Source organism: Ambystoma mexicanum, chromosome 3p (genome assembly GCF_040938575.1).
Source record: "Ambystoma mexicanum isolate Mex_15411 chromosome 3p, UKY_AmexF1_1, whole genome shotgun sequence".
NCBI lineage: Eukaryota > Metazoa > Chordata > Amphibia > Caudata > Ambystomatidae > Ambystoma > Ambystoma mexicanum.
Window position 1 is genome coordinate 922,399,692 of NC_090925.1, and position 72,089 is coordinate 922,471,780.

Genomic DNA, 72,089 nt, shown 5'->3' on the forward strand with positions numbered 1-72,089 from the left:
AGTTTTGTGGGTTGGGAAATGGGAAATTCTGTTCCTCAGAAAGCCACACGGTCAGAGGGAAAGATTGTATCCCTAGTGTGGGTTCTGTGGTGTTTTTTAAATGATCAGGACCTCCCAAGCTTGATTTAATGTCATGCATTGCAGTGAACCCTTTTCTCATCACATGTGATTATTGATGTTTCAAACACACACTCATGTTGCTTAGAATTTGAAAAGCCTTTCACTGAAAGGGATAGGCTGAAGCCTCATGTCTGGAGCTGCAGAGCTCCCTGTAAAGCGCATTGGACTCGGCAAGTGGGAAGGGGTAACAGTATTTACCCTCGGATTGTTCTGGTTCCCTCCAACATGGGCAACGTTGCCTAGGAGGGTTGGTTTAGTGGGAATGTCCCTTATGCTCTTGCACAGTGGGGCAGTCTGCCTTTCACCGGTGGGATTGCAAAGATGGAATTTGAACATCCACTGCCAAGAACCAGGGACTGTGTGAAATGACCAGAGCATATTTCCCATACCGGCCCCAGGCCAAATATCCAGTGGGTAAGGGTGGGCCCGATTCACTTTCGGGATGGACCCTAGAGTTGGGCAGGGCACTTTGTTACAATGCCTATAAAAGAAAAGATCTGGAGACAATAATTGACTTTGGCGGCAGAGGGTAGGTACTGTGGAAATGGATGGGAGAGGGCAGAAAGGGGACTCAGGGTGCAACAGAGTGGGGAAGGCCCAGGGAGCGTTCTCTTGCCGTAGGAGCTTGTATGGAAGATGAACAGATCAGAGCACCCTGCTGTCCTCCAGGGCCGCACAGAACATGAACTTTTTACACGCATGCCAACATGACCCATCTCATTCAGGAGATGGTCAACTAATCCTGTGCTTTCCCGCCTTCTGGGACTTGCTGTTTTGCTTTTCTTATCATGAGTCCAGAACTGAAGTTCCAGAAGGCATCTAAAAATGGGCCTGGGTGAATATCGCACACATGACATGGGGCATGCGGGTATGTGTGTATCCTGTCTCTACACCTGCATTACCCACCTGCTCCTACATCTTTCTGTGCCTGTATTTCTATGTCTCCATCTCCAAATGTGGCCTTCTCCCGCCATGTGGGTGCCTTGCTGTCTGCAATGGGATTTTGTTCGCTGTGTTTTAAACCCATATTGTTGTGCCTTTTGTCTCTCTAATTATTTTTTTCTACCTGTGCATTTTCTTTTCACTGTCCAGCTTACTGTGCAGTATCATGCTGCTCCTGTCTCTCCGTGCCCCTGACCCCTGACCTTTTGACTGCTACTTGCCTCTGCCCTGTCACTGCGGTCCCTTCCCTTGCCTCCCCTTTTTCCCCTTAAGTTTATCTAGAGTTCAAAGCGGAAAGCGGAAGTGAAGCAACTTCGGTGATATGTCCATCTAGCGGAGATCACAAACAAGTAAGGAGAGCTGAGTGCTGCTCCCCGCTGCAGAGGGTTTGGCTTAGTAAATACTAAGGAAGGGAAGTGAGAGTCATTGTGGGAGTTGGGAGGAAAGCTTTCAGGGAGAAACGTGACTCTGACGTCCCTGCAATGTGCCGGTTAGGCAATGCCGTGCAGCCTGCTTGAATGTCTTCTTCTGTTTTGTGCTGGTGTGTGCTGCAAGCCACACCTGCACAGCTTCCAGGCCGGAGGGGCGCCCATGTGTTCATCTTAAAAGGAACATTGGACAGTCACCAGACATCCTTTCAGTTTTGAGGGAAGAAGCTCAGCCTCCATGAAAACATATTGAACTAATCAATTTGTTTCTGAAATGGTTGCAATAGCCCCAAATTAGCAGTGAAAAGGCCTAAAGATACCGTCAATCTCGCTGGAATTGAAAAAAAACCTCTGATTAACCATGCCACGCCATTGTAGCCATCTTTAGTGTTCGTCCTTGCCCAATAGATCATTTTTGATTTGTAAAATTCAGTCACCTTCAAATTCCAGCAAAAACCAGCTTATATCTCAGTGCCTCCTTACCAAATCGGAGGCGCGCCCAGCATGGCCTTGCACTTCTTTCATCCTCTTCTTGCTGAAGAGAATCAATAATCGTGTTTTCTCATTTCATGTCTGAAAAAAACAGAACTCCTTGGTTCATTATAACGAATAAAAAATAGAGAATGCAATAACAACGAAAACATTTACAACGAAATAATATTGATTATTATATATGTATGGGGGTAGGGTAAGGGGTTAAAACGGGTGAGCAGGGGGTTTGGGTAGGTTTAAAAGCATGGGGAACTGGGGAGCATGGGGGGGACTCCCCAAATAATTTCTTTTTTTAAAGTTTCGTCATTAATTCATTCTTTGTAATTTCATTTGTTAAAATCCCATAGAACCATCAAATCATGTGCGAGGAATTTAGAGCACATGGAGACATGGCTGGATTTCATGGCTGGTATACCGAGGGGCAACAAAGCTCTGTCATCTTGGCGTTCAGCTCGGGGCGATTATTTCAGTCATTGAGCATAGACTACAAGTTCCAGTGCATGCAAACCTGAAGCTGTAACGCAGTCTCTATGAAGATCCACTAGGGCAGGAGTATCTGGGAGCTGGGGGTGCATGACCAACTGTGGTCTGGAGTGTCATTTCTTCACCGTGCGCCGCACTGCATTCAGCAGTCCAGGCTGAGGGCTTCAATAATTAGGGGCTCTTGGTCTTTTTGCCTCGTGAGTTACATACCTAACCCCCAGCAGTGAAAACCAATTCAACTCAGAAGAACTTAAGGTGCAAGGAGCAGCAGAATGACCTTTGGAGCACGAGAGCAGTGCCAGGAGCTCCTCCCCCGGGTCAAAGTCTCTCCGACAGGATTGATTACAACCCATAGCATGATTGCATGTATTGGATGCAGGCCAAGAGAGGGACTGATTATGGCATGATTAATGGCTTGCTAATGGATCATATCTCGTGCCTGGAGGACAGGGCTGGCCTTAGTAAGAAACCCAATGACTTTACTCACATAAATAGGTGAAGATTCATTTTGGTTTCTGAAATTGTTCCATACTTTTCACAGGAGCGTCAATTCACCAAAATGTCTGGGGTAGCAGAAATAACATGATACTGGAAGCAAAATCACAAATATATACACACAACTACAATGTGTGTAATAGCAATGAAATATCACACCGTACTTAAGAAGGCAAAAGGCTATTTTAGTTTCAAACCTAACAATTCTGCCTGATAATGCCATGGATGCAGTCATGATAGGCCAGAGGCAACCCCGCAAAACCATCCTAGGCCAGAAGTAAAGTGCCACATGACCAGTTACCTCTGTCATGTGCCTTTTAATGTCTGACATGGTAGGCACAATCATAATATGCTAAATAAGCCTCACTTTCCCAGGGTGTAGCAAGCTATGGGTAGGCTCATATACCCACATAACCCCCACTTGTGGCAGGTTAATACACCAGCACAGAAGAACTAGTGCAGAATTTAACAACACTAGAGAGTGAGATATTATCTATAAAATCAAGTTTATCACAGCAGTGGTGAGCAGATTCCTTCCATATTGGAAAACATGAATGCTAAACTAGAGGGTTATCAGAAGGACTTGGAGGCAAGGAAGTTAATGAAGTTTCGAAGAGATGCTCTTGATTATAATAAATACGGTGTTGTTTACATGTGGCAGGAGGTATATCAGAAACAATCTCAGCCTAATCAGACTAAAGGTGGGGCTTCTTCCTCAGACTAGTGATAGTGAGTTAAGCATAGCACAAACAAATAACAAGCAGGTCCTTGTCCCTATTCCCACTGAGGTGTCGACTCCATTCTTAGTGACAGTTACTGCGTCTAAGGTACCGTCAACTTCTTTTTTCAAACTGCAACCCATACCAGACGAGGTCAGAAGGAAACCACCTCCATGCAAGCAACCCTCTCGCAAGACCGAATTTGTTAATCTTTCTGATCTAACATTAACGTAATTTCAGCGACAGGCATTGGGCCTCATTCCGAGTTTGGAGGTAATCATGGCGCTATTAGCGCCATGACTACCTCCAATAACGCTACCGAGTCTGGCTTTGTTCAATGGGGACTTACTGGTCTATTCCGACCTTTGCGGGACCGGTAAGTCGCCATTGAAAACGCTATTCCCCGTTCCCATTTGAGCCCCCATAGGGCTCAATGGGAAGGGGGAGGCGCTAATAATGGTACCGCAAATTGTGGTACCGTTACTAGCTTTAAAGTCCCTTAACGGGTCCCGTTCTTAACGCCTGGTAAAACCAGGCGTTAAGGAAGGGACCCACTAAGGGAACTTGGAATAGGGCGCAAAGGGATTACCAGCACTGTTGTCCTTACCGGTACCCGTATCCCTTTGTGCCAAACTCGGAATGAGGCCCATTGTCATTGGGCTTATCGTTAGTTCCCACTAATGACTCTACCTTATTAGAGGAATGGATTGATTTTCATAACTTTCTTCGGAAGATGAGACTTAAACGTTTCTTTTGCCTACCAACTCAATTAGAATCTTCTTCAGAGGAGGATACTAGTGACTATTTGGTATTCAAACCAAAAAGTAAATTTCACTCACTAGTTGCCTATAGAGCTACAGATGTTTTTGAACAAATTGTACTGGATGATTTTAGACGCATCCCCTTTTATTTGGGGCTTAGAAAACCTTTGTGTTAACACGACTACGATTGGTGGTGATGAATAACTTTTTTCGCTTTAAGGGCGACTTTTGTCTCCAAATAACGGGCACCTCTATGGGGGCCAGCGTGGTCCCCTGCTATGCCATTGTGTTCATGTACTACTACGAACATCACATGATATTGTCGACAGAGCTTGCGAGATCACATTTGGTCTTTTGCATCTTTGGGGTTTGGCAAGACACACATGACCAACTGGTTTCCTTGTTAGAGAGTTTCAATTCCTTACATGATCGCATCCAGTTTACTTTCTGCACTCATCAGAATGCAATGCATTGTCTTGCCACGCAGGTGCGTTTTTTGGATGAGGAATCTGTTAGTACTTAATACACAAACCCAACGGATAGGTATAGCCTGTTACATGCCAAACGCTTTCACCCATACAGTACCATCAGAAGCTTACCCTACAGTCAACTGGTCAGGTTACGACGGATCATTTCAGATTCTATTGAATGTGAGATACAATGTAACTTGAAGTTAGGACGTTTTATAGCTAGAGAGTATGATTCAACAACTTTACTTGCAGCCAGAAATCAAGACTCTACTCTGGAACGTAGCAGACTACTACAAGAACATCCAAAACCAGATGAGTCAGGGCTGGTGGATATTTACATGCTATTCCAGTCAGATAGCACATCAAGAGGGCTCGCTTTGACATCCGTGCAGAGCCCGCCGGCACAGGTTCGAATCCCGGCAGGACCAAACTCAGCCTATCATCCGTCTGAGGTCGATAAATGAGCACCACACACGTGGGTAATAATAAGCAGTGCTCAGATGCCTGAGGGTTCGTAGCGCTATACAAATGCAAAATTATTATTATTATTCTCGTCAAAGTAATAAGGTCAAAAACATCTTTTCAAAGCATTGGAACATTTTGCAACACCATAATGTAACTTCACAACTATTTTCTAAGCCAACTATCTTTGCAAATAAGAACAAAATGTCAGTGAGGACTTTTTTGGTTCATGCAGAATGTGAGGCGGGTGAGGCTGTGGTACAGTCGAGACTGTCTAAGGTGGGGACATCCCCATGCGTGTCATCACTGCTGTAATGCCATTAAAGGGCCAACTATGAATCACCCTATTCCGGTAGAAAGATACAAGTGAAGTCTGCTGGCACATGTCATTCTGCAAACGTCATCTAGGCATTGAAAGGTCCCTGTGGTCTGTATGATGTAGGCCTCATGACACGGAAGGCCACACAGAGGTGGACTGAACGCATGTCTCAGATTCGGACCCAGAACCCACGATCCCCTCCAGCTGTGCACTTCACTGACAAGAAACATTCTGTTGCACAAGTACAGGTTGTGAATCCGGAGCAAGTACGTTGCCCCAAAAGGGGTGGTGACATTGGGAGATTATTGGATCAACGAGAAGTATGGTGGCTTGAGATGCCTTCCTCTGTTCATCCGAAAAGGCATGAACATGGAGTTCCACCTTAATAGTCATATCAGATCCGCATGACTTCCTTGCATGCCTCTCAGCAATGATCTATGTGATTAACATTTATCTGTCCCTTAAATTCCTAAATTGTATTTTGTGTTTATTATGGTGTCTGCTCATGCCCTTTGTTGTATATTATTTGGACCTTCACTGTTACTTTTCAATTTTACAATGTACTTTTTGATTAGTTTCACTTTCTTTTATGTGTATGTCCAGAAGGCACTTTATCTAAATGCCAATGGTTTATTCACTTCTGTGCATGTTGCACCGTACGCTGCTCTTTCGAAGTTTCATCCCCGTCGGGCCTTCTATGTAGGGCTGGGCACCCCAGCATCCTCGATTATAGTAGCAAGTATTAGAAGGGTCTTTTGCTCTTCCTTTTGGTGTGGTTCGGATGTCTGCATGGCCCATTGATTTTATTATTTTTTATTTTAATAATTTTTTATTATTTTAATTAATAATGGTAACACGTGTGTTCGCAAGTTACAGACGTCTAGAGGAACTAATTACTGCAAATGAACATAGGCTAACCAAAATAACATGCGAAGAAGTTAATAAAGCATAACACATTCAATAAACCATTTGTATTATTTTGCAAAGTTCTCAGAGCTTAGGTTATGGAAGCAATAGAAAATGGAACATGAGTTATTATATCAAATCTGCAATGAAAATAAATTGGGGAGAATTGGAAAATGAAAGATGGGGAAACGAACTGGTAGACAAACAGCTAAAGAACACAAAACAAAAGAGAGGAGAGTAATGGGGAAGATGGGTATAATGTTATATTTGTTCAAACTGTTTTTGCAGTTATAATAAGAGTATATGATAAACATATGGATGTGATAATATGCCAATATCTTATGGATTCAAAATAGGTATGTAGGTTCAGGTACCATGTGCAGTTATATTGAAATAGTTACGATAGCAGCATGGCCCATTATTACCTATATACTCCAAGATGGTGACGTAGTCGATGTCTAAATGTCTTCCGGTTCCACGTACTGCTCTCATTTGTATCACATGATTTTGGGAGGTTTAGTAGCTTTAAAAGTTCTCTGTTTCCGGGTATTTGTGATCACTACTCACAGCGGTGATAGCTTTCACTGATCGGTATTTGGGCCAACTTAGTTGCTAAGTACATGCTTGCAGTTATCTTGCGTCGGATAATGTCTGTTTAGGATTGTTTCTGCTCAGCTTTAACTCGAGTTGGTTTTCTTCCAGAGTGTTCTTGTTGCGACATTCAGTGGTGTCTTTCCTTTTGGACATACACCGTTACTTAGTTCACATTTGGGGTCATTACGACCCAGGCGGTAAGTACACCAACTTTACCACCATGGTGTAAACTACGTTTACACCATGGTGGATGGCGGATTTACCGCCCCATTCCAAGGTGAGTGGGGCGGTAAATCCCCATTTCCCATTTACCCTTCCCCATTCCCATTTTTGCCCCAAAGGGCATAATGGGAGTGGGGAAGGCGCTAATTACGGCACCGTAAATTACGGTGCCGTAATTAGCACCAAGGCGGTTTAGCGCCATGGATTTTAACGCCTGCTAAAAGCAGCCGTTAAAATTGGAATCAGGCATTAAGGGTTAACGACGGCGTTAACCCTTAACGCCTGAGTTGTAATGAGGCCCATTGTGTGTACTCTTCATAGATGGTGAGCCGAATTCTCAATACAGTTGTAACGCAAGTACAGATTCCCAGAAGAAAGCGCCACATTTAACACGAGAGGTAATATGAACGCTCTGTGGGTGTCGGTAGGGTGAGGCTCTACCGGCCCCTCATTTAAGTGTAGCACTAATGGATATTTTCAATTGTTTTTTTGCAGTTTGAGGACAGCACGTGTCTTGGGAGAAGAAAGTGTGGCCCAACACATTGTTTATAGAAAAAAATAATAAAAGCGTGGTGTTGAGAGGATTTTACTCAAGAGTGGTCAGTGACTAGGAACGTTGCTCCCAAGGAACAGCAACATGTTGAGCAGGAGGCCTTAGAAAGTTCTGTGTGCCTATGGTCCAGCTGAGGTCACTCGATCTGTTATCCGGATCTGGCAATTCTCTGACAGGGTGTCATAGTCACAGTAGAACTTTAAAAATATGTTTGCTTTTCTAATGTGTTTTATTAAATGTTTTTATATATGTGATGGCATTATATCATGCTTTGATAAATAAATAAATAAATACATATATTTTGTGAATCTAAGAAGAAAGGGCTGTGCATACATAGCCACCTAGCGTTTCACTCTGCATCTAGGAGACGGGTCACACCTGACCCATCCTTTTCTTTGGTTTCTTATTGAGTGCAGGTGAGGGTCTGGTTTACACGTTCTACAGTACAGGTCTATCCCGGAGTTCCGCCTTCAGCGTATAGTATCCTTTTCAAACCATTGCTTTTGAAATGATTGAATTTTGAACCTGTGCTTCACCAATTTTGGATTGTTGCGGCTGGTCTCTGGGCAGATACTGCTCAGACACTCTTCTTGTAAGGTTAATACACAGGCGCAGTCTATGGTCAACATACACAAAGTACATTCTCACAAACCCAAGCGACAGAATTATATACCAAGTGCAGCGTCGATTTCCCAAGTTCTGCCATCTTCTGCCAGGTGAGACTGATAGGCCAGCCATAATGCAACCAAGTCCCGTCCCTGACCTTACCAGTAAATGATGGAGTCCCCACGAGACTTGCAGCTGCGACAGGCCAGGTAGGATGGGGATGGCATGGTGATTTAAAGTGCATTTATTTTCCAAGCAGGTTTTCCACACTAAAACCATTCCATCTCCTTTTGTAAGCATTGGTGTCATTTCACGCTGACGCAGAATAGGAGGGAAACCGTAGAATCCCTCAACCATGAGTGCAATAACCTCGCCTCTCTACAGAAGAGCAGATGTAGTGCTTCTGACATCTCCTGAGAAATAATCAGTTTATTATGTAGCGCTTCATGCTGGAACCATCGGTCCTCTACATGCTGTGATCATAGCTGTTGTCATTGCTCAATTTGAAGGTACTCAATTTGTTGACCTCAGAGGATGAAAGGCAAAGTAAACCCGGCTGGGGACTCGAACTTGCGCAGTGCAGGCTGCCCCATTGAATGGAGTGTGATTTCGACCGATGAATTTGATAAAGTGACCTTGTTGCACTTCTGCGGCCCATTAGCTTGATACAAACCAATTTAATATGATAGGGAGTGAGATAAGAGCCGCACAGCCGCCTTCAATACCTGGTACTTGCAAGATCAGAATGGCAGCTTGTGTCGTGCTGTTTTATGGGTCACCAGTTCCTGCATGACATGACTGTGGACATGGTGGAGACATGGCCAAAAGCCCTTGCGTACGTGTATCCATCCATGGTCCATCTCCCCTCTTCTCTCACATCTCACAAAGGGGACCTGTTATGGTTGCACTTCAGTGCAAACAGGTCCTCTCTGCGCAATTCTTGTCACTTGCACTAAGCAGGGCAAAATGTTGGTCTAACAATCTGGTGAAATTGCCTTTACGCCTCCCTTTTGCACTTCACAGTGCAAAATGAGTAAATGCCACCTGTCTTTTATGCGTGGCGGGCAGCAATGTCCAGGGATTCCTATGGACACTTCCTGCATTTTGCTGGTGTATAAAGCATGCAGATACCATAGGAATCAACTGGTTTATGCCAGCATGAAAATGTCACCCTGGCATTAAACCAAGATGTTTTTGGAGGCGCAGAGGAAAAGGGAGGCAGAAAAGTAACTCCTGTTCCTGCACCCCACCACCTCCCCTGTCTTCACAAATCATAACACTGCCCCGGAGCATAAATAAAGCAGTCACGACAGGTGTAAAACCTTTACGCCTGCTTTTGGCACCTTTATTTATGCTCCAGGGTCGGAAAATGAGCTCAATTGCTTTTCTTTTTCCACACTAATTGAGCCTAAAACCTATTAACCTCTTGTTTTAATCACAATTTCCCCATATTTCTGCACAGGATGCTTATATTGGTGGCCCATCCATAAGGCAGTTCAAATCAAAGGGCAAGACTATTTGACAAGAAACTGACCTGATTTGTAGGTTCAACATCTACACAAATCCCAAAAAAACCCTGTTCCAATTAATGTTCACTCTTTCCTTTTTGGGTTATAATAGGACTAAGAGGTGGAATCGTCTCTGAGAGGCTGGTTTTATTATGGATTTTCTTTTTTAAACTTGTATTTATTGATTTGCAACTTACAGCATATGGTTATGATATGATAGGTTATTTCTGATTGGATATCGCTGGATGATTAGACTGCCCACAAACAGTAGTGCACAATCAAGCATGCAATGGCAACTCCCCCTCCCCCGTCCAGACCGGGCACCAGCCCCTCCACTCCACTGCCCAGGTCGGTCCCTCACACAACCCTTATACTGGTGATTAAAACACAATGGGACTCCCCCTCAGTGACAGGATTTACTCCCCACCTGAACTCGCCCGGGCCTCCGCCTTCTGGAATCCCAGAGCTGCATGCCCTCAGTACGACTCATCCCTACCCGGCTCCCCTCTACCCCTGATGAAGCCATAACATATGCGCCCAGCCGGCACTCACACCTCTTCAGCCTCCCAGCAAATATCCTAAGACAGTCTCAGGCCCGAACAGTCCTCGGTCGAGTCCCACACCTCATGCCAGATACCATTCTGCAAGGAGCTACCTCCAGAGAGGCCCACAGAGTACACCACATCCCTCTTGCCTGTGTTCCACTTTCACATCTCCCTGCACAAGTCACCCATCTTAGGTCCGATCTGCTCCTTCCACTCCATTGCAATCCCACGCTTTGCCAGTGTGAGAGCTAGTGATATCATTCTATTTAGCACCTGACTGCGCTTATCTTTCCTGATAGGTCATATCCCCAGGAGGCACTGCTTCGCGATTCGGCTGAATCCTTGCATTCGTCAACCCAAACATTTCCTCCAGAACCACGTCCCAAAATCCTGGGGCCCTTTTAGCTACTGTCACCTGAGTGATGTAAGCACGTCTCACGACTTTCTGTTCGATCCGTTGGAACCTGACCTTCCTAGACACCTGTTTCATATGCAGTAACACTCAACTCCATTTCCCATCAGTAAATTGTTCTCATATATCTCCCTCCCATTTTAGCCACAGGGCAACTGCCGCTGTCTCTTGCTGAGCCTTTCCACTGCCTAGAGTTCAGACCACCGCCAACCAATTGTATGAACGTCCAGGGACGTCATTTCACCAAAATGCCAGGGGTAGCGGAAGTGACATCACACGACCCTTGACCCCATGATGACGCCACAGGACGTGATGTCATTTGACCCCACCCCAAAGTGATATCGCGGAAAGCGATGGAACACGACCTTTCACCCATTGACAAAACAGGAAGTGGCATCACATAGCATTGTACACTACGAAAAATATGGTTACGATATCACTATAATGTGATGTACATTTCACACAAGAATGGATCGCCATATGTATCGTTAAGAACAGTGTGTATAGGTCCATATCACCAAATTACTGTGAATGCAAGCAGATGTCCATGACCAAATGATAATGATGTGTTATTATATAGCACTTACGCTTAAGCACTTTATATAGAAAAAATATACACCCAATATCACCCAACCTGTGTTGCTACTCATTTATCAACCTCAGAAGGATGAAAGGCTGAGTTGAGGTGTTTAAGAACATACTAAATCAGTGACTCACCCCCTCAAGTGTGCCTGAAATAAACCTTTAATGAGTCTAGTAATCACTGTATAGAATTCCAGAAAAAGACACATTATTTGGTATTCCTATTCTTTCTTATTTAGGGTCAGTGCTAAAAGTGTTAGGGCCTCATTACACGGTAGGCGGTAACCATGATGCTATTTGCGCCATGGTTGCCGCCGGTATTTTACCGAGTCCGCCTTGGTGGATGGCAGAATTACCACCCTACTCCAAGGTGAGCGGGGGCAGTAATTCCCCATTCACCAAGGCACTTCCCCATTCCCATTTTTGCCCCCATAGGGCTCAATGGGAATGGGGAAGGTGCTAATTACGGTACCGCAAATTGCGGTACCGTAATTAGCTCCAAGGTCCCTTAGTGGGTCTGTTGCTTAACGGCTGGTAAAACCAGCCGTTAAGGTCGGGTCCCGCAAAGGGACCTAGTAGTAAGGCGGTAAGGGTTTACCGGTACAGGTGCCCTTACCGGTACCGGTAAACCCTTACCACCTACCGTGTAATGAGGCCCTTAGACTTGTGGCACTCCTGTTCTTATTTTTCTTCTTTTTTTTAAGGGGTCTGGACAAGCAAGCCAGCTACTCCAGAGGTAAAGAGCCACATGGTCTTGGCCACAGCCCAGGAGCTTGCATTACAAAACATTTTTAGAGGTCGCAAGGGAGACCTCAGAGGTCGCAGTTGCAACCTCTGGTGACCCCTAAATGACATCCCTGTGAACAGTGTCATTGATCTAATGGGTTCAAGGCCTCTACAGAAAGCCCTTACATGCTGCTCTCACCCTCACCATCAGAGTGGCAAACTCCAGGAAGTTGTGGCGGCCAGCGGGGTGAGTGGCCACAAATTCTCGAAATGTGATGGCCCTGTATTCCTTATTGATGTCTCCCAAAAGCCCCCTTTTCTCCACTCAGACCAAATACGTACCCCAATACATACCCGAACCTGCAGAAGGGTAGGAACATCTCTGGTATAAGAGCATCTTCTGCCACAGAAGTTTTGTAATCATACTTACAGGGGTCAGAAGCTGTCCAAGCTCATTTACCCACCCTGCAAGCAACTCCAGCAGTTCCGTTGGGGCAGATTCGACGGGGCAGATTCGACTTTAATCCAATCGATAACCCGGTCCACTTGTGGAACAATGAACCAGTCCATCATATTCTGGAGCACAGAGGCCCAGTAATAGGACCTAAAATCAGGCACACCAACGCTCCCCTTACCTGCAGCAAATGCACGGTAGCCAATGCGATCCTTATGGAGGATTTTGATGTGCAAAATTGGTAATTCATGCATTTTATAAACTAGCAAATTATTTGGAGGAGAATGAGATTTGTGTTTAGATAGATATTGTTTGTGATTGATCATGCACAGTGCTTGCAGAAGCAGACATTCGGCCTCTTTACGAGTATGGAGGTAGCCATGGTGCTAACCCGCGTCCGGGTTCTCGATATGGGGACTTATGGGGTCATTCCAACCTTGGAGGACCCGGTAAGTCCCCATTCTAAAAACCATTTCCCATTCCCATTCGAGCCCCCATAGGGCTCAATGAGAATGGGTAAGGAGCTAATAACGGGCCCGCAAATAGCGGGCCCGTTATTAGCTCCCTTGTCCCTCAGCGGCTCCCGCTAAGGGGGGGCTGGTAAAACCAGCCGGCCTTAGTGGGACCCGATAAGGGTCGAAATGCAGCGTTAAGGGGTTAACGGCACCGGCATCCTTACCGGTGCCGTTAACCCCTTACCGCTGCACTCGTAATGAGGCCCATTGTGTTTCCTCTACCACATACTTCTGCAGATGCCATGTTGTGTAAGGATAAGCAGATTGGAAAGCCTAAAGACCCCTGTCTACGTAACTAAGCTCTGGGGTTTTACATACAACGACATCTAATAACCTACTTCCAAAATCCCACTGGAAGTGGCTATGTTCCTTCTTGCCGCCCATGGTCACGAAGTCCTGATCTGGTAGTGTAATACAATCATGGAATAAGAGGTGCCACTCTCATTTATCTAGATAAAATGGCTCCTTGGACCTGCTTACAGCTGCAGATGGTGTTTTACTTCAGGAGACTTGGCTAACGGATGAAGCTCTCTTTGATGGTTTCATTTGCTACATGAAGAAAGTGAATAAGGGAGAGAATGGACGGCCTTTTGGTGGATTAGTATCTTTAGTGTCTAATAAATTGAATTCCAGTAAAATTGAATCAAAGGTTGAAAACCCAAATGACCTAATAGTAGAAGTCGATTTTTCTATATGTGGTAAATTAGTGTTTGTTAATATCTATGATCCCCTTGGGGAGTTAGGCCACTGTGAATATTCAACATTACATATATGATACAACGTGTTCAAGACCAACGCAAGAACCCAACCCAAGATCTATGAACTACGTAGTATGTGGTGATTTGAATTCTAATTGCTTGCCTTTGCCGCTGATGAATGGTTCGTCTCAGGATTGTGTAGTGTCTGTGTTCGCTCCTGTAAAAAGGAGAACATCATCAGTGTGGACTTACATTTTTGCTGACACTGAACTATATATAGTGAATGGGGAGTCTAATGGTGACATTCTGGCTACTGTAACATGGCGTAGTGGTCTTAAGTCATCCACTATGGACTTTGTTTTTGGAAGTGAAAAAGTGTTGCAGGCTGCGACAGAGTTCAGAACTATTTTTACATACTTCAGTGACCATGCCATTTTAACATCAAGGTATGAGGTAACAGATATGAAAACAAAGTTGTATGACAATGCAGGTAATAATAGACTTGGCTGGTCTGACAATAATTTAGAAAAAAGTATCAATTTTATGTAGTCAGTCCATGAGGACTATAAACAATTTGGAACATCTTACAAACTGGTAGAATGGCTGTCGTCAATTGAATATAATCATTTATCCATGGGCAGTTGTAACCTTCTTAAAGGAGGGAACAATTTGGATAGGATATATGACAAAATAATTAACCAGGAAAAGCACAAAATGAGACTGGATTTGCATAGTTTCGTCTGTCTGATATTGGTGTTTTTGAAAAATTATATTTTAAAAAACAGTGGAATAAGTATACTAAATGGGTATTATAAAGACTCCCTTCATAATGGTGTGTAGCAAAAGATTCTGAAGGACATAATTGCCGTGGACAGCAAGAAGCTTTGGTCGTCATATAAGAAGATCAGTCATAGTGGAACTGAGTTGGTGTGTTGTATGAATGAAGCCACTTGGTGTGAATATTTATCTAAGAAGTTTGTTTGGGACGACCAAACAATCTTGGACAAAAATAACATTGGTCTTGAATTTGATAAGACTGAATTGGTTACTATCATTAAGGGCCTTAAATAGTCCCGTGCCCCTGGCCCAGATGGTATTAGCAATATTATATTATAATCTAACCCTATCTTCTGGGCTGAGTTATTTTCCACTCTATTCACTATGAGGGTAAAGAGTAGTAAAATATCAGATTCCTGGTGGATGCCACATTTGATCCCTGTTAATAAAAAAAGGTATGAGAGGTAACCCACAGAGTTACCGACTATTGGCTTTGACCGATGTGGCAAGTAAAATGTTCTCAACATTTATACTCAGGGAGATGAATACCTGGGCAGAGAGGTATAGAATATTGGAATCTTTTCAAGCCAGTTTCAGACGGGGCTTGTCGACTAATATGAGCATTCTTATAGACAACACCTGATTGAACAATCCAGGTGAAAAGGATGCCCTTCCATTATATGGATTGTGTGTCAATTCTACATCAGTGTTTGATGCTATGGACAGACATACATTACGGAAGAAGTTGGAACAGATGGGGCTGCCAGTAATTTTCTCTAGGCATGCCAATTCTTGTACCATTCTAATATGACATGCATGAGATTAAGGGGCTGATTCAGGGAATTATTTGCGCCAAAAAACGGGGATTTGTGCGCCATTCTGCCCGCAAATCCCCATTTGTTAAACAGGGATTTGCGGGCAGAATGGCACAAAAATCGCCGTTTTTTGGCGCAAATAATTCCATGAATAAGCCTGTAAATGGTCTAGGAGAGCTCACTGAACCTTTGCCGATTAGGAGGGCTGTCATACAAGAGTGTGTGCTGGCCCCACTTCTATTCTATATAAAAAAATAAATATAAATAACCTATTATCATATCTACTTAATCTCAACGTCTCTGTCCTCGAACAGGTTCTGGGAAATGTTAATAAAGCTCCTCCTAAACTGGGACATGTAAAATTAGGATGGCTGAAATAGGCTGATGAATTGGCAATTTTTTATAACACCCATGTAGGAATCAGCCACAGGGCCCGAGCCATCCTAGAATATGCAGAAAGTAATGGTCTAACTGTTAACATTAAACATACTCAATTCATGTCCTGTGGCAGGAAGCGTTTGTCTCATCAGCATATCAAGTGTCCCAATGGTGTGAGTGATAGAGTAACTACTCAATTCATGTCCTGTGGCAGGAAGCGTTTGTCTCATCAGCATATCAAGTGTCCCAATGGTGTGAGTGATAGAGTAACTACTCAATTTATGTCCTGTGGCAGGAAGTGTTTGTCTCATCAGCATATCAAGTGTCCCAATGGTGTGACTGATAGAGTAACTACTCAATTCATGTCCTGTGGCAGGAAGCGTTTGTCTCATCAGCATATCAAGTGTCCCAATGGTGTGAGTGATAGAGTAACTACTCAATTTATATCCTGTGGCAGGAAGCGTTTGTCTCATCAGCATATCAAGTGTCCCAATGGTGTGACTGATAGAGTAACTACTCAATTTATGTCCTGTGGCAGGAAGCGTTTGTCTCATGAGCATATTAAGGGCCTCATTACACGGAAGGCGGTGAGCCATGGCGCTATTAGCGGTAAAATACCGGCACCGCCTTGGCGGAAAGGGGATTTACCGCCCCATTCCAAGGTTGGTGGGGCGGTAAATCCCCCTTCCGCCATTGCCCTTCCCCATTCCCATTTCTGCCCCAAAGGGCTCTATGGGAATGGGGAAGGCGCTAATTACGGCACCGCAATTTTGCGGTGCCGTAATTAGCTCTGAGGTCCCTTAGCGGGTTGGTTTTTAACGCCTGCAAAAAGCAGGCGTTAAAGCACCAACCCGCTAAGGGACCTCGTAGTAAGGCGGTAATGGTTAACGGTCACCGTTACCATTACCGGTGGCCATTAACCATTACCGCCTTCCGTGTAATGAGGCCCTAAGTGTCCCAATGGTGTGACTGATAGAGTAACTACTCAATTCATGTCCTGTGGCAGGAAGCGTTTGTCTCATCAGCATATTAAGTGTCCCAATGGTGTGACTGATGGAGTAACTACTCTTATTTGGGATATGAGATTCGGGAGGGTGGTAAAGATGCCATGTTGTTGAAAAAAAGAGGTCTAAAGCAATGGCATGTCGGTAGCCATTAGACAATTCTCATGAAGAACTGCAAGCTACAGCCTCATTGGCATATTCAATGTTTATTAACACAAATTATCCTCCTCCTTTCTCTATGCAATAGAGACATCAAATAAGGACCATACAGTATGGGTTAATAGAGTTGACAGTGTAATATGGAGAAAGGTTTTAGGATGATCAAATTCAGTGCCAATTGGGGCAATAGGATTATAGCTCGCCCTGATCACTCTGTCTACCAGGACATGACTACAATTAATGGGGGTTGTACATACAAAACGATAATGTGTCTCATTAAAGAGTAACTGGAAAACCTGCCGATAGGCGGCGGGTTACCAGCAACCCTGTAACACCATTTCCGGCACCTGACTTTCCGGTGCCACCAGTATATTATGGCAGGCGGAGGAAACAGCAAATCCCCATTTCCACAGTTTTCCATAAGACTCCATGGAAACGGGGACCCCGAAACGCCATCACTGGAGCTAACGGTGCTGGTGCTTCTGTGACAACCATTCCGGCAGGGACCTGAAACCCTAGCAGGTCAGGCCTGCCGGGGCATCCGTAGCAACTACTGGCATTGTTGTAGTATGGCGGTCCAGATATGGTGCCGATAGGTTGCTACCGGCACCCTTATTTCCAGACCGCTGTACTTGGAATGAGGGCTAATGTGTGCACAAGAAGGTTCCTTGGTTAAGACTAGTATAATGAGGGCTAATGTGTGCACAAGAAGGTTCCTTGGTTAAGACTGACTTACTGGTGCATAGTAGTATTGTAATGCAAGGCTTTCAAAAGCTAAATGAAGCCTTTTTCTTCCAGATAGGTTGGATCCTGAGATGGGAGTATGGATTACATCTGTGTCGCCCCTTCCCCTACTATGCGTAGATTATTCATGTCACTTAGACTCAATAAGCCAGAAGTCTTCAGTAACATAGGCACATGGCTTGGCATTCCCAAAGATAAACGTTTTTGCCGTTTGTGCACTGATAGTCCACAAGAGGAGTTAATCTGTGCCCGGCCATGCATAAGATCTACATTGTATGTTATAGCAAACATGTAGATAACATCTGATTAATCAGAACTGATCACTTCTGGCTAATGCGTGTATATGGTTGCAGTAGGGGCCTAATGGTTGCGATAATGCAGGTTTGGAAAGTTGTAGCTGCTAGGTTAGCCGAAGGGGGTATGAATAACTGAGGTGATCATGTAGCCAGCTATGAGTATTTTTTTGTATCTATGACTCAGTGGTATTTTAACTATGTAATATACATAGATGTTTGTTATAGGGTATGAGTGATATATATGTAAAATGTGTAATAAAAATATTAAATAGCTGTGTAATGATGTATAACTATATACACAAATTCAAAAAATGTACATTGAACTCTTTTCACAGTATTGATGCAATGACCGCTGGTGTGTTTCCATTTTCGGAAATTCTGGAACATGTTTGACGTGCTCCGTTAATGGGGATGCCCAGATTCAGATCAGTCCCTGCCGTTGCAAGAGAAGTGCAGAGTCGATTTAGTCACTGGCCTTGCTCCTAAGGAGTAGTAGCATGTATGAAAAAGCATGTATGGCGTTGGCCTTGGAGAAAGGGCGTTGGGAGGAGGACAGAAGCAGTGCAGCCAAACCATCTCAGAGCAGTAACCCAACCATGTTTTCAACTTCAAAGACACAACAACCCCCAACACCACTTCTGGAGATGACCACGGAAACACAGCAACACCACCACCGGAGCTAGGGCATACAAAAAAAGACTTTAGGGTTGAGCATACAATAGACATGAAGACATACACAGAGGACTGGCATCCCCTGCGCCCTCTAGGGCCGGCACTTGCGTGTGCAGCTTGTGCGGCTACACTTGGCCCTGCTCCAGCTAGGGCACCACGCTGAGGGAGCCGTTAACTCCCTCTTGCAAACTGCAGCGTGGGCTGTGTGCTTACAGTCCATAAGCTTGCTGCAGTCCGCTCTGAGCACACAGGAGGCACACGCTGCAGCCTGCATGATGACGGGGAAGTTTGCCGGACTATCTTTTTCAAAAGCGCCATTTTTATTATGAAAGCACATGCAAAGCAGCAGTTAGCGGCCTAAAATCTGTGCCTTCCTCCAGCGCCATTAAACATATTGCACAAAACCGTTTTAGCTATATGCCTTATTTCCACATGTTTATATTTACCAAGCCAAAAAGTGCTTAAGTAGAATGTACATTTTCTTCACATTATATAGGAAGCAAGCAAGTGAGCCATGAATATTTACCAAGGATGTGACAAGAGAGGTTGTCATCCTGGAGTTCTGGCCCTGTACTGATTTTCAGGGCACAAGTCGATACATGTGGGTGGACAGCGTCCAACGACTTTTTTCAATGGGTACACGCAAACCTGGTTCTGTGTTTTTGAGGCCAGCATTAAAAAAAATGTGCTTGCTCAAGTCTTCAGCTACTAGGATTTCACACCAGGTTGTCATGTTTCCAATGCAGACGCTTACCCACAAGAACATATAAAAGTGCCATTAAAGCTCACGTCTCATGTTTGGATTTTGTTTTCTTTGGAATATTTCATTATAAATTGTTGGGTTTAAAAGGTGGGCACCTTTTATACTTTGCTAGTGTAGTTATTGTAAATTCTCCTCTCGGATTACCATGTTTTCGCTACTGCCTACATACGTAGTGGTCATTATCTTGTGATGTCACTTCCCGTGATGTCACTTCTTGTGATGTTATCACATGCAACTTAAGGGGCTCCGCTCTTAATTTGCTGGTCTTGGCCCCACAAATCCTAGGGCTGGCCATGTTGCCCTCCTCCCTTTCATGCTCCACCTAATGGTAACTAATGCAGATTTTGGAGTCTTGCGTTAAGGATCCTGACATGGAGCAAGATAAAGAAGAGTCCACTGGCTTGACAGGGGTTCGAAAACGACAGAACATTCCATGAATTGACAGATAAACCTCTGACAGAACCAGATTCATCCTCAACATGAAAGAAACGAGATAGAGGGACCCCCTCAGTAGATGAAACTGGACTTCATTCATGTCCTTGTGTTAAGGTGTGTGTCACGTGGATGCTGCGTACCTGTGTTTCCAGGAGATATCCGTACTGGAGTAGCTAGACTGGTTGATCCGTGGGCAGGGTGATGAAATGATAATGCAAGGAATCAATCCCAATTCCGCCCTGATGGTACAGGGAGGAACGGGGACCACCTCCTGACACTAGAGATAACTCTTCCCTGTGGATTAACGTGACGTCAGAACAGTGCAAGCACTGACAGGGAAGGTTGATGGTTGTTGGTACTTCTGGACGGGTATAAAATGAGGTCCAAGGTTGCAGAACGATGAGTTCACAGACTCCGTGGTCCAGGTAGGGCAAACAGCAGATGGTAAAGGATCCAGAGGTAGATCCAGGCAAGGCGAACAGCAGATGATGCAAGGAAGAAGGTCCAAAGGAAGCTGGTACCCAGGCAAGGCAGGCGGGAGAACCACAAGAAGGGAAGACCACAGGAGACAGACCAGGAAAAATGGAGGGGAACCCAACCAAGGGATAGGCAGGATACCACCCAGGGAAAATCCAGGGAAAATAAGAACAGGAACCAGCAAGGCAAACTGGAACCTCGGCCCTGGGGGAACCCAGAACAGACCCCAGGGAAGACCAAGGAAGGTAAGGCTGGGAACCGGGAACAAGGTGGGCAAGGAGAAGTCAGAAGACAGAAACGGGAGCAGATCCAAAGTACCAAAGCGCTGTGGAGATTCAGGAACCAACCGCGTTAAGACGCAGTTGATTCTGGACCCAAGCACTACTTCAGGCACTCGGCATGAAACCGAGGTCTAACCCGCAGCCCGGCCCACGCATGCGCATTGGCCGAGTGGGAACGAGAACGAGGCTTGAGACACAAGTTCGTCTCGTTACACAAGGCAACCCGCGAGGCCAGCGCATGCGCACGCTTCTGCCTGTGAGCAGAACGCAAGGTTGGTTCGTTGGGAAATGTTACTACCTGCAAGCCGAACCCGTGGGTACAGCTGCCAGACCCAGAAACGTTGTCTGTGGGCAACCCGGGTGGGTGCCCTAACACCTTGAGAGAGTTGAACAAATCCAGGAGGCAAACCTCTCCTGAAGTCCTTTGTAACCCGTGTGGCATCAGGCTAAGGTGTCTGGTTTGGAAAACAGCTGCATTGATGGTTGGCGGTGGGCAACATCTTCTTTTACAACACACCTGAAGAAGTGACTTGCGGCACTCATAACCATGGGCACCTGGTTGTGTTTCTGTAACTGGTGGATTCAGCACTGCTCTAGGTTGCCCCCCTTTGTAGGTCAGGACTGCTTCTTCGCAAAAGGCAGCCTCTGCTCAGTGCCACAATGGTGCCAGTTTATTCTCTTAAACTATCCCTTATTCTTAAGGCATCCCTGGGCAACCGCCAGGAGTCACTTGAATGCCCCATCTAGGTTCTTCCTCATGCTTCAGTTGTGTGCCAGTAAGAGCCTCATGGATTAGGGGAGGGCAGGGATGGTGTCTTGGGGTTGGCATGGACTCTCCGTGTTTTGGAGAGACAGTCTGCGTCCGTACGAGTGGGAGGACACGGTCCTAGCAATGGCACCACAGACTGAAATGCCGATCTGGGGGCAGATTATCAAAGATTTGCACTTGTGCAAAGAAGCGGAGCAAACCAATTGATCACCACTTTCGCTGTTAAGATCATTCGGAATGAAGCAAACAGGTTTAGCACCAATCGGTATTCTCAAAAATATGTTTCAACATGTCGAATTGAAGCAGGCGGCTTTATTTCCTACGTTTGCTGTATAACATTGCAATAAATGTTATAAACACCTTTCATTTTATATTATGCAGCAAAAGAGCCTAATTCATTTGTGCCCTAGCGCAAACGTTCAGATAATTGGATTGCGACAAAACAGGTTTACTCCATTTTGTATTATCAAAGCATTTGCCTCCTTTTTTGCACTGGTGCAAATGTTAGATAATCTGACGCCTGGTGTAAAGGAAAAATACACTATTCAATTAGAGTTAAAAACCCAGATGTTTTCATCACAGACTGAAACTTCTCTGGCTCCAAACACAATGCTCACATAATACGAAGCAGCAGTATTACACAGGTGACGTGTAATCTACCTAAAGACACGGCTTGCTTGGCAAGTACCTGTATTTACGTTTCGAAAATCTACAACGTGCCATTGTTCATGAGCTACAGTTCTCCACGTCCTCGGCATTAGTTGTTTATTTATTTACATGAGTGTAGCAGCTAGGCAACAGAGTGCGTATTCCTGAAGAGCAGCATAAAGCAGCGCACATTCGCCCCTGCAGCACAATTGAACTTATCCCTTTAGAATTCCTGCATGAGACTGGTGGAAACTTGAAAGTGGCCCCCGATAACACGCGACACACTAGTGCTGTGTATGGTGCATGCAGCACAACTTTAGACCAGAAAGTGGCCACACCAGATGATGGACACAACGACTGGACATGGTGCATTGGGGTTGGTGCAACGGCTGAAAGGGAAGGTGATGTTGCAGAAAGCATTGGAAAGAGACAAGTGATAACCTATAAATAACCTAACCTCTCCTTTCTGCTCCTCCTGAATCCAGTTGTTTGTCTGTGTGTGTATTCTTTTGTGTGCTCCCTGAGACCTACGGGTGAGTGGCGCGTTACAAAAATTAAAATAAATAAGTCTGCAATTTCTTTTCAAAATCACTGTGAACAAATATAAGTTAGAGGATAGGATTAAAAAATAAACATTTAGTTGAAACCCATTCAGACTCTTCCTGCAATGCAGTTGCTACACTTTTTCGTGTCAGCTCTGCATTGTCAAATTGAATGTAGTTGTGCTGTGCATGACTCCCTACTTTAACTCGCATTGCCTAGAAGTCTGTAATGTGAAATAAACCTCATGCAATTGAAGAAAGGGTCCGAAAAGTGTACTCCAAAGTGGATAGCATGATAATGTGAACAGTAAACACACATTCATTTTATTTTATTTTATTGTTTTGTAAAGCTCTACATGCTTAGGGCCTCCTTCTGATTTTGGCAGTAGTTCAATGTCAATTCCGCCAAAATACTGCCAAAATCGGTTACTGTTACTGCCACTTGGTCCCATGGGTTTACCACTGTATTAAAAGTGGTGATACGTGAGACAACTAGGCGGCGTGGAGCAAGTTGGCCATGTAACGCACCGCTCCCGCCCTCCCTGCCTCCTTTTGGAGTGATATCAGGAGCGTATCTCCCTGGCGTAGGGAAAGGGCGGTTGGGGATCAAGGCTTGGTGACCACGTGATCTGAGATCTGGGCTCGGATCGTTAACGATGTACAGTGGATGAATGCGCTGACAGAGAAGCTTGTGGTAGGCCGGCCCGTGGATTGCAGCATTGACCTGGAAGAGGGGAGGCAGGCGCACGACGCAGAGGGCGTAAACAGGAACTGAGAAAGGAGAGCTGTTGAGGGCCTCACCGCAGGTGACCAAAGGCATTGCGCGGGTGTCAAGTTACCGTGCAGTACTTCCCGGGACCCAGGGAACAGGGACAGTAAAGATCGTGGATCCTGAAGAGGAGGTGGGCTTACTGACTTTATGAGCTGGGCAGTGTTGGAGGACAAGGGCCTCCAGGAGTGAGCAGTCGACAGTCTCACTCAGCGGGGGGGGTCACCCCGATCATCAGCTCGCGTTATAGAGCCCCCGGGAGGAGGGGGACCATGGTCCCAAGGGGGCAGCGTTCTTGCCTGGAGAGTGAAGGCTACTGAGGTGCGGCATTGAACGGACACTCAGCTACACTGGTGACAGATGTGCATCAGTGGGAAGATAGGCAGTCAAGTGAACAATATAGGCCCAGGGAGGTTGTCTCAATTTTTGGGAGCTGGTGGTGGGCCAGCCAGGAGGTCAAGTAAGAGAGGGTGCCTAGGGGTGGCACGAGAGGTAGCAGAGGCCCAACATCAGTGGTATATCGGTTCAATCATTTTGGTGAGAAAGCAGAGGTCTTGGCCAGGGCGAAGATATTGAAAGAGACACAGAAAAAGGGTGAGTCAATCCGAATTTACCAAGATTTATTGGACCTCACGCTTTCCAGGAGGAAGGACTGTCGCCAGCTAACAAGTTGGCTGACAGAAAAGGGCATATGCTAACGTTGGGCCTACCCCATTGCTTTGACCTGGCAGACCTGGCTCAGGATAGCTTTTCCCCTGAGAGCGGGTAACGGGCAGTCATTGTACGGGGAGCGGAGGGGTTTCAAGGGATGCTATACATGCAGGGATTACAGACATCTGGAGGTACATGAACCAGACGGATATGGGCTTCACTCTCCTCTCAACACCACACGCCACGTATACTAGGATAAACTATTTGCTCAGGGATTAGGGGGAGGGTGGACACAGGTGTACCTGTGAAACACAGCCATTTGGATGGTCTGCCCACTATCGTGTGGTCATGAGGGCGGCCATATCTGGGCTTAATAAACGGGAGTGTGCGTGGCAATGCAATGACTCCCTCTAGAAGGAGCAGATGTTTGCTGATGACCCTTAGAATGAAATAAGGGAATATTTCAAATGGAATGACACAGGTGAAGTGGATTTGTGCACAGGGTGGTATGCAGGGGAGGTGACCTGGAGGGGTGTTCTAATGAGAGAGGGGGCTAAGAAGAGGTGGGAAAGGGGATTAAGGGAGGATACCCTATGAAGAGGGGGTAAATGAAGTCCTTGGACATAGGGTACACTGTGAAGAAGTTGTGTTTCCTCAAACAGAAGTTCTATGAGAAGGGGGACAAGGCAGATTTGCTGTTAGCGGCCAGATTCAAAGTGCAAAGAGCGGAGCATTGGTGAGTGTGATTAGGGTCCCCACTGGTGAAGAACACTTGAATCTGAAGGATGTTTCAGACTGTTTAACCTGTTTTACAAGGACTTCTAGAAGTGGAAGAGGGAGGTGTCCACTCGGGGGGTCACTGACCATCTGAGGTGGCGGATTTACTGACCTTGACATGTGAAGAAGTGATTTTGCTGGAATCGCACATCACAACTGAAGAGGTCAAAGCGGCTATTGGTACAATGATGGTGGGGAAGGCACATGGGGAAGATGTTTTACGATGGGGTTTTATCAAACAAATGTTGAGGTTCTTCTGCCCCTTCCCACTAAATTGTTTAATTACATTCTTGACATAGGGAGGGCCTCTGCCTCCTTCCAATTGGCATTACTTTTTCGGTGATATTTAAGGAAGCGAGGGACCCTACGAATTGTGCCTCTTTCAGGTCAATTTTGCTTCTGAACGTAGACACAAATGTCTTTACTTGAAATCCAGCTACAAGGTTCGAGGCATTAATGTTGAAGTTGGTGCACTCTGAGTATATCGGGTTTACACTGGGTAGACAAAGGGCTGACACGTTGAGGCAAAACCCTGAATCCAGGGGAAGAGCCCTTGGCTCTCGACACAGAGAAAGCTTTGACAGCGTAGTCTGGGTTTTTCTGTAAGCAGTGCTTGACAAATTCGGTTTTGGTAGGCGAATATAGAGCAGCATACAGGCTCTTTACGAGAGCCTGGGAGTGAGGGTTGCAGTGAATAGTAAGGCGCCTGCAGCATTTACGCTTCAGAGGCACCAGACAAGGCGGTTGGCTTTCCCCACTCCTTTTTGCACTGTCGCTCGAACCTCTGGCAGAACACTTGAGAGCGGCGAGCTCAGTGACAGGAATAAAAGTGGGAGATAGGACATTTAACTTGGGTCTGCATGCTGATAATGTCCTGCTTCACCTTAGCAACCCTTGCTTGTTGATTCCGGCCATCTTGATGATCATAGCCGCTTATTTGGCCCTATCTCAGTTTAAGATCAATGTGGGAGAAGTCGATCCTCTTCCAGTTTGACAGGGGCACTCTGGGGGATGTGAGTGACTTGAAGGCCCTTTCACTAGGAATGCAAAGAGATAGTATAAAGTCCTTGGGGCGGTGGTTACCAGGACATTGGGGGAATTATGTACAGCTAATTCCACACAATGTTCTCTGTGCGGTTTCGTGATCTGGAAGGTTGGCCCAGATTACCCTTACGTGGACGATGTGGCGAACCAGAAGAAGGACTCGGACTACAGTGTGCCATGTTGACTGGATTTCTTATTTAAATATAAAGAAAAACACACCTATCTAGCCCTACTGCTATCAGGGAAGTTCCCTACCTAACCAACTAAAAGTAAGGGTGCTCATCAAAGTCCAAAGAAATAGTCTTGAGTCCACTTAGGAAAACCAAACAAAGAGAAGGAGGAGGGAGCAAAAGCTTTGGTCCTTGGGCTTCTGCCTGTTCCAATCACTTGGATCTCTTTTCCACAGGTTTTAAAAGTTCATCATTTTGCAAAACACGGTTCACAACCTTTCTGCAGTTCTGGATGTCAAATCTGAGTTCTTTCCAATTCTCTCTCTCCAGGACTAAAAGGTTTTCCTAATACAATTTCACCAATTTCAACTTGCTCTGGACAGTGTTCTTCTTGTATATTTAAACACTGGAACCCTCCAGGTTCTCTCTTTCTCCGGTTCTGTTTGATATATCTCGTGGCTCTTAGACTCCCCAAAGTCCTCTGGCAAAAAGGAGGTAGTTCCCCTCTGAGGAGAAGGGACGAGTTGTCCAGATTCTTATTGCAAGGGAAGAAACCGAGAATAGCTTATGAAACGTGATATTGCCCAAGGAGTCAGGAGGAGTTAGGCTGCCAGATTTAGAGACTCATTATGGGGTGGCACAGATGAGAGCCCTGGTACCTCATCTACAGGTGGCTAAAGACAAACCATGAGTATATTTGGAGAATTACCGGATGTAACCAGTCTCAGTGGGGAAGTGGTTGTGGGACCGACAACCACAAATACTGCAGCACATTAGAGAGCACGGTACACGGGCCTGGTTTGGGGTAAACAATCTGCAATGAGAGAAGTTAGTACATGGCCTTCACCTGTGAGTTATATTTGGTCCTCTACCTTTAGGGAAGATTTCCCCGACTCGCTAACGTTCCAATCATGGTTTGAGGTAGGTCTGGAAAGAGTGGGACAGCTGTGGAAGGGTGAGAAGGAGGGAATCCAGAGAGAGCTTAAACTATGGAAAAGGTTGTGGACACCCATGTTAACATGAGAGGCCTCATATCGAGTCTCTATTCCATGCTAGTATCGCCCAAAGTAGGGGAAGGTTGCGCGTGTTGCAGGAAAAGGATATTGGACAAGGGCTGGACGATAAGGTGTGGAAGACACTGTGTATACAAGCACACAAGACTTCGGTTTTGTGTCAAAATAAATTGCACAGAATGAAGTTTTTAAATAGGTGGCAATATGACCCTCTGAGATTGTCCCAACTGTTCCCTTCGCTGTCCCCTTTTTTTTGGAGAAAATGTGGGGAGCGGTTGTCTTGTGGGAGAGCCGAAACTTATTGGAAGGAGGTCCTGGGGTAGATCACGCAGGTGGATGGCTTTTAGAGGGAATTGGACGCCATGCTAATTTTATTTGGATTGGAAAGGGGGGGAAGAGGCATAGAAGCCCCTCCCACACATGGCCCACTTTACCTTGCTGGTGACGAGGGTCTGCCTCATTTTAGTATGGAAGAGGGAGACCTTACCAAGCCAGAGGGAATGGGCAGCGAAGGCATGCAACATTTATGAGATGGAAAACATTACGGCTATGCTGCACTATACCTACCCAAGTAGGGAGCAGGAGTGGTCCCATTTCTTGCAGAAATATCTCATGAGGGATGTACATTCTCCTCCTAGGGTTCCACTTCACACCTTGTTCGATGATTGAAGATGAAGTCTGCAGCAGCGTTTAGGCCGCGAGAGAGTTATATTTGTTAAGATGATGTTTTGCACCAGGGGTGGGGTGTTTAAAAATGTTGACGGAATGTGAATTGTTCGGTGAACTTGTAAAGCTTGCTTATCATTTCACAAAAGTTTAATGAAATGGAATTAAAAAAGAAGTGGTGGTAAGGCGATGTTAGTCCCCATTTCTGGAGTCCATGTGAGTCCATGGAGATTTTGGCAGAATTACTGCGAGTGGTAATTCTGCTGTTGTAATTCCACTGATTTTGAGCGTTATAGTGGAGGATTTACCACCAGCTTGATGCTAGAGGTAAACCCTCAACTTCAACGCCAAATTTGGGATTTGTAAAAGTGGTAATTATTTTACCACTAAAAAAAAGTGTCTGTAACGGATTACCAGCCCCTTTTGACTGCTCTGCCTAACTCGGAATGAAGCCGTAGTGTTTGCTTCAGATCACTTGTTGGGAAGGCACAGGGGAGGGGGCTGGAAGGTTGGTACCTGCGAGCAGTTGAATCATGGGGTGGGGGGTGATCGAAGTCAGGAAGGTCATTCAAAGATCAGTGAGTTGTAAATCCTAACTCCCAGTCAATCCATCATTGAATCAATCAATAAGACTTCATTCAGGATAAATGTTTGTATCTTCAAAGTGCAGACAACTCACATGAGAAAAAGACGTGGCACTAAGATAGAATGGCACAATGTTAGAAACAATCAACAGCAGCGCTGCCTTTGCAAAAGTCCCACAAAATGCGGTTGTGCAAATTACAGCTCAGCAAAGCAAATGCCATCCTCTCATGATATTACCCCTAAAATATCAAATAGATGATATATATAACATCAAATGTCAGCAAGCCCTATATCAGCACACATGCTGTGTACAATGGCAATGATATATGTAGTGCTGTGAAAAATAAAAATAGTCCTTTCTAAACATTAAACCTTTGATCAGATACGAATCGTAAACATTGCATCTGTGCCTGGAACATTTTCAGGTTCATCTCAGGTCAAAAGACCCATACAACCGCATGTGTTTCAGGCAACAGCCTTTCCATGAACATAAAATCGAGCATTGACCATGCCAACAGTTTTGGCTTGTGTGTAGACACAGAAAGGCATTAACCTGGCACTGACGTAATTATACTAACTGGCCAGTAATGATAGCAGGTGGAAAATGGTGCAAGTACCAGGGAATATAACAGCAATGCCTGTCAAATGGTTATAGGTTAAAGTTTCGACTCAAAAGGGTCGAATGACAAAAGGGTCGAGTCGATTCGACCGAAAAAAGGATCAATTATTTTTTTTTACCTATACTAAATAAAAAAAATATATATACATTTAAAAAAAAAATTGATCCTTTTGTTTTCGGTCGAATGCACTCCCACCTTTGGCATTCGATCCTTTTGATTTCGTAACTTTAACTGGACACCCTGGAAAATACCTCTCTAGTAATTTATACAGAAGCTGAAACGGTTGGCTTAGCCAATGCTTGTTTTAACAGAACTTCAGTGAAGGATATGCCGAGTGCTTATAAGTCAGGGGGCTGAAGGCAGACCTGGTTAGACTTTATTACACCAGTAGTGCACTTACAACTTCAATTAAACCATTAACTCCAAGGAGACTGCTCTAAAAAAAAAACTGGCTGGCACAGCAAATGCAAAGTTTGATGTTCAGACTTGTTAAGGTTAGCTCAAATGGATCCCAGGAGGGTTCGTTTTCGGGGTGGGGGTTCAGTAACTGGGTGGGAATTACTACATGGATTAGGATTCCCATGGCCAGTCAATAGGTGTTAAAATAACCACAAGCGAAATTGCAGTACAGAAATCGGCGCATACAATACATCGCAACTCGAAGCTGCCTGAAATATGTTCCCTTATGTTAACAGCGGGTTTCAGAAAAGATGGAAGCGTCCAGTTTACAAGAAGAGGGGAATGCATGTTCGTGTATACTTTCATAGACCTAGTAGAGGGCAATCCATGACGTCAGTGTGCTTCTGATATAAACGACCAATTTTCAGGAGAAACATTATCTGGGAGGGTCGTTGAAGGGATCTGTGGCGGAGGAATGTCAGCATTCAATTACAGCCAGCTTGCATTCCAGTCATCTGATACAGGCAAGCTAAACAGAAGTCAAAGCAACAATTAGCCATTCATGCGAGGTCAGTGTCCTGGGCTAAGTGCTTAGGTACACACAGGGGACCAGAGTCTCAAAAAAAGTGCAAATAAAAAAGGTGCAGAGGAAGCGCCATTTTTTATTTGCCCTTGCTCGAGAAACATGCAGGTCACCTTGTTCTCTTTTATGTTTGTTTGTTATCTGTGTTAATGGGTTGAGTTCCGAATAACATTTTGAACTGAACTCCGTAGTGACCTGCACATTTCAGTGGGGCTCAGTAGCAGCTCAAATAATGTGTTATCCATCCCCTTTGCACACATTAGTGTCCAGCGTGCGCTCCGACAATAATCAATGACAGGCTCTCAGCGCCCAAGTAGCTCCTGGGAGAGCATTTCACAGTCTGTAATGTAATTGGGGAAGCCTGCTGTTCAGTTGAATTTGCTAGTGTTCCCAAAACAAAAATCCCAACTTCTAGCATTCCCTTTGAAAACAAATTGTGCAAAACAAATGTTCCCTTTCAGTCCAAACCAGAATCCCAAAGCCTTGCATTTTCATTGTAGGGGTGGTGCAAAACAAAATCCCTGATTTATTCCCTTGCATCCCAAATCAGAATTCCAACCCATTGCATTTTACCTAAACAAAAAGCACAAAACGATTTTCCATTGTGTTCCCACTCCCTGTACCTTGCCTTCAGATGAGAGGCGACATATCTAATCATATCTAATTGATGCCTGGAGGGTGGAGGTTGCTGGGAGAAAGGAGTATTGTGCCAAACTAAGCAATCACTATGTGTTTTGTGTTTTTGCTATTTATTTATTTGCAAGAAATCTGCTGTAAATTGTGACTGCAAACTACCTGTGTTTTATAGCGACTGAAAGTTCCTTAAACCTAGGTTAGTCAATTGGTGCAAGAAATTGGAATTTGTGATATTGTGTAGTGCCACAGCATTGGTGGTTGATATTTTTGTGATTGCAGATGATTCTTTTCCAACATTTAATAAATATATATTCTTAATATACACCAGCCTGGTTCCTAGATCATTGGTTGTACAGAGGGTATTTGTTGTGGTGGTGTGAGACAGTTTGGAGGCCTCACTGAAGTTGAATCTGTATAAGCGCTTTGGATGCGCGCCACCTTGCTTGGGGAGGTGGGACTCCCTGAGCTGAAAGTGACCGCCTAATATAGCGTGGCATATAACAATACATTAGCTTTGATACCATATTGCAAATGTTTTTGCATTAATGAACTGGACAGTGGTTAAACAAAAGAAACAAAATGCACTCAGTAAATAACAATGGCAAATTCATAAAGAAATTGGAGGAGGTGAAATGTGAACCCAGCTCCCATTGCTTCTCTCTTTTACAGGGGCAAACATCATTGACATTAGAATTTTAAGAAGTGCAATGAAGAACACCACTGGTAACAGACTAAACCCAGCCCAACATTCAGTGCACATTTCTATGAAGAAGCACTTTTTGTCAATTCTGTATTTCTGTCATTAAAATAAGGCTGTTGATGAGAGGCAACTAAAAGGTAGCTTTGGCCAGCAAGGGGTTCAGAACCAGTGTACTTTGATCCATGGAGGGACTATTTCAAATTATCGGGTTATGCTACACAGGCTTGCTATATGCTAGAAACAATGTCCTTTCTGTGAGTCCAGATGATTTCAGAGTTCCTGCATGGGTAGTTGAGATTTCATAAGTACATGAATCCTAATTTCTTAAATCGATTTTGCTATCAGTATTTACAGGCTTGATCAGCAGACTGGCTCAGCTGTACATGATCCTATCATCAGCAAGTCTAGATAAAGAGACAAAGTTGTTTGAAGGACATGCTTCTAACAGGAATTAACAAGAGAAACTTATAAAACAAATAAATAAAACAGTTACTCCAAAATGCATTACTGTCAGACCGATGCATTTCCCAAGCTCTACCCATCTAAACACTGACCTCATCAGCTGCCCACTTCCACACCCCACTCATGCCTCATGCAGGTCCTTTTTAGGGTTTAGTTCCCAGTTTTTGCTCGAGTGACACTGATTCAGCCAAAATGTATTGTTATTGCGAAGAAGTGATGGCATTTGCACAGTGGTACATCTACGTCTATCAGACAACCAGACGCGGATTCCCTGTATTATTAAAAGCACTACATGCTCAACATTCTATTGCCCTGGGCCTGCCGATAAGGATGCTAGGACATTGCATAAAGGCATTTCTAACAGTAAAAGCACATTTATGAAACACCCTCTGAAGTCAATAGGTGATAAAGAGATATGCTTCTTCCTCTGGCTTGAGTAGCTAAAAGCAGGCTCGGGCTGGCCTGTAGGGAAATAGGCCCATGGCCGAACCAAAAATGCAAAATGGTGGCATGTATCCATTTCTTGGTCAAAGTGGGCCATTTTTTGGGCCAATGTGGGCCAGTTTGATGAGTTACTTCACTATGTGGCCAATCATTTTGACCAGTGTTGCTGAATAAATGTTCTTTAAAATGTACAAGTTCCTTCGCATTTTATCCCAAAACTCCCCCTTGGGTGTCATTCAAACAGTGTCACAAAAGGAATGAATAGCCATTTGCAAATGTAGGTCACTTTTTCATTGGTGCCCGAACAAATTCTATGGCCCAATCCAACCCTGTTTAAAAGATACCAGTTTACATTGAGGTCTGGTGGATAGCTTATGAGTTAAGCTCTGGCCTCTGATACCGGGAAGCTTGCACATGGTAAGTTCCAATCCTGGCATACCGTCTCAACCCTTCATCCATAGGAAGTGTATTGTGCATAGTAGAAGCTGTTACACGGCTTAGAAGTGGGAGGGATCTGGCATCAATTGTGCTACATGAACAAATATTATTTTAAAACAATGATTATTCATTTAAGACATTTAAAAACCTGCAAAATGGACCAAATGCAAAAATAGCATTGAACTTGGAGCCCTAGAACAATGAAAGTGAGTGCCTGCACTCCCCTATATTCCCGGAGACAAAGATACTTTCAAGGCCATGTTCAAAGACAATCTTCGTGGCAGAAGGCTTGGGTGATGAGAGATGATAGGCTAATTGGGTGGGCAGGTAGAGTCAAGTCCACCTCCTTAGACCCGGGTCTGGGCTTACATGTTGATAAGTGAACCAAATGTGCCAGACATGGCACAACTGTGCCAACCAATTGTAGAGGGACGCATAACGAAGGTCCTTATAGTTTGAAGACCAATTGAAATCTGTGTACTTAATGATTTTTATGATGACATAATTTAGAGGTAGGCATATATTGTCCACCTGACAGGGGCAGCCAATTACAATCCTAGCTCCTATAGACAGTGTACTTAGATGTTCCCCTTGAACCAATTACAATCTCTCGTAGGTTTTCTATTATTTGCCACGTAGTATGACGTCAACTCTGACGTATTTTTAGTATAGTCTAAGTTTTGTGAAGAAATCATTGAGAGGCTGAACGAACATCCATTGATTATCATCGCAAAGTCCCTGTTTTAGATCATTGTTAATAAAACAGTATCTTTGCCATCTTCCTCAGTTGGTTTGGTTATTTAGACTCAGAATACTCTCCGATCCCATCCATTGCATGCACGTTAGTTAAGGACCATAACCTCTCATGTTAGCGGTGCGACTGGTTCAAAAAGAACCAAACTAGTTCTGCTCCAGTGTTTCGGACAATCGGGCATCCTCCGCCATTAGCCGGAAGATTGCAGGGTTTCCTGTGGAGAGCGGCCGATAGAAATAAACTTGCACAAAGGACAAAGATGGTGGGCAGGTCCCCCTTTGACGAAATCCCTGCCCGATTTCCACAGGCGCTCTGTCGATGGAAGGCAAAGTGGTTGGATTGAAAGAGGAGTCAATACCGAAGGCCTCGAGTCGATTAACGAATGGTGAGTAGACTAAGGGAATGGCAAATAAATAAGGAGATGGGATTGTATGAATTTTTGAGTAACGGGAAATATTGTGAAGAGAAAAGGTAGCACCTAGAAGTCTTGTCTCAAGGGAGTTAGAAGGAGACGTCTCAAATCTCAGCAGGGGTGGAGTGAAATATATAACGTGTAATCAGGATTATGTAAGGTGACGTCTCAAACCCTGGATAGAGTAGACGAGAGATAAGGCGATCACAGTGTTTATAAATGTGTAATGTTTGACTAGTCTGAATGTTGTTTGTTGAGTAAAAATATTGGAGTGATAGAAGTTGTGAAAAAATTGAAAAATGTTGTGGAGCAACAGTTATTGAGCATAGTGAAGTGATTTGCGCCAATCAAGTAGAATAGGTGTATCAAGTAAAGAATAGTTAGGCTATTGAAATTAGAGGCTTCTGCAGCAATTGATGGTGCGTGCTCATATTTATTGTTTTGAAGATGTTGAAAAGTAGCGATTTAAGCAAAGGTATAAAGTTTATTTTTAAACAGTCTGGTAAGTGTTGACAGTCAATTGAGACTTGTCATTATGGGAGACACTCGTCTCATGCACCTATGCAAAATACTACAAAAACATATGATCAAGCTCAAAATGTATAGCATGGAATGGGTAAAAGGCACGGCAGATCAAATGTTCATGCCCTGGCCACAAAGGGGATCATTTTCAAAGGCGGTATTGCAACATATAACCACATACTTGCATGCTGCGTACACAGAGAAGAAATTAGATAAAAGTTTTGCGACTTAAGAGCTCTGGAAAATGTACCAAGAAGAAAGAGAAGACCCACCACCTGAGGAGTGGATGCTTAGTCAGCATAAGAAGGAAGGTGTTGAGCCCTCAGCTCCCCTTACCTCAACTGAAGCGAAGGGTGTTGCATTGGAAGAAATGGGGGTGTATCCTTTTAAAGGAGTTGAAAGCAGCGACGGGGTACAGTAATCCAATCTACGAACCCCCTGCTTACAGTAGTGACGATAGTCCCGAGCAGAATAAGAGAAAGGAAGAGATTTATAAAATCATACAAGTCAAGGAAGAGAAGAGTGAACGGTCAAAATTGTTGACAGAAATAGACAGGGAGATTAAGAGAGATGGATAGGGCTGATGAGATAGTGCTCGTGCAGAACGAATGGATGGGAGGACAGATATTACTCAAGATAGATGGGAAAAGCATCAAGGAAGTTAGGCAAAAAGAAAACAGGGACGAACAAGACAGAAAAGACAAAGAACGAGAGATGAGATTGAGAGAAGTCGAGCAGAAAAGGAAGAGCAGGGAGCAATGAGAGTCAGAGTGAGGAGAGGGGAAGAACAATGGCAAGAGGAAGAAAGAATTAGAAGGGATGCGAGAAAGCAAAGAAAAGTAGACAAAGAAATAGAACGGAAAAGGAGACAACAAGGTCTTGATGCCAGTCTCATTGATAAGGAACCAATAGGGCCAAGCCCAGAAATACGATGGGATAGAATAGAAGAGTTTCTTCTGATAATGGAAGCAACACCAGCAACATCTAGAGTAGTATTGGAAGAAGAAAGATTTGATGTGGAAAGCATTGCAGAAAGGATCAACAAGGTCTGTCAACAGTTAAAGTGAGGTAGCAAGTATGGAATTCGAGGGACTAGTGATCAATCCCCAATATTTCAATCCATATCTGTTCAGTAATGGATGTAGAGCATTGTCTGTTTAAGTAGACTGAATCTGGATAAGGGTGAAGGGGATGATAGTCACACTAGTTGGGGACAAGACATGTCAGACAGGGAAGGAGAGTCCGGTCTCACGGTAGAAGGAGGGAGCGAGTGTGCCCCTGAAGGAAGCCTGCAACTGGATAAAGAATTAAGATGGTCTGATCTGAAACAACCTAAAGATAGAACACCAGATCCTATAGCGTATCCTGTGTATCGTTGAGGATGATCACACAGTGAGAAGGGAGAGTCGCTGCCATATGTGAGCAGGTTAAGGTTGTTAACAGGAGACAGACAGGGACGATCATCCCTGTCATGGATAGACTAATAGTGGGATCTGACTGTGTGGCAGGGTTTACACATTTTCCCTTGTTAGAAAAAGGGGGAGCAAGACCGCAATACATTCCATGGTCACAGATGAACAAGGATAACTTAAGGTGTAAGCTCCCTAGTTTGACTTTGGGAACCTGAAAATGGATATATAAATAAGAAAAGAATTACAGGGGAAAATACATTGGCCATAGGGGACATAAAAGGTCTCCTGGAAGCTATTCTTGGAGAAAGGGCTGATGACAAATGGAGGAGAGCTGGATATTCAAGTGTGACCGCACAAAACACGGCGCATGATGGAGCACTATTTAATAATTGTACAGCAGATGTTTGTAGGGCACTCAGGGTACAGTATCCTGATACATCAGATATGGGTGCAATTATGACACGTAAGATGAAGGAAGATGAAGACCCTATTGCTTTCATTCAGGATATTCAGGAAAAATGGCAACCTGAAAGTCACGAGCTGTGGGAAAAGACAGTGGCATTATTTTACCACATTTTATGTCAGGGGTTGCCTGAGCCAGTACTGAGGCAGATGAAAAAACAGGTAGGAATGGAAGCAAAGCCATGGGCTGAGATACAGCTGACGATAGTACACCATTGTCGGTTGTTACAGGGGAGGATAAAAGAAAGATGAGAATATGACAATAAGGGAAGCAAAGTTAGTACAGAATACTTTTCAAAAATGTACCATAGAAGGGGTGGTATTGACAAGCAGAGAAGGATTGGGAATGCAGGAAGCAATGGCTACATCACAGGCAAGCAATCTGTGCCGGATGGAGCAAGGAGGATATGGGTTCATAACACGAGACAGAGGTACGGGTTACAGAGGAAGAAGAGGCGAATTTCAAAATAAACAAGGTGGGTTTCAGGGTACACAGAATGAGAACCAGATCACCCAGGGAGAATATATCCAAGGGCGGTTTGTCAGAAGGACAACTCCAGTATGTTGAATATTTGGGATGACAGAATACATTTCGTGCGTATGTGGGAGCCAAGGGAATGTACAAAATGGACAGTTCTCAAGAGGAGGGACAGCTTATCCTCCACTATATAGTACACAAACTAGAGAGGGCTTTTCCCAGGATCATACGTCTTATCAGATACAAGTGCCATGAGTGCAGCAGGTGCAACAGCAAGAACGAGTACAAATGAATCCACCATAAGGACAGTCGCAACAAGCCCCTATGCAGACACAGCATTATGCAAACATTGGACAAGTGCTGACACCCAGGATTGGAGGTGTCACTGTGGTAGGAGAAAATCCTTTCACAAGGACGGGGATGAGCCTCTATCCACAATAGGACAGCTCACAGGATGACTTGATGTGTTCAGTACTATCAATGATGCCAGACCCCCAAGAGGAACCAAGGGTTGAAGTGACGATAAGAGACAAACCTTTTTCTTTTTTTGTAGACACTGAAGAACTTGTTCGTATATACGAGAGGGAAAATATCCAATGTCAGGAATTGCCATGAATGCTCAAGGGTTCTCTGGAGCTACGAGTTGAGTTCCTTTTCCTGATAAATTACCAGTCTCTATAGGAAAGTGTGACATGTCCATTCCCTAGTTATATTCACGACAGACACAGGTCAATATTTTTGGAAGAGACTTAATGATGAAACTTAACATGACAATTTTGTTTACTGATCAAGGGATGGTGTGCGCTACTCCAGGAATACACTACTTAAATGTGGGAGAGTTTATATTAGCGTTCACAGGGCAAGTTGCTCTGTGAGGCATTCCGGTAGATCCCGAGATTTTTCTATATGGAGTGAACATTTTTCTGACGTGACTACCTGGCTTCGTGGCGAAGATTGTGAGAATACCGGATGAATACTTGTTTAGACAACGATTACCTATGGATCAGGAGGGTGGACAAACCATTCCTATAGATTTGGAGGCAGCCATAGTAAGAAGGGAAATGGCAATGCTCGAAGGAGTAGATGATGAGGGTAGACCATGGAGGACAGTGATAGCTCTTGTGGAATGTTATAGATTAACTGACATAACCGATGGCGATATGTTCAGGGAGGACCAAACAGATGATGAAGTAGTGTTCTTCATGACCATTACATACTGGATAAGGATAGAGAAAAGATAAGTCCCACAGCGAATGGTGATAATGCGGCAAAGGTCATCATTTTTTCAGGAATTCTTGGAAAAGGTGCCAAGTACCCTATGGACCACAGGCCTTTACAATGTAGGATTAATAAAAGGGATAGGGGAGGTTAAAATAAAGCTTAAACCAGGAGTGATTTTACCTGAAGCAAAACAATACCGCATGCCATGAGAAGCTGATGAGGGTATATTTCAGACTTTTTCCGCACTGATGAAACAAGGGATTCTGGTACCATCAGAATCATTGTGCAACACTGCAGTGTATCCGATCAATAAATCAAAAGGAGGATTGTGGAGATTTATACAAGATATGAGACTGATTAACCAAATTCTGGATGCAGCGTTTCCTCTAGTTCCTAATCCGTCGCCGATACTATGTCGTATCCTAGTGTAAGCTCGATATTTTACGGTGGTTGATTTGAAAAATGCTATTTTCTCAATCCTCTGCATAAGGACTCACAAGACTTGACTTCATTTATGTTCCACCAAACTCGACTGAAATATACTCGTTTGCCTCAAAGGTACTGTGAGTCCCCATCAATCTTTAATAGAGTCTTACAGATGGATCTAGGCAATATTGATCTCAAAAGTGCGGTGATACAATATGTAGATGACATTTTAATTTGTAGCACTACAGAAGATGAGTGCAAACAGGATTCTGTTCAGTTGATGACTATCCTAGCAGACAAGGGATATAAAGTAGACAAGGAGAGGTTTCAATATTGTCAAGAAGAAGTGTTATGCACAGGTCAGTTGATTTCACATGACGGAAAGAAAGTGACACCTAAAAAAGCTGAGGCGATCATGAAAAATCTCAATACCAAACACAGTGAAGCAGATGAAACACTTTTTGGGATTATGCAACTATGTGGGAGCCTGAGTGTGTGATTATAGTACATACACAAGACCACTTCTTCAAGCTTTAAAGAAAGAGCAAGTGGGTAAAACAAAAATAGAATGGACTGAAGAAATGGAGGAAGGATTTGAGGAATTGAAAAAAGTAATCTGTACAGCCCCTGTTTTAGGAATTCACAATTATGCTGAGGAATTGTATTTGTTTTTGCACACAAATGGGATAGTCATGACAGCAGTGCTTACACAGAGAACCACATTGGGGTACAAACCTTTGACGTATTACAGTGGGATTTTAGACCCAGTTATGAGAGGCTACTTTCCTTACGAACAGTCTTTGGCAGTTGCCGCGTACGCAATCGAGAAATCTACAAGCATTGTCGTGGGCTGCTCTATGACTCTCTTCATGGAGCATTCTCTATTTGCTATTATATAGAAACCTAAGGGCACATTGACATCCCAAAGAGCTTCGGCTTATGAGGTAAGGATTTCTAACCCAGTGATTAAAATTGTAAGATATGAAATAGTGAATCCTGACACATTTATGGCTGAGACAGTTGAAGACGGTGATCATGTTCATGACTGTGCTAATTATGTTGAATTTTATGATGATATACCCCGTGTGAAGGAGAATATGTTAGGGTAAATTCTGGGATTGGCAGAGCCGTACCTAGGGTCCGCGGTCCACCATCTCTCGGAAAGCCCTAATTCCTTTTGATGTCCCAGAGAAGTCAAGGTCCACACAAGGAGCAAAGAGTTACTGCTGTTTTATTATAGCAAACAAGCAGGGATCACACGCATGGAGCAAAATCCAGTCCAGGCACATCTTGACGATTTTGGGCTCACAGGCCACTTTTGTACACTTGTGACGTCACAATCAGTGTCACTTACCAAATTCCTTCCCCGAACCTAACGCCACTCTGGGTTGGCTCCCTGAGTGGTAGGTCCAGTATAAGAAAACATATTGCATGTTGTTACTGGTGGACACTGTGTCAGGTGGTATGCTTGGATCATCCCTAAAAATTGCTACCTGAAATGTGTTACATTAGAGAGCCTGATGATTGGCTGGAGATTCCCGCCACCAGCTGCTAGCCCCCAGAGTCCATATTGGCCATGCCGCGGGTCCCCAAGCCTGGGACTACAATTGTTCCTAGCCCGCAAGACACCTGCTTACGTACAGTGTGTGTTGATAAGGTGTGACTATGTGACAGTGTGTAACAATGGGGTGTTTCTGCTAATGCCATGAGAGCGGTCCATTCCCAGCGCATGCTATAGGTGGATTTCTGCAATTTGTCAAGCTCAGTCCCCATCGTGAGCCACAGTGCCTTCCCAGCTTCCAGGCCTTGGCATCGTGTCAGTTCGGCCAATTCATGTGTGAGGAGACCATCAGTGAGGCCGAATTACTTTGATTTAATTTGTATTTTGGCTTGGAATATTCTCTCCTGTAGCCATCCCACTGTGGCGCTGTGGATGAGGAATGTCACTTACAACATCATGCCCTTGGTGCCTGCGGTCCCTGCCAGGGCTATTCTGCTTGCACAGCATCTTGCGGCTTGGGATGACTGTGAGACGATCTGGCCTACTTCGGCTCCGATTATGCATTCGGCATAATTATCCATAGGTTTAAGACATGTCATGGTTGGTCATGTCCCTTGAATGCTCCTGTCCATCCATAGGATTAATAGCGTGTAGCATCTGCAAGCACATACACAAGCTCTTCTGTCATCTTGCGTTTCTGCGGTGCTGTAATGAACCTAAGTGGCAAAATAATAAATATGCAAACAGTGTGTATATGTCACTGTCCTCTAACTCATAGAACTGTACACCCGTGTTCTTCCTGTGGATTGGTGTGTGAGTGTCCAGACTGTGCAAGTTGCACTTGTGCTTCCTGTCTAACGCAGCTAGGTTGTCATGGTGTCGCTAGTGACCTGCAACATGCTTTGTGGGAGATTCAGTCGATTCAGTCCATATAATCATCTCCAGCTCAGTCTTGACTGTTGTCGCTTGGATAGAGTCCATACCATCGCAGGGTTATATGGTCGGGCGGCTGGGTAACTTTCATGGTGCGTGCTCATGCTGGCAATGGTGGGGATTGGTGCAACCTCGTACAGTCGGTGGTTATTTGTTGGGGGTGCTTCTTCCGGTTGGGGGGCCCGTCGGGAGGGAAGGGACATTTAGATTTTCCTTTTCAAATGCTTTAGCAGGAGGGGAGATTCTCTTTATTGAAGGTTCTTCAAGAATTGATCATACTAATGGGGAAAGGCATTCAGGTGCCGCAGTAATAAGACACAGGTTAAATGGAGAATTTGAAGTAGTAGCGAGTGCAAGACTACCATCCCACTTTTCAGCACATGCCATAGAATTAGTAGCGCTTATTGTTGCGCTCAAGAAACACAAAGGAAAAGAAGTGACAGTGTACAGTGACTACCTTCTGTGACATCAACCGTTCATGCAGGGTTAGCATGTTGGTAGAGGCGGGGCTAACTCCGGGCAGACGCCACTCCTGTAGAACACGCATCCTTATTGGATAGGCTCAATACGGCACTACAACTCCCAGTGGCCATAGCAGTCATTAAATGCGCAGCGCATACTAAGCTAACAGATTTTCAGGCCGATTCATGGAACAAACGTGCGCCGAAAATCTTGGCGCAAGCTGGCCCAAGCGTGAAAAAAACAGGCGCGCGATTTATGGAAGTCCCTGCACGTGTTTCCCTCGGGATGTGCACCAAACCCGTGTGTGAAGCACACGGGCGAACACGTCATTGCAACATCCCGAACAACGTGCACGACGCGCACAGGTAAAGCACACAACGTCGGTGCACACACCAAAAAGGGGGCGGGACATGGGGCATAACACGCGGAATGGGGAACAACGTGTGAAAAAGAAGGCGTAACTGGGGAAGTACTGCAGGGAAATACACAGAATGCCCACACGCATGCAAACAACACGTATTCATGGAATCGAATACGGGAAACCCACGCATGCTAAAAGACACGCATAAGCGTCAACACGTCCGCCACACGAAGGCAGGCGGAAACGTCCTCGCTCACAGTATAAAAGTGCACGCAAACAACAAACACGTATATCCAGCTACGATGAATGCCCCATTTGTCGCAGCACTGATCGCGGGACACCGCAGGAGGAGGAGAATAGCCAGGGCCCGCATTTTTCTTCCCCGGACTAGCCTTTTTGGGATGCCTGACGACCAGGTCTATGGAAGGTATAGATTTCCACCCCATATCATCCTAGACCTGGTCAGGGAGTGGGAAGATGACCTTACATCCCCCACCCTGTGCTCCCAAGCATTGAGCCCCTTGGAGAAGGTGCTCAATGTCCTGCATTTTTTGGCCACTGGGTCATTTCAGCGGACAACTGCCATAGTGGTGGGGGTTCTCACAGGCCACGCAGTCATGCTGCCTACACCAGGTGTTGGCAATCATCACTGCGCGCCCCTCAGTGTGCAGGCACATATACATGCCAAGAACACCTGCAGAAAGGCAGGCCGTGGTCCAGGACCTTTACAGGGTGGCACACTTCCCCAAAGTGCTCGGTGCCATAGATTGCACCCATGTGGCCCTACGTCCACCTAGGGCCACTGAGCACATCTATCGAAGCTGCAAGCACTGGCATTCCATCAACGTGCAGTTCGTATGCGATGCAAAGGGAATCATCACTTCTGTCTATGCAAACTACCCTGGCTCTACCCATGACAGTTTCATATACAGAATGTCTCCCCTGAGCCGGGCCCTGGAAGCTGTGCAGCATGGCGACACATGGCTCCTAGGTGAGTACAAATGCCTGTGCACATGCATGCATGTCACACACAGACAAATACACAAACCCCAATAATCACAACCAGTATCACCTCCCAGGGGACAGTGCCTACCCTCTGAGCAACCACATGATGACGCCAATCCGGAACCCCACCACACCACCACAGGTAACATACAATGCTGCCCATATTGCAACCAGGGGCATAGTGGAGCGCACATTTGGAGTGCTCAAGTCACGCCTCCGGTCCCTTGACTGCTCTGGCGGCCAGCTACTAAATGCACCCCCAGTAGTGTGCAGGATCATATGGCAGCACAATGTTGCAACACGGCGGGACGTACCAGTGGACATGGTGGTGCCACCACATCCCCAACCACAGGCACAGGCGCTGCCCATGGGATGGGAAAGGGCACGTGGCGAGGCAGCCCGGACCCAGCTTGTGGCCAAATTTTTAACCTAAACTCCCCCCCTGCGGAGTGCACACAGGCCTGGCACATACCAGGTGACAATCGATGATGACAAAGAGACAGTCAACTGTCACAACTTTACCACCCTGAGAATGTTGTCACGGAAGTGCTACATTGTGTGCATCCCTAGCTACTTAAACATAACCAATCCTGTGTGACCAAAAGGAACACATGCAAGGTGTGTATCACACCCCCCGCAAAACAGGCCATCACAATCCTTGGAATGTCACCCAAACCCTCCCAACCCACATCACCCTTGTCTGCCACACCATGACATGGTATGCAATAGCAAAAGCCCAACACATGACCAATAAGATATGAAGTGACATGTCATAAATTAAAACTGGCCCGAGACAATGATGCCTGACATGGAATCAGATGAAATGACTGACCAACAACCTCCCACACATACAAAGTCAGACATAAATGCTTTCCACCAGTCGTAGCATGAACACAACACTGAATGCCTGTTCACATGCACATTGGGCACGGCAAAATCCCTACCCCCGAACCCGTGTGCTGTGTGTGTCTCCTGCAACACACTGCTCAGCACACAGCGCAGTGAGCAGCCATTGTGTTGCAGATACACCTTGAGCATCACATGAAAAGGACAAATCAAATCAATAACCAAATGACGCACGTAGAGGATACCCAAATGGTAATAGATCATGTGCTGCAGGGACACAGAGGGCCCGAGAAGGCAATCTGTGTGCACCTGTGGCCATGGAAGGGTGGTTGTATGTGTGGTGGATCATTGTGCAACTGTGTGTGTCATTAGGGACATGCACTCAATATATGCTTGTGAAATCAAGTGACCCTCAGTGTCCTGTACACATCACATGTGAACATTGCCCATGTGAACACCCAGAGCATGTCAAACCATACCAATCCCCTGACACCTGAAAAGTAAAGACAACACAGGAACAGGCATTGACCAGCAGATCACATCATGTACATAGTACCCCACAATTACAATGTCAGAGTGCCCAAAATACTGTAGCCCAAGCCAAGTGTCCAACAACAAAAGGCCCTCCCTCATTTACACATCACCGTGACCTTCTGAACAACTGTGTCTGGGGTATGTAGCCTTCTTCCTTCAAGTCTCCCTGGCTACAGGATCACTCTACCCCTTGGTCTCCATATTCCAGCTTGCGTGTAAATAGGGTCCAGCCCCCTCATAGGCCACCTTTACTGGTAAAAATACCAAATTGCAGAGAACTCCAAGGGGCCAAACCCCCAAACCAGGGAAAAAGCCTGTAGGCACCAAAAAACCCTGGAAGAGTCTCCAGTAGATGACTTGAAGTAGCAGGAAATGTCAAAGCATATGTACAAGCACAATGATAGAACAACAAAGGTAGCAAAGTTGAACAATGGTCCTACAGGTTGGGTACCATTTACGGTACATAACATACAATGAGGATGCAACAACTGATGGGTAGTGTCACAGCTCTGGTGTCCAGGTGCAGGAGTGGCACGAACCAACCACCCCCTCCGTGGTCTGGGTGCCTACAGGCTTCTGAGACCCCGGCAGGGAAGGAGGGTCAGGGATATGTTGTTTGGACAGGCATTGGTATGCAGGATAACCGGAAAGAGAGGCAGGAGAGGGGAGTCGGATTGGCAAGGGAAAGTTGTCAAAATACAAAAAACGTCTATTCACAATAACACATACTCAATCAGAGAAAACATGCACATCATGCACATTGTACCAAATGAGTCAAATGCAAGCCAAAGAGAGACTTATCTCTTGGGTGAGTTCTGGCCTCCTGCCTGTGCACTCTCAGGTCTGGTAACAGGAGAAGGTCAATGCTGCAAAGAGAGCGTGAGTTACTAATCTGAATGTGTGTTACAACACACACACACACACCACCATCCATGCCCCAAAGTAAGTGACTTCTCACAAACAAACACTCCTGTCTGCTGCTTTGTACCCATACGTTAGCTTGGCCCCCTCATGGTTCATACACTGTCAATGCAGTAAGGCAGGCGCATGTGGGCACGCGGGAAATGGAAGACCAATGCGTCAAGAATCACACATGATACAATGGTCCCTGGTTGAGCTGCTACACGTGTATAGAGATGTGCAACTTCAGTACAAGTTATGTTCTGGCAGCCGCGGATTTCAATAGGTAGTGCACGTAGCAATTGGCACATGCAAATGATATGCACTTCACACGAGTCTGTGCCTCGATGGGTGTCCCTGTGCGCTGTATCAGTTTCTGGGTTGGAACGCTACTGCCCTACTAACTCTGCTTCAATGGAGCAGGGGGTACTCGAGGATATGTTCGATGGCCCCTGTGTGTGCCCCTGACAACTTGTAAAGCCACTTGGCATTTGGCCCTCAACGCATGTCAGCTGTACTGTGCGCTTCTCCAAGAATGCCTGGCAAAGCTCCCCAGCACTGGTGCCACTTAGCATGCATGTGCAAGTGGCCTGGTGGAAGGTTGGCTGCGGTGTGGGCCCTTGTGCTGCTCACCTTGCCTGGAGCTCCTGGAAACAAGTCTGCTTCTGTTGGACGTCTGAGCACAAGCCCCGTGCTTCTGCTTGCGCACACATGCACACGTCTGCACCACCTAACATGGCCAGTTATCAGGATTACTCGTCCCTGTGTCTGCTGGCAAAGGTAGTGTGGAGGCTCATTTTCCTGCAGAAAGGGCATAAAAGATATTAATAAGGCTGGAAAGTTCCCTCTGTGTGTGTCTTCATGCTGGTTGTCACTGGGCCAGGTTATAGACCTACATCCAAACTCCTCCCACCATCAGTGTGACTTTGACAGGCCAATGGTGCAGGCTACTGTCTGAAGTGCATCAAGCACATATACAGGCAAGAAAATAACATACATCAATTAATGGAGACATCAATCATGTTCTCACCCAAATTGATTACAGACATGGGGTGGATAAAACGCTACCAATCCCCAATAGGGGTGTTAACACAAGTAGTACAGCAGCAGACAGGCCACAGTTATGACAAAAGTCCAAAGCCCTTGTGTAAATGTTTGTTACACTGAACCATCCTAGCAAGCCCATGGATAAGGGAAGCAGGAGTAGCCTATGTGAGTCAGGACCCCAAGCTGCAAACACATACACGAGACAAGCTTGAAGGGCCCAGCTGGAACAGAGAGTGGATGCTTTCAAAAGCCACAAAGCACCACACCGTCACATGAATGCACAATAGACAAACAATGTTAAACTATATTAACTAATTAAACTAACAATGAAAAACCTACATAACCTAATTAAAATAACTATCAAATAGTTAATATTAACTAACTAAACTAAAATCAAAAATCAAAAATGGCCACATACGACCCGGGGGGAGGCACCCAAGAGGGGGGGGTACAGGGTGCACCTCAACACCCACATGCGATGATGTTGAGACAAACAAAAAACCTCCATGGGCGCAACGCCTGCACGCCATGACCTGTGTGGGAGATATCTCGTTGTCCGAGTCTGCATCTTCCTGAAAAGGAGGACATGGCACAGGAGCCTGACCACGCCTAGGTGCAGCTTGCTCCTCGTCGGCAGCAAGTCTGCCGGATGAGTAAGCCTGGTTCTGTGCGGCGATGACACGTAGCTCTGCATGCAGAACCTCCCGTGATATGCGTGCTTCCTCTTGCAAGGTAACACATGTAACAGGGAGTTCTTCCTGCAAGGCCTGGCTGGACAACTGATGCACCTCCCGGCAAGCACATAGCTCAGCCGAGATGGTACGCACAAGCTGTGGAAACCTCTCCTCTGCCCGCTCCCTCTCGGTCATCATGAGCACTCCCAGAGTGGATCTGAGGGAATCATACTCAACCCTCAGGGCCTCCATGTGTGCCTCTGTGTGAGCAGCAATTGCTTGACGCAGAGACAACATTTCAGCCTGGCGTGCCCTGTCTGAGGCCACCATGCCCAGCCTGAGCGAGCGGGCCGTGGACTGTGCCTCCTGCCGCTGGAGAAGCACCTGCCTATCAGGGGGGAGCACAGATTGGGCCACACGCTCCATGCTCACAGCAATGTTTTCAATTGCTGCCCCCTGGCGTTCTGAATTGGCAGTCATGTCTTGCTTGCACTTAGTATACCTTGGTGGCGCGCGGCCACCGCATTGCTGGGCTTGACACCTGCGGGTCCCAAGGACCGGCCGGCCTTGTCGGGTTGGACTACATTCCCCCATCGAAAGTGATGTCCCAGGCACATCAGCGACTGGTGTGGAGGGTGACCCTGCGTCCCGATCCACCACAGGCGGATGTCCCTCCACCGTCTAGCCCCTCAGTGCAGGTGTTGCGGACAGAGGAGTGTCCACATCAGAATCACTCACCCCTGACAAATGGACCTGATGCACATCCAATTCGACATGGACGTCAGAGTGGTCATCTGGGCTGGACTCATTGCCAGCCAAAGACAAGATGGTCTGTAGCACATGTGGGTTCTCTGCTGTTGATGACAACCCTGTGCCTGGCATTACAACTCCATCCTCTGGCTCCATTGCGTCATCATCTGAAAAGTGGAGAAAAAAAAACATGAATACACGTGTCAGAAGCACATAACACACACACACATAGACATCACACAGACAGCCAACACATGAAGCAGCCATGTCACACACAAATGAGAACCTGCCATGCATGCCAGGTCACTTTGACATTGCATCAGTGCGTAGTCATGTAGAACGGTGTTACACGGCTCATAAGGGGGTTGATGCAGTGCAGAACATGTGTACGTTACCCACTATCTACATGAACTAGTACATCATGATGTGCATCAAAAATACGTGAAGGCAGTGCAAGGGCAAGTTCAGGCATCACGTGCAATGCGCATGCAATTGGTTGCATGGCTACAAACAAACCCCCCAGGCCCCTGAAGTGAACATGCAGGGATGCCTTGCATGGTAGCAAAAGGGAGACCAGAGACCTGTGTATTGGCAGACAGTGTTGACTAGCATCAATTGCATCATCTGAGTCAACTGACAACAGAGCAGATAATGATGGGACAGTAAGCAGGACACATGATGAACCCTCAGTAGTACACCCATGTGTGCAGAAGTCACTACACCAATTGGACGGAGTCAGTGGGGTGGCCTGTGCCCCACACAGACTGTGACACCCTAAACATGTGTCTGATGCAGGACTGAGCCAGAGTGGGCATGGGATGGCTGATGAAGTGTCATGAAATGTAGGTCATCGTGGACACGTACTACAATGATCAACCAGTCAAGGACACATAGGGGCATGCATGGAATGCACATGGAGCATGAATAAGCACTCATGCCCCTGCGGAGCATCTTCCATCTGCACAGTCCAAGTGAAACACCCTGCATGAAGGACAGAGGATGTACCCCACTGCATGTGTCTGGCAGGTTGGCTGGTGGAAGTTAGCATGTGCACAGGAGGCTTGAACAGGTCATTGCAGTATGCCAAAATGATGCACACCAGTGCAATGGTGAAATTGGGCTGCAAGGCACGTCAGTCATGCAATGACATAGTCCCAGTGCTGAGAGGATAGATACCCCTGGCTACATGCAGAAGGGCCAGTGAGCTGGAACATGGACCGGAGGGACATCCGGGTGACTAGCATGTGAGTAGGGTGCAAGTGTGGTGATGATGATAGTCCCCGTCTGCTCTACATGTCCACCATCCTGCACAGCATGCACGCATCAGTGAAGCATTGCATGACTTGCACATGACAACCATGTACACATGACATTTAGTGGCAGTCATGCACAAGACATCACACAAGTAAAACACACATGGGCTCGACAAACACGCAACAACACTCACTGGATGGGGCATCAAAGTCCTGCATCTCTCCCACTCCTTCGACCAATTCTGCCGGTATGAACTCTGCAACGAGTGACTTGTGCGGAGTGAGCTCATCCTCCTCAGGTGGTGGCCCACTGCCAGTCACCAGAGTCATGCTGTAATTAGAGGCACGCTTTGCCTTAGCGCTGCGTTTGAGGTCATCCCAATGCTTCTTGCACTCTGCAGCTGTGCGCACCTCATGGCCGAATGCACTCACATTATCCACGACATGCTTCCAGTGGGTATTCCGATGGGCAGCCGTAGTTTGACAATTCGGCCCCACTAACATCTCACGGCTGTGGCCCGCACGTAGTCCACAAGGGAGTCCAGTTCCTGCACACAAAATGGCTTCTTCCTTGACGTGCAGGAGGCCGTGGCTGTGTCTGGGATCCCAGCCTGTGCTGCAGGTGCAACCTTCGTCCTCTTGGATGGTGGTGCGGACCCTGGCTGGCGAATGCCGCCCTGATCAGTATGGCCAGTGGCACCGGTGGATTGAACCATGGTAGTGGCAGGTGGAAAGACGACCGAAGGCCTGACTTGCGTCAGTGGCTGCTGGGTGTCCTGGAATGGACCCTGCGCAGCAACATCCGCTGTGCCAGGGTCATTGACCGCGACTGTCCTGGTTGGTAGACTCACAACTGGGGTGTTGTTGGCTGCATCTGCCCCTGCACTTGCCAACACCCGGCTGGTCGGGGCAGTAGATGACATTACTGCCCCAGGGACACATGCATCGGTCAGGGCAGCCCTGCGTGCACCTACAGTGTGCCTCCCGACCTGCTGTAAATTTTCCATGGACTCTTCAAGTGCCAACGCAGCCTGCGCTGGGAGACCCTGAGCCTGGGTTTGGTGTCCACAGCTGCTCCTGCAGCTACCACTACCCTTGGGCCCGTGGCAGTCGATGAAACGGACTGCCAGGTCACATGGGCGCCAGTGCCAGATGCAAGAACTGTATCTCCTGGAGCCGCAGGTGGTGGTGGCATGACTGCACCAACACGTGGTACAACATCGTCCCGAGCTGCCACACCCCTGCCTCTTCCCCCTCTGCAGCCACCCTGGACACCCTGGAGTCCCCCTACTCCCTGGCCACCCCGGCCACGTCCCTAACCACGCCCACCACAAGGAGTACGCCCAGCTGAGGCTCCCCTTACCTTTCGTGGCCTCCCAGCCATGGCACAGATGGAGTAGTGCCGGCACAGATGTAGTAGTGCCAATGGGAGGTGTACACGACAATTGTCCTGGGCAATTGGGGTGAATGGGGTGGGATACAAGATGTTAAAAATACCCCTGCACCTGCAAGGCTGTATGTGACCCCGGTGATGAAGTGACGGGTCACGCAATGCTCAGGCACCCCAAAACTGCAGTAAAACCATGCACGCAACCCCCGGTAGCCCACGTGTGTGGAATTAACCTCCCCCAGTATGCGGTGGCACCCAGGGACACGAAAAACACGTACACGTGGGACACGCAGGCTAGTATGACCTCAAAAACAGGTACGCAATATACAGGGGCACCTGCAGTGGGAAAAATAGCGTGCGCGACTCACCGTCAGACTAGCATGATAATGAAAAACACGCGTAGCCAATACCCCCACAAAAAGAAGATATACGTCCTTGATCCGCTGTGAAGTTGTGATGGTGCATGAAACAACACGAAGTCGCAACACACACGTCGGTCTCCACGAAAGGCACATACAGCAAACTGCTGCCTCCTCTCACCTTTAACCCCTGCTGAGGGAAATGCCGACGCACATCACGTCACTCACGCGCTTAGCCCTTTCCTCAGATTACATGCATTAACACGTGGACGTGCTGTTTTTTCACGTGCTGAATGACTATGCACCCGTCATGAGGGAAACGCCTGCGTGCATAATGTCACGGATGTGCTTACGCGTTAAGGGCCTCTCCTCGAATTACACGCTGACGTGCAGTTTTTTCACGTGCCAAATCACTGCGTATCAAGCTGGCCACGCGACAACACATGGAAGACCACGCTCCTGCCCAGAAGGCCATTTTCCTGCCCCCCAGAGCCCCGAGCACGCTCCCATGAGCCATCTGCTGCTGCCTGCCTGCCTGTTGCCAACGTGCCCTGCCATTTGGTGCCTGCACATCTGCCATCTGCAGCGGTCCAGTTGCAGTGACCACCCCTGCTGGAACAGAAGACTTCCGACTGGATTTCCATCACTCCACAGCCCAGCCCCAGGACCCAGTTGCCCACCCACACCTGCCTCGGGGGTTGCCACGTCCGACACAACACCTTCCGGCACCATTGACAACCCCCAGCCACAGAGGCAGAGGGCTGCCAGCTTCACTTCCAAAGAAGTTGGCATCCTGGTGGAGCGAGTCCTGGGGCAATATGATGCCCTCTTCACACCATTGGGCACCGACAAGGAAGGACGGAGGAGGATCTAGATGGACATAGTGGGTGCCACCTACGCGGAGGGGGTGGCACCCCGCGACCTGAAACACGTCCAGAAGCGCTGGGAGGGCTATAAGTCCAGGACCCGCAAGAAGGCCCGGCGCCTCTTAGAGGCAGAGGATGCAGTGGGGTGCCGGGGCCAGCTTACCAACCAGCGCATTCGCCCAGTGCTTCGCCACCAGATCCTCAGGATGCAGGCCCGTCTGGAGTCGAGTGGTAAGTGGCCATGCATCACTGTGTGAAACAGGGCATATTGCAGTGTGCTGGTAGTCAGCTACTTGCCTGTATGTGTGACATTGGCCATGTATGGATGTGTGTGTGCAGGGACATCATGGTGCTGCATGTGAGACCAGTCATGTGTGAACCACATGGATGGTGCATGTGTTACAATGCTACATGCGGGGCGACATGCGGAATGTACACATGAATGCATGCCTGTCTCTGTTATTGGACAAGGATGGGGGAGATGGGTGCTGCTGTCAAGGACATGTATGGTGTACATGTGTGTGTCTGAGTAGCATGTTTGCGACTTGTAAATGCCATGGATGCATGACACATGTCTGTGACTATGTTGCGATTAACTGAGGCAGCCTAGTCATCCTTGTCTCCACTGTGTCTGGGGTGTACGAGGCCAGATGGATGAAACTACCGTGATGTGTGTACATGTGATCGGTATGAGCCATGATGCATGTGAGTTTCGAACCACCAACGTATGTTTCAACAGTTCTTTGAACATGAATGCAAATGTTCTTTGAATGCGCCATGCCTGTTACTGCATGTGTGTTGCCTGCACTGACCCATGTGTTGTGGAGGCACATGATGGAAGTGACGTTTGACAGTGCCACTCATGTGCTATTGCTTCCTGTATAGGGGACTATTGGACAGTACCCTGATGCTTGTGTTCTATGTCTCCCTCTACACAGCGGCGAGTGAAGAAGAGGGTGGAGACGGCGCTGTGGAGCAAAGCGGTGGGGATGCCTCCACCAGCCGGCGACGCAAGGCCCAGTCACCCTCCCAGGAATTACCATCATCCGGGAGCGAGGGGACTGGTGCCGCGTCTGCCACTACAGCTGCAGTGGAAGGGGTGGGTGAGCCCCCACAGGGGCTTGCAACAGCGGAAGACGGTGTGGAGCCATTCAGGTTGGTGGTTTCCACAGAGGAGGAGGAGGTCGCTACTGAGCCGCACATGGCGCCTGGTGGGGGTGGTACCACTGGTGCATGTTTTGCAATCCAGGGGCAGGGGCAGGAGGCAGCACAGGTCGCCATGGAGGGGCCTGTGCATGTCACTGTCCCTGACACTGTGACTGCACCACCATGCACCAGCAGGGATGCCCCATCCCAGGCCCGTCCGCAGGTAGGGGGAGGGCCACGTCATCTGACACTCCTCTACCTGCGGACGAGGGGACCCGTGACCGTATGGAGACTGTCCTGATTGGTGTCACGTTGCGCACGCGTGACATTCGTGATGACGTGCGTGCTTCCTGGGGGGAGCACGCATGTCATCACGAAGAGCTGCGTGCCAACGTGGCCCAGTTGGGAGGGGCCTTGGTTGGGGGTATCGTACATGTGTCGGGCACTCTGGTGGCCCTCTCCTCCTCTGTGGAGACTGTGCGCCAGTCGTTCTGCATGCCGTCTTCTGGCCCAGATGCCACCAGGGCCCCCTGTGGACCTGCCCTGACCAACGCAGTCAGCTCGTCAGATCCCATCCCTGCTACAGTCAGGAGTCGGAGGTCCAGCAGGGGTGGACACCCCAGCAACTGGACCCCAGCAGTTGGGGGATGTGCCAGCAGAATCGGGCAGGGCACGTGCACGACGGCACCAGTGGATTCCATCAGCCTGGATGCTGTCATTCTGGCAGAACTGGTTGCGTCGGAGGCAGCAGCAGGCTCAACATAGGAGGCATCATGGCTCAGGGCCATCAACATCAGAGGGGCAGGCATCGGCTGGAGGGCAGGAGGACCCTGGAATGGGAGTGTCTTCCGTGTGGCAGCGGTTGGTCCAGCGGATAGATGCGGAGCGGCGGCGGGCGGAGGAGGCACGGCTCACAATGGTCAGGGCGGAGAACTCCATGCGCCGGACGCAGAGGCGGGCTGAGTGCCTCGAGGGAATTCGCAGGGAGTTGGAGGTGGACATGGCGTTATCCCTGCGAGACCTCGGGGCCAGGGAACAGGCCCGCCTCCAGGACGTTGAACAGGAGTTCGATGATGCCGTGGCCTGGGAAATCAACTAGTGAGCCGTAGGACTTGCCCGCCGCCATTGTATATAGTTAGTTAGTGTTAGGTTTCATTTATGTTTTTCTTTCATTTGGGGCGCTTGGACTATGCCCCACCTTCTTGTAGATAGTTCTTTATTAGGTAGTATTTTTCTGTAGGTTTCATTTCAATAGTTGGGCTCATGGACCCTGGATTTGTTATTTGTATATAGTTGAACAGAGGATTTATCATAATTTTTTTTTCATTTCACCATGGAGCAATGGATTTTACTTATTTCTGTCACTTTGGATTTGCTTTGTTGGACGGAGACTTTGGACACATTTTCATTTGGTTTTATTTGGATTCTGATTTCATATATTGTTTTTTTTCTTATTTCCATTATTGTGTGTTTTCATTTAATTCCCTTAATTTTGTGTTCAATACATTTTTGTTTCATACTTCAATGTGTGGTATTCTCTCATTGGTTTCATGTCACGATGTGGGTTTTCACATTCACTGGCAGCCATTGTGTGTGTGTGACGGACATGTGTTGATGCACATACTTGCCATTTGGGTTGTATCATGTAATGGGCATTTCAATGTGGGGTGGATGGAATACTTGGTTGGTTCTTTGGGCAGGGGTGCCAGCGGTGGGATTTGGGTGACCATAAGGCCCATGATTGGGGATCATGATGACGTGTTGGGGGGGACATGAGTCGGGGCCTGCTGGCAGGTGCCCGTCAATGCTGGGTGGGTGGGGGTGCAGAGGGACATGAGTCGGGGCCTGCTGGCAGGTGCACGTCAATGCTGGGTGGTTGGGGGTACAGGGGGACATGAGTCGGGGCCTGCTGGCAGGTGCCCGTCACTGCTGGGTGGGTGTGGGTGCATGGGGACATGAGTCGGGGCCTGCTGGCAGGTGCCCGTCAATGCTGGGTGGGTGGGGGTGCAGAGGGACATGAGTCGGTGCTCACTAGTGCATGGTGACATGTGGGCTGGCTGGGGGGCATGCCCAGGGTGGATGGGCTACCTGCTGGGCATGGCTAGGGTGGATGGGCTGCCTGCGGGGCATGGCCAGGTGTGCAGGGTAGTCCCCTGTGGTGTGGGCTGTCTGCAGGGCCTGGGGAGGGGGGATAGGGCACACCTGGGAGGACCCACACTGCCAATTCGCGTGTGAAACTTCCTGCACACCCCTCAGAATACATGTACCCCTCTCGCGCTCGAGTAACCGCGTGTGGAACTCCCAGCGCACACCCGGAATACACGTACCCCGCTCGCCCAGAAAAATCGTGTCTGAAACTCCCTGTGCACCCCCAGAATACACGTACCCCGATCGCCCAGCGAAATCTTATGTGAAACTCCCCGCGCACCCCCATAAATACACGTACCCCGCTCGCCCAGCGAAATCATGTGTGAAACTCCCCGCGCACCCCCAGAAATACACGTACCCCGCTCGACCAGCGAAATCGCGTCTGAAACTCCCCGCGCACCCCCAGAAATACACATAACCCGCTTGCCCAGCAAAATCGCGTGTGAAACTCTCCGCACACCCCCAGAAATACACGTACCGCGCTCGACCAGCGAAATCGCGTGTGAAACTCCCCGCGCACCCCCAGAATACACGTACTCTGATCGCCCAGCGAAATTGCGTATGAAACTCCCCGTGCACCCCCAGAAATACACGTACCCTGCTCGCCCAGCAAAATCGTGTGTGAAACTCCCTGCATACCCCCAAAAATACACGTACCCTGCTTGACCAGCGAAATCGCGTGTGAAACTCCCTGTGTACCCCCAGAAATACACGTACCCCGCTCGACAAGTGAAATCGCTTGTGACACTCCCCGCGCACCCCCAGAATACACGTACCCCGATCACCCAGCGAAATCGCGTGTGAAACTCCCTGCGCACCCCCAGAAATACACGTACCTCGCTCGACCAGCAAAATCGCGTGTGAAACTCCCCACGCACCCCCGGAAATACACGTACCCCGCTCGACCAGCGAAATTGCATCTGAAACTCCCCGTGCACCCCCAGAAATACACGTACCCCGCTCGCCCAGCGAAATCGCGTGTGAAACTCCATGCGCACCCCTAGGAATACACGCATGCAGCCCATCCACCCTCAACATTCCCCACAGGCTGCCCATAACCCCAGTGCATACCCCACTGGCTGCCTACACCACAGGGTGGAGTTTTACACGCGATTTTGCTAGCAAGAGAGGGGTACGTGTATTCTGAGGAGTGCGCAGGGAGTTTTACATGTGATTTCTCTAGCGCGAGAGGGGTACGTGTATTCTGAGGGGTGTGCGGGGAGTTTGCCACGCGTTTTCGTGGTTGGGGGGCTGTATGCTGGTCCACTGGCCTTTGCGCCATTTACTGGATTTGTGCGCTGTTCATGGCGAACGGGGCGGGGTCGGGCGTAACTGGCACTGCTGCAGGGTCGCTGCGCCACTCTGCGCCATGGCTGGTTTTGGATGTTAAAATCCATGAATACGCTGTGCGCTGAAATGGGTTTTGCCGCACGCGGCTGGCACAGACTCCCACACGCGCACACTGTGCGCCAGCCGCGTGCACCACTTGTGCGCCGAATTCTATGAATTACCCCCTTTATCTCTTGCGGAAATGAAGCTGCAGACATAGAAGCCAAAAGGGTTGCATATTCCGCAGAGATTTCGAGCTTTGATACTGAGAATATTAAATAAAAGGTAGTCACAACCATGTTTATGCAAGAAGGTTTTAATAAATTGCTAATAAGCCAACTAATAGAGATTAAAGGAAGTGCACCACAGGAAGAACAGGAATTATGGAAACAAAGTGGTTGTTCTTTATCCCACACAGAAGCATTATGGCGGTAAGACGGCACTGGAAAGCCAGTGATGCCAGTAACATTATTGAAGGTCGCTCTTGAACAGTTGTATTACCCTGCGCATATAACTAGACAGAAGGCCTCATTACAGGTCGGGCGGTCCAGAAATGTCACGGCCGCGGGTCGCTGGCGGCTGTGGAAGAGGTGGAAACTTGGCCACCATTAAACTGTGCCGTCACATTTCCTCCTTGACGACGCTAGCGTTCTAGTCTTTCCCAACATGGCCGCCGTCTATGTGTATATAACCTTTCCACACTAGACGGTCGGCGCGTTGCAACATCGGATTCCCTCTGATGCTCTCGCTCCCTCTACGTTTTCTCCTTAGCGGTGCTCTGCCCGCTTCTTACTTTTCTCCTGTGTTCCGGTCTCTCTCTCCCCCTGATTCCGCCTCTCTTCCCTGTTCCCCGTTTTACCCTCAGTGGTACCCGGACTGCTCTGGTATTCCTTCCATCTTCCTGTGTGGTCTTATTCCCTCCTCACTTGCTGAATTTCGCCATTGCTCACACCTCTGTCTCCAGATCTTGCTCTCCTTCGTACTCACCTCATATTGGATCCACAGTGTGCGTTTCACCGAGTTATCCTGGTTCCGGTTCAGTTTGCTTCAGAACTCCTGCGGGGTTTTTATGCCGTTGGCTTTTCCCTTCACTCCGTTGTTAGTCCGTCGCGGAGGGGGGTCACCGTGCCTCCTGTGAGGAGCCGTGGTGGCTTCCTTTCGAGGCAGACCATACCTCCTGAAGAAGAAAAGATCTCCGCTCTACCCGTCAGGAGAAAGAAACTGAACTGCTCTTTGACTTCAGGTGAGGAGGAAAGGGAACCGAGAGACAAGCTGAGTTCTACAGAAGAGGAGGACATTACTGATCAGCCTGATAAGGTAGTGAGTCAGCCAGTCAATGTTGATAGGAAATAACAGTGGTGGTAAACCCGCCGCCATTGTTAATTCCGGACTACCCGATCCTGACTCCTGCAGGCGGGAGGTGATGTTCCCACCAGGTCTGACCTGGCGGGTTTAACACCGCCGGCCTGCAGGCAGACGAGACCATCACGAGATGGTGCCGGTGTTTTCACTTCCCCATTCCCATTGAGTCCTATGGGACTCAATGGGGATTTACTGAATTCTGCCTCCGGAATTCCCGGGACACCAGGGTCGTAATGCTCTGGTATTTCCGGGAGTCACGGAGACAGAATGGTAATACGAGTCCAGCGATAACCAGGGGGTTATCTTGCAGAAGACTGGTTCATTCCTAATTCGTTAGAACATGTTGCACTATTTATGGTAAACTGCATTGTGTTTCAAAGGTTTACTGCTGGGCATACACTGAGAAGAATCAGAGGGGTAATAACTCAACCGAATGGTCCGTTTCAGCATTTACATATCGACTATGTTGATATGCTGCAATTATGTAATAGATATAGGTATCTATTAGTGGTGGAGTGTCCATTTTCTGGGTGGATTGAAGCAGGTCCGTGTACACACCACCCTGATGCCACTTGTGCAGCATAGTTTTTAGTGTGCAAAGTTTTCCCGAGGTGGGGTGTGTGCGAAGTGCTGAGATCTGACAATGGGCCACGTTTTGTCAATAAACAATTCGAACAGATAGGGCTTCTATTGAGTATAAAGCACAAGCTTTCTTCTGCTTATCACCAGCAAGCGAACAGGATATGTGAGAGACTCAATGGCCTCCTAAAGGAAAGGATTGCACAGATTAAATTGACTTTGAAGAAGGGATGACTGTATTGCCTACACCTAGCCTTAAATGCCCTTTGGAACAGACCACCACCTCACTGTGCACGAGCTAGTTACAGGGCGTCATATGAGAATGCCCCTTATACCGCCTTCTAGGAGTTGGTGTGATGCCCAGAGTGAAGCAAAAACTTTAGGTAATGAGATGCACGACTATTTGACATGTATGACCTCTAGCATTTCTTTCATTTCAGATCAAGTCAAGCGTCAGGGGTGTAGGTCTAATAACACAGAAGAAGGTAATTCGACAACCAATCGGAATGAACTATTATCACCACTTAAGTTATATGTTGAGGACCTTGTCCTAGTTCAATATTTTACAGGAAAGTGGCATGAGCCGAGTTTCAATGGCCCTTTCTGTGTTGAGGAAGTGTCTCCTTCTGCTGTCAAAATATCAGGTAGAAGAGCTTGGCTGCACCTGGTTGATGTGAAGATTTATAAAGGACAGGCATGCCCTCCCAACGTTGCCATCCAGAAGCAAGACAAGAAGATACATTTCAGCGTGTGCAGACTTGATCGATGACAAAGAAAAAGGATGATAAAGCCACGATTGATTCAGATTTTGTATTGGACTGGAATACAAATGAACACTAGCACAGAGTGAAAAGACTTGCGGAGAATTCCAGCAACTTGAAATGAACTTTTATAAATATATATTGAAGTATTGCAGTTATCCTAAATGTCAGTTCTTGATCAGAAATAAAAAACGAGATCAGTATCCAGATTCATTTAATGGAGAATTCCTTTTTTGAGTGGATAAACATATGGTACTTACCAATAGTGACGTTCTTTGGCTTGTGCTAGCTGTCTTTGTGTTCATACTTCGATCTTACCCTGCTCTTGTAGAAGAGACCTTGTTATTCAGAATTTCTTGCAGGATCCTAAAAATCACGCATTGATAAGAAGGCTTCTTATTGCTATAATTGAGCAGATTTTACAGTTACTAACATAAGTAAAGTTGATGATAGCATTAAAAATGATTAAAGAAGAAAATTGCACAGTTCTAGAAGAGGAACAAGTGCAATGAGCAGTAGGATGGTGCTAGAAATTGATGCCTATGTTATTATGCATAATATATGCTTGCATGATTGTTCTCTTTGTCTTTCTGTTCCTCATCTTTCACAGTTTTTAGCATGTTAGTACTTCTGCTGAAGAGGAGGTCCCTATGGTTATCCCCACTATGGGAACTTCTTTTGATATAATTCATTAATGGTACATGGCTTCTAAAAAACACAAAAGAGATGCAGAGGAAGATAATGAGGGGATAAATACCTATCTATACAAAACAGAACATTTGGGGAGTAACATGTGGTACCAGCACACAAAAAAGGTGGGTGAGAAAGCACCTAAGGAGGGTTGCTACGTCTGCTCTCTCATACCCTGTGCCATAAATACAGCATGAACTTTCATTGCCAGAGAAGTTCCAGAGCACGATGAAAGGTGCCTCATTCATCTTGCCACCTGTAGAACTCTAGGACAATTCCAGGGAAGTTGGGCAACCTTGCAGTGGATATTGATATTGTAATTTCCATACCAAGATGATTATATCAAGACCACGCAAATGGAGAAGGAGCCTGGATGGAAGAGTAAGATGCTTGTGTATCCTGCTGCAGGACAGGATGAAGTGGTCATTGAAGAGATGAAGAGAATGAATTGCCCTGATATAATAGAAATAGCTGGATCATCTGGATGTTGAGAACAAACTCAGTTTCTGATCTATGGATGAGTGAGGTCCAAGAAAGGATGGGAAAACGGAATGGTGTCCTGTGCAGCTCACCTGCTGAAGACAGAATATGTACAAGATGTACAGAGGGTGAATGATGGGTGTTTGAAGTCATGGGCTAAACACTCCAAACTACTGACATGAGTAGAAGATGAATCAGGTCCAGTGGTTGTGATTCCAATTGGCAATGCAACACTGTGTTTCCAAAGACAAAAAGAAACATGTGGGAAACAACAAAGAATGCAGAACTACAATTGACGTTCCAAGGATGGGAGGAGGGACAGCAGTCCTAATGGGCCGATATTGGGCTTGTGGATCTACAGCATATCTAAGATTGCCCAAGCAGTGGGGCGGAGTGTGATCTTTAGTGCTTATGCATGTTCCAGCATTAGTGATTCCGCGAAGCGACTTGAACATTGGTGAATTTCCAAAGGTGGATGCCCATTTGAGAAAAAGAAGATCGCTCGAACTTCTCAATCGGACCAGGAGAGAGAATTACTTCTCAGCCAAATCGATAACAGCCTATGACTCCATTCCTGATTAACACAGCTTGTTCAGCAAGACTGCCTCAATATTTACAACTATATTCATGCCTGGGATCCAAACGATGGCTATTACAAGTGGCTGCAGATTACGAGATGGGAGCTTCTGCAGGCAATTAATGCTACCATAAAGGGATTCAATGTGATCAAGGAAGAGCTGAGGGCCATACGACTCATAACCCTCTAGAACAGATATGTCCTTGACATGATCACAGCAATGGAAGGAGGAGTTTGTGCCAAAATTGGCCATAACGTTGCACATTCACACCTTCTCATGATGAAGAGAATGGGACCTTGACAGAGGCCATAACGTTGTTGACAGACCTGCATAATAAGATGGAGGATGAGACAGATGATATGGAAGATAACATTTGGTTCACCTCCTTGTTCTCATGGATTCCTCAGTGGTTGGCAAACATATTCAAGATTCTTTAAGCTATGTTTGTATTGGTAATGTTTGGATTCTGTGTGATCAGGATAGTGATTGCCCAATGAAAGAAAACAGCAAAGAAGGCATTAGGAATGAATATCATGATTGATGTCGAATCAGGATTCAAACCCCCAGAAGCTGACTGATGAAGCTGTCAAAAAATACCTGGAGGCCAGCATCGTGGCACCTGAAGGAACAAAGTTCCTCTACCCAATGAATCACAAGAAATATGTGGAATGAGGGGTCTATTGTAATTCAAATGGACAATGCAACTACATTGCTTGGAGTGTAGATGAACATGTCAAACCAGCCGACACCCTGAGGGGGGTGATGAAGATATGGACGCTGAATAAGCACTTCAAGAGAAAATATCAGAATGTGTATACAATTGAGGAAGTGGTGGAGGACTCGACCCGAGGGGGGAATGTAGAGGAGCAGCTGCGTGCCTCTGCAGGAAGTTCCGCCCCCTACCTCCTATATGTTAGAAAGCGCAGATCGTGCCATGTTTGACACCTACAGCTGTGCCAATACCACAGCGTATATTCAAAGGAAGATACCCATTGAGACAGCCCTATCGAATGTATCCCCGTAGAGACGACAATCTGAGGTAGGAACTCCCTGAAAGAGTATGAAAAAGAACAAAGAGAGGATATAGTGATGTCACAAGAGACATGTGCGAGGTCCCGAGATGTTGGCTAAAGAGAATGCATGGATCCTACAGAAGCTAATGACAAAGTTAAGAATCAAGTAAACTTTCTTTTTTTTAATTTTTTTATTATTATATTTATTAAATTTTTGTACATCAAAATATTAGATCAAATGCATCAACAATAGGACACTCAAATTCATCAAATCCGGTATCTCTAAATCCCACCACCACCCTTCATAATGGGACATTTTCAGGAAACATCAAAGAGACAATAGTATTACTCATCCAAAAATCTAGCCCACATTTGATCAAACAAGTTCATCTTTTTGTCTCTGCGTAGAACAATCCTCTCAAGCCTGGAAACTTGTCTCAAATCCTCCACCCACTCTGAATATGTTGGTCTCTCATCACATTTCCTTTTCCTCAAAATGACTTTCTTAGCAGAATTTGCAGCCCTGTAAAACCAACATCTCTGTGGGTAAGTAAGTTCTTCCACCATATCATCCTCACCCAAGATGACAGTATTATTGTCAAAATCTTCTTGCAACATTAGGAGCTCATTCATCCTCATAGTGACCTTCCTCCAGAATGACCTCAATTCGTAATAGTCCCAGATCATGTGTTCAAAGGAGCCAACTGCATGCTTGCACCTCCAACATGCCTCTGAATCAACCATTCCTCTTGTATGAAGTCTCTGGGGAGTCCAAAAAACCCTGTTCAGAATTTTAATTCGGTGGCTTTGCTCTCCCAGATTAATAGATGTCAGAGACACATTTTTACAAATATTCCTCCATCTGTCCTCAGACATCTCCAATCCAATTATCTCTGACCACTTGATAACAATTCTTTATTTGGCTCATGGTGTTGGCCCAGATTTTTGTACACTTTAGACGCCATACCACCTACAGTTTTATATTCAGGCAACCAGATCTGCCATCCCTTGCCACTAACTGCACCTTCATTCCGCAGTATTTTCTTCAGCTTCCTGTATTCTCCCATAGTGCAGTCCCTGAGGTCTTTAACTCGTGCAAGTCTCTTAAAACTGACCCATTTACCATCTTTAATAAGGGTGCTACCGTGAAAGTCTGCGAGCGGGTGCCGTTCCACCTACCAGGTCAGACCTGGCGGGCGGGAAGGCATCTGGCCCGCAAACGTGTACTCTGCCCGTCCGGTAACAACAGTGCCGGTAAGCCTACTGGGCCATAATGACCGCCTATGTTTTGTGAAGAAATCATTGAGAGGCTGAGCGAACGTCCATTGATGATCGTTGTAAACTCCCTGTTTCAGATCATTTTTAATAAAACAGTATTTTAACCATCTTCCTGAGTTGGTTTGGTTATTTGGACTCAGAATTACTCTGTTATCCAATCCATTGCATGCACGTTACTTAAGGGCCATAAACTCAATTTACTTAAAGATTTCATGTATGATTAACCATTTCTCTGTCTATTAAGATGTTTTATATGGCATGTTTTTCGGGCATTTGAGAGCATACCAGACATATTAGGGCTGCAGTTACGCATACAGGCACCTTTCCACAGGACATTACTAGGCCAAACACAGGAGAGACAAACACGACTGGCTTTGCCAATGTTTGTAGTCATTCTTTCCTACTGGGGCCTTTATCGTGTCTATGGCACTTCTTGCCGCCCTTGAATATTAACCACCGGGCTACTTTTTACAGACAAAATAAATACAAACTCACCACACACCTAGCAAAGTGGGCGTGTATGCTTCATATTTTCATATGTATAGTCCTAACAATGTTTGCACATGCTGCTCCCCCGTTCTCTATGCTCTCCCGTCTCCCCGGTCCCATTTCCCTTTCGCCCTTTTCGATGCACTCTCATCGGCCCGCTTTACATCGTTAGTGCTTCATCGCCGTACCTTCCACCGACCGCCTCATTGCTGTTTGTGAAGAGCTCATAATCCCCGTGCTTTCTGTAAAACCGTCTATAGTCCTTTAATGCAGATAAAAACAGAAACAATGACACACGGGTCAGCTCTGAGGTCCCTCCTGACAGCTCTCTCGCTAACTAATTTCATAAGAAAAATGGAAATTGCTGAAACGGAAAAAGTAATGACGTGCTAAATGAAGAATTCTCCCTGCGGCGGTTGCAGGACACCTGATGCTCGGCAGGAAGGTGACACTGAATCATTTTCACGTCTTTTTTTCCTTTGCGCCTTTCTTCGTCAACAAAGAATTCTGCTCACCAAAGCCCCGAAGCGGGAGCTCCGGTATTCTATGATACATCAGATTAGCACTGCTCTGAAAGCCTTCCTCGCCCCTCTCCCATGAATCAGGCCCTCGACCTCGATTCGGCCTTGAGAAGTTATGTATCAAATGTTTCTTGAAGCCTAGCAAACAGTTTACCAGCGGTCTTTCCAGTTTCAAGTGGTTCTCTTGTGCTTCAGTGGCGGTTTCGATTGCAGTTGCGATATGCTGAAGTAGTTTAAGGTTTTGTGAAGATTGTGGCATGTCTTGTGTGGTGTTTTTATGATGGGGGCTCCTCGGGGTCGGGTTACAGCCCTTCTCTCGCATGGTAGCACACAAGATGAATCAGGGCAGGAGGCTGGCAAGTATGAAAACGTCATTATTTAACATATATGTGTTTAGCAGCACCCAGTGCAACCAACACTGCTCTTCCACATGCCATCAAGCCGCCATCTTAGTTTGGGCTATAAGGCGTTGCCTGCAACACCTGTAAGCCACAACTATTGCATTAGAGTGCAGATAGGGCGAAATGGCATATGAGGGACACACAGCTTGTAGGTGCTGTTTGATTATTTGCCCATATATTGACAGCCCATGGTCATGCTTGTCCCTATGGCCATTCCCACCCAGTTCCTGCCCCTCCCCATCCAAAATACCTCCTCATGGGAAATTCTTTGTGCTTGCTTAAATCAAGCCTTACCATCAGACTTTGCACTCAAAGTGCCTGCCAGTGTTTTTTTAAAGCAGTCTTGTGAGATTTAGTGACTCCATTGGAGTTGTAAACCTGCTAATGGTGTCATTAAAATGTCTTAACCAGGTCTGGCTTCAGCCACTTGATGTATAAGCATTCTGCGTGACCTTCACTGAAGTCCTGTTACAAACAAGCATTGTAAAGTCAAAAGGTTTGGCTTGTGTACAAGAATTGGGCATTTGCCAGGCACGGCTATTACATGCCGTGCTTGGCAAATGCCAAATTCTTGAATACAAGCCAAAACGGTTGACTACACCCAAGCCCAAACTGTTGGCATTGCCAATGCTTGTCGCTAATTGCTTCACTTCCACGCCTTCCCTTTTCTCCTGCATGTGTTGTGCATTCAGCAGCTGGATGAGGTGCTTGAGGAATGAAAGGGCGGAAGACGCTGGGATGATAGTACACTGAATGCTATATGATATCACTGCATTAGGGAAAATGTTTGTATTCTTCAAAATCAGAATAGTGAGCTGGAGCTTTTCTCTGCCTTCTTTGCAGTTGTGTGTACTGATCTGTTTGGACATCGTACTCTTCGTTTGCATCATCTCCACCTTTATCTTCTGTTGACTGTTGTTGTATGACACTGTCCTCTATGTTCTGTGATTCTGGATTCTTGAGGCATTATTGTGGCCGTTAACTTGATCTATGTCTGGATGATCACATTGTGAAACCACTTGTTCCTGTGGGCCTACTTATGCTTGTCGCAGAAAGGAGTTTTGATGGTTTTTGGATGGCTTGGCACTTGTGGAAATTTGTTGGCTGCGATGGTCGCTGACGGTACGGTTGTCTGTGCTGGTTTTATAGATGGCAAATGTGGAGCCATTCCACACATTTACCTCTTCAAGCAATGAAGAATTCCAAAGTATTTGCTGAACCTGGACGGGCTCGCTGAACTTCGAAAGGGTGTCTGTATTTTTGTTGCAATCTCACTTTAACTCAATCACCCATTCTGATGGTACAAGGAGTGGTGGCATGTTGGACATTAAATCCAGCATTTCTTTTACATTGGATGTCAGTCACTCTGGCTTTGATAGTCTCATGAGGAGGCATGGAATGGGAGCATATTTCATTTTCCCAGGCTGCGACGAGTCTGTTATTAGCTGGATGGCCTTGCCTCAAGGAGTGCGGTGTGACCCCTTGGCTTAATGAGGAACTATAGCCACTAGACCAAATGCCACTAGAGCCCTTTGATCCATCTTCTGGCCTTCAGTACCAGATTGCATTGCCCACTGTAGTGTCTCCTACAAGAACCTATTCACACTCTCCATTTGACTTTTCTCTCTTGGGGGATATAGTGCAGCATGGGCATGACGGCTACCACAGTTGGAGAGTAACAACTTAATATCCCTGGAGGTGAATTGAACCCCATTGTCCCAAACCAACCATTTGGGGTATCCTTCCAAAGATGTCACATAGGAAGAAAATGTTGTCAGGGGTGGAGATTTTGGAGAAAAACTAGGCTTTGACTCCCTTGGAGTGGTAATCGGTTAGGATCATTGCACATTTCTGGGACAGTGGCATGTGCTGCATCGATCCAATTAATTAAATTCCCAGCATTTCCGATACTAAGCCTTTCAATTCCACCCTTGCCATCTGCCGGGTGCCAGTTATTAAGAGTTTGTCCCCTCCCTTGCATGTGACACACATACGAATGCTGGCTGCTACATCCCTGTATATTGTGGGCCACTAGTATTTGTCACATAATCTGCATTTTGTTATTGTAATCCTCAGAAGCGGTTTATGGGGTAAATCGATGAGTGTTGTGGAATAATAGGGGATAGAATGAGCTTGTCCACTTGCATTGCTAATCCAGATTCGTCCGACAACATTTCCTTGATCTTTCAGAGTGGTTGCAATGAAAGTGGTAACTTCTTTTCATTCGGGGCAACCTTGAACCATGATTTTCTTTACTACTGTAAGCATGTAGTCACTATTAGTTTGATCCCGCACTGTGGCTCCACTTACAGCACAGTTTGATTCTAGACAAGTTTCTTTAATGGTAGCCACACTACATTAATGCCTGTCCCAAGCTATGGAGTCGGACCTCGGAATTGGCAGCCTATAAAGACTGACGGCCTGTTGAGTCTAGGAGAGAGGTGACGCACCGCCTATCTGAAAGGGATAGAGGGAGAGCAGTCCCTAAGTCTACAATGTTATTCACTTATTGTGATTCTTGCTGATTAAAAAGAGCAATGTCTCAGAATACCAGGGCAACATTTCTGAGAGGAACTATTTCCTAAAGGGGCACCTGAGCCCTGTGTATTTTAATTGACCTTCGAAGAAGTGTGTTAGCACTAGGCTGTAGATAAAGTTCTTGGTTAAGGGAAACCGTAAAACGTATTAATAAGAAAATTGTTAATAAAAAAACCTTCAAAGGGGGGTTTGATATAGAAGGCAATGCAAAAGACACCGAAGGGGTGATTAGTACATTATTGATATGGCTTATGTGAACCACTAATGGATGTACTGAGGGCCAGATAGCTATCTGATACTTTGTTCCTTTGAAAACTGTTCAGTTATAGAATAAAGATCTGTGTATCTTTGTAAACCCCTGTTCAGTGTATTTTCTTTTGGGGTACTCAGCCTCGATATTTCCTTTTGCTTTTACAGATGGCACCCGAATAAGGACCCTCAAGATTGATGCCAGCTCGTTGAAGGTTGATGCGGCTATCAACCGGGATCGGACGATGTAAAGGGGGCCCCTTTCTTGGATGAGACACGACACCTCAGCAGAGCTGCACGACCCGATCCCTGGACGGTGAGCATGCGGTCCGAATCGGCATCTTGACGAGGATCCATATATCGAGGCGGGCAGATTTGCCGAAATCACCAAACATGAGGAAATCTTTGTTAGAAAACTTTGTAATCCAATCGGACCTCTTTAGGATTTGATCAGGTGAGTCGTGACCTGATTCTTAAGTATCCTGATAATTTGTTTTGCCGTATTGCACTCACAAGTTCAATTATTGACCAGGTAACACCAGTATTCTGATATGCCTGGGAAATTTCTTACCTGCTTCAGGGCATTATTCCGCAAGGACAGACAATCTTTGGAATTTGGCCATCCCGCGCCAATGGAGGGGTCGCCGGCGTGTACTATGTACTGTAAGCACAGCATTGGTAGCATAGTATTTAATGATATTTGGCACAGACAAACTAGACATGCTTCCGAACTTCAGTGGCCAATCAATGGTAGTTTGAAATCCCTCGTATTGGATACTTAGAATCCATATTATTGAAGAAAAAGGCTAGACCTGCAGCATTTGATGTATTACAGAATTGGAAGAAAGAAGCTTTGCAACAGCTTAAGAGTAAAGCATGCGCGCCGTCATATGACGAAAGCCGAAAAAGCGTTGTTGTATGACCAAAATAAACAGCCTGAGGCCATTAGGAATATGGATAGGGCTTTTTCACTTGCTATCCAGAAAATGTATCCTAAAGACTTTCACATTTCTGATGAGCTTATCGATAAACTGTTAAATGAACGAAGGTCTGGTGCCACTGCGCCACCTCTATATGTTCCTCTTCCTGCTGCTTTGCCTCTCCTGCTGTTATTCCTCCCCCATAGTTCCTCCTGCTCTACCTATTGCACCTCCTATTGTTCCTCCTGCTGTTCCTCTTCCTCCAGTCGTTGTTCCTCCTCTTGTCGTTGCTCCTCCACCCGTTCCTCCACCTTTGCCTGCTGTACCAGTAATAGCACCTCTGTTCCCTGATGTTCAAAACTTGCCTACTCTCCTTCTTCCAAGTGGTTCTACACTGCTTGTAGTAGATCGGGGAGCGGGATTGAGGGTAGTAACTCATAATACTGTATCTTAAGAGAAAAAGCGTGAGTTAACTGCGTCGGCTAAGCATTGCATGGAGAGGGGTGAACAAGCTGATGTTTTCGCCACACTTTCTAATATAGACAATTTTTATTGAAGGTTTAGGAATTCATTTATGTATAATGTCGAACAGGCTAAATGATATAGATCTCCCACAAGGGTTGAGGGATTTGAATACTTTAGCGTTTTCTAGAGATACTGCGGAGAAGGTACTAGAGCATGTTGAGAGGATTCTTGAGTATAGAAGGGAGCTGGAAAGGTTACGGAATCAAGATGAAGATGGTGATAGTTTGGACATTATGTTCGTACAGAAACGGTTCCTTCCTTGTCGAAAATCGATAAATGAGGAAACACGAATTTGTATGAAAGATGCGATTACATGGATCTCAGACACGTCGATAACTCCCGTTGAAGTATATGACACATTGGGCCTCATTACGACTCAGGCGGTAAGGGGTTTACGGCGGCGTAAACAGCACCGACCCTTACCGCCTGAGTACGAGGTCCCTTAGCGCCATGGCGGATTTAACACCTGCTTTTAGCAGGTGTTAAAATCCATGGCGCTAAGGGACCGTGGAGTTAATTACGCCACCGTAATTTACGGTGGCGTAATTAACGCCTTCCCCACTCCCATTATGCCCTATGGGGTAAAAATGGGAATGGGGAATGGTAAATGGGGATTGGGGACTTACCGCCCCGCCAAACTCGGAATGGGGCGGTAAGTCCGCCAACCACCATGGCGTAAACGTAGTTTACGCCATGGTGGTAAAGTCACGGCCCAGGCGGTAACTTACCGCCTGGGTCGTAATGAGGCCCATATAGTCAGTATACACCACAAATGCAGAGGAAAATGATACAGGTAATGGTAGAGTACCTACAGGATGAGTGTGTAAAAAGAAAGATTTGTTGTCCCGCAGAGTTATTGAGTATTTATAAGAGCGCTTTTTCGTTTGACACTTCTTCGGCTGCTTTAGCGCTCAATCTGGCTCTGTTGCTTAGTAAGCGTTCGGAGTTGCCTATTTCTCAGTTGCCTCTGAGAGAGGTTCCTCCGACATTTGTCCCAAAAGTTGAGGTTCCAGCGGATGCCGGAACAGGTGCACAGGCCTATGAAATTCCTGCACATTATGTGTCGCAGTTCGTTCACTTCCCGTTCTCAAGACAGGAAGTGAACACCATTAAACACTCTATTCCCGACATTAGGAAGAATCCGACATGGTTCTACAAAGAAATAGAGTCTGTTTTGCAATCATCAGTATTCACTCTAAGTGATATTGATCGGTTATTTCCTGTACTCTTGCCTGCAGATTTGTGGAAACAGATTAGAACTGTAAATGATGTACCAGGATTAGGAGATACATGGACTAACATGGTTAGACTTGATGGAGAAAGGCCAGCTGGCGAGAGACCGCCTAATGTGATACTAACATTGCCTGACAGAATAGTTACGAAATTGAAAACTATAATTCCTGAAAAGAGAATTATTTGGGGTAAGCTTACTGCCTGTGTCCAAGGGAAGTCTGAGGGTGCTACAGAGTTCTTCAATCGGTTTGAACAGGTATTTTCAGATTTCAGTGGACAACGACTTAGGCACAGAGTCTGGGAAAAGATTATTTGTGGACAAATTTGTGCGAGGATTGCTGCCTGACATCCAGTCACAAATTCTGTCCTCCGAGAGCGCTTGGCAAGCGGAGTCTCAGTCAGAAGTATTGCACATGGCTCAGTACTACGAGAATTGTGTCAATAACAAAAAGGAAAGAGTTTAAAAGAGAAAAGGTGACTTAAAAACAAAAGTACTATTACAGCAAATTGTTAGAGGCCCTAGAGGGGGTACTTCGCAATTCAGAGGTCAGTATGTTCTACAGGGGAATGCGCCATTGGGTCCTGTAAACATAAACCAGTGTGCTTATTGCAGACAAGAGGGTCATTGGCGTGCACAATGCCCGATCCTCCAACAGAGGTCGAATAACCCATTTGGGAATATGAGTAGAATATATAGAGGTCGCCCAGGTGTAGGGGGTCCTGGTAGAGGTCAGTTTTCACAGGATTCACAGCAACCTTTTTCACAGGACAATCAGGCACCTGGTGTGGATAATAGAACATTTTTTGATCATCCTTCTGCTGCTTACCTCTCTGAAGAACTTCCTTTTGACGACATTCTGTTCCGCTAGGATTGCCGAAGCAGGGTTTGGAACCAACACCTATTCCCGTTAATCAGAGAGGTCCCCACGTTGAGATGTTAGTGGGAAATAGGAAACATCAATTCTTGATAGATACAGGGGCACAGAAGTGTTCCATTGACCATTCGTGGGTTCCAAACATTCCACTGTCAGGGCAAACCAATGTTTCTGTAAGGTTTTATGGCACACCAGTTGTCTGTCCGGTTTCTTTGCCGGTACCTATTTCTTTGGGTCCCTTTACGGACCACTGTCCATTCCTTTTGACTATGAATTGTGGAGAGAATTTGTTGGGGTTGAATCTGTTGAAGGAATTAAATGCGGTAATTCATTGCTCTCCTGACGGAGTGCGTTTGATGATTTCACCACAGCAACTTTCTGTCTCACAATTCTTGACTAGACCTTTGCCGCTGGAATTTAGTGATGTTCCGGAGTGTTTGTGAGCTATTGATGATAATGATGTCGGTGTTTTGCAAATTGAACCTGTTAAGAATGTCTTGAAACATGGAGTGAAGCGGCCAAGTATTCCCCAGTATAAGATCTCGGTCAATGGTGAGCTAGCTTTGAAATGCATAGTCTCCGATTTTGTGCATCGAGGGGTGATTGAGGAAATTGCAGGTAGTTTGTGCAATAGTCCGATTTTGCCCGTGTACAAAAAAAGCGATAATGCAATTCCTTTTTGTTTCATAATTGATCTACGTGCCATTAATAAGATTGTCGCTCCACAATTTCCAATTGTGCCTGATGTGACAACAATATTAACTATGATCCCGGCTTCAACTACTCATTTTAGTGTTGTGGATCTAAAGAACGCTTTCTTTAGTATTCCTTTACACAAAGACAGTAGATACCTGTTTGCGTTCACCTTGGGGGGAGGTTCGTTCACCATCACCCGTGCACCGCAAGGTTACACGGAAAGTCCTAGCATCTATAGTAGGGCTTTGAAAGAGCAGCTCGATGCCCTTGAGTTGCCTTCTACTTGTACACTGCTTCAATATGTCGACGACTTGCTTTTAGCTGCTGACTCAGAGAGCGCTTGTAACGAGGGCACTGTGTTGTTGCTTATTCATTTGGCTAAACATGGACACAAAGCTTTGCTTAAAAAATGTCAATATTGTTGTCAGGAGGTCGCCTATTTAAGCTATCTCCTGTCAAAGGAGGGAAGAAGGTTGACGCCTGAACGGATAAAAATCATTTCTAGCATGTCTGTCCCAAATACGCAGAAGGAAGTTAGAGCCTTGATAGGAATGGCTAATTACTGTAGGCAGTGGATCCCCAATTTCTCACTAGTGATTAAACCAATGTTGGCCTTGACAAAGAAGGGCATTTCTTCGCCATTGCCGTGGAACTTGGTACACTAGCAAGCATTTGATCTGCTCAAGACTGCATTGTGCTCGGCAGCAGTTTTGGGCACACAAAACTATGAAAAGGTCTTTGTGTTGTATGTGCATGAATGTGATGGATGTGCTTTGGCTGTATTAACGCAGGAACATGGAGGGAAGAATAGGCAATGTGGCTACTTTTCTTCTGCCCTTGATCCTGTAGCATGCGCTTTGCTAAGATGTTTGCGAGCTGTCGCTGCTGCTGCTGCGTCTGTAAAACAGGGCGAGGGAATGGTCCTAGGCCATGCTTTAACCCTGATGGTACCTCACTCTGTAGATGTTCTATTAAACAGAA